At 41.5% G+C, this 72,089-nt stretch overlaps 1 protein-coding gene across 3 annotated transcripts; it reads right to left on the bottom strand.

Annotated features, from left to right (window-relative positions):
- Nucleotides 1-30,051: 30,051 nt before the first annotated feature.
- Nucleotides 30,052-57,263, bottom strand: Akr1d1 (aldo-keto reductase family 1 member D1). 3 transcript variants are annotated; one of them, XM_052720943.1, is made up of 9 exons: nucleotides 57,149-57,263; nucleotides 54,240-54,379; nucleotides 50,583-50,699; nucleotides 43,743-43,820; nucleotides 37,232-37,354; nucleotides 35,215-35,324; nucleotides 34,276-34,441; nucleotides 32,247-32,329; nucleotides 30,052-30,094 (listed from the first exon to the last, which is right to left on the bottom strand). In XM_052720943.1, the coding sequence occupies exons 1-9, from the start codon at nucleotides 57,261-57,263 to the stop codon at nucleotides 30,052-30,054; spliced, it is 975 nt and encodes a 324-aa protein (XP_052576903.1). The 3 variants fall into 3 exon arrangements, with proteins under 3 accessions (XP_052576903.1, XP_052576902.1, XP_052576904.1); XM_052720942.1 differs by having other exon boundaries at nucleotides 54,240-54,404; nucleotides 57,171-57,263; XM_052720944.1 differs by lacking the exon at nucleotides 37,232-37,354.
- Nucleotides 57,264-72,089: the final 14,826 nt, after the last annotated feature.

Here is a 72,089-nt window from a genome sequence, read left to right as displayed (position 1 = left end):
GCTCTTCTGTCTTGACATTTCTTCTGCCCCTCCCTCACAAAAATTAGTCTATTAACTTTAAATTCAACTTCACTCAAGTTCTTCCCAGTACAGAGGCAAAATGAATCCAAATTCTCAACCAAAATATCACATGGATGGCCCTTATCCCAGTCCCTTATAGAGCCTTTGTTGGCCTCCAACACCTCATGAGCCAGGCCCCTCCACAGCCCACATTTCTCTCAGCATTCTTGTCTTCCAAGATCCCACCAGAAGAGCCTATCAGGCTCTGCTTACAGTGTTTGAGGGATTTTCCAGCCTGAAGTTTCAAACCCTTCCATATTCCTACCATGAACCAGCCCCAAGAGCTTAAGAACCACACGGTCAGGGTCATCATGACAACCGTCCTATTTCCCACCACCAACTTTCTGCCTTAGTTACTTTTACTGTTGTTGTCATAAAACATTCTAACAAGGGCTAGAAAAAAATACTCAGTGTCTAAGAGCACCACAAGGGCTATAAAGAGTACTCAGTATTTAAGAACACTTGTTCCTCTTGCAGAAGACCTAGGTTTGGTTTCCAGCACCACATGGTGGCTCACAATCATCTGTGACAACAGTTCCAGAGGGTAAATGCTCCCTTTTGGCTTCCAAGGGCAGTGCATATACATGATTCACATACAGACATGCAGGCAGAATGCCCATATAAATAAAATAAAAATTAATCTCTTAAAATACTATGACAAAGGCAACTTACAGGAGAAAGGGTTTGTTTTGCCTCACAGTTCAAGGTTAACCCCTATATTTGGAGGTTATTGAGGCAGGAGGATTGCCACAAGCCCAGCTGGGGTTTCACTACATAACAAGAGTGAGATCCTATCTTAAAGGGGAAAAAAGTAAACTTATTCATCTTCTTAGGTCAAGGAAGGAAAACCTTCAGAGGAAAACCTTGTGGAATCAGTTCTTTCCCTCTATCTTTAAGTGGGTTCTGGGTATCAAATTCAGATTACCATGTTTGTATGGCAAGCTCCTTTACCCATGGAACCATCTTGTTGCCCTAAAAATGTTATTAAAAGCAACCATTTGTCAGAAAATACTGGAAACAAATAAAAAAATTGGAGAATATACTTGCCCTGTTTAAGAGACAGCAGAGGTTATGCTTACAAATCACTGGATGTATCTCTCCATCATCTCACTCAGTATCATGACAGCTCACACATGGTTACACAATTTGAGCATGTTCTCATAGTATTGAGCATGCATCTTCTAGAATGCAACTGATAATAGCTCCTTGGAATGGCTTATACCTTGGTTCAGCCTTTCCAAATTCAATTTCTCCTTCTCTTCTTCTCCTTCCTCCTCTTCTTTTTAAGCAGAAAATGAAATGAAGGGTCTGGAGCTGGGGGTGGGAATTACGTGGTGGAACAAAACTAGTGGCATGTGTGAAAATGCTTGATTAATTTTCTCAAATTATAATCAGCTTTGTCAATGAGTATACAAACATGTATATCACATATATATGATGTTCCTCCTATTAATAGATTCTTTTGTGAAACAAAACACAGGAAGCTGAGTTTTCTATCGTATTAAGTGTGACATCGTTCCCTTCCCACACTCTTACATAATGTTTGCATTCCTGAAGGGTCCCAGATAAAAACTATTTCAACAGCAGTCTCTTATTTACCGATTTTGAAAAAGATTTTCTTTCTACTTTCTTTCTGTAAGCATTTGACAGTATAGTTAGCAATCAAAACGAATTAAAATAGTTCAGATCAGGAAGCTCATGACTTGAAACAAGATGCTCAAAGGCACGTGGAGAACAATGAAATCACCATCACAGAATTAAAACACGTGCTACAGGATTTTTGTACTTCCATGTTTCTGACAGTAATAAATTCTGACTAAAGTGGTAGAAGCTCCAGAAAGCAGAAAGAAGAGAAATCCATTCATTTTCATACAACTGCTAATAGCATATTATTTCTTTTCAGGTCATTCTCCAAGCAGGGGGTCTCCCTTCCCTCTTTATGATAATCGTTATACAGCATATACATGGTGAAGTCTTAACTTTTCAGGGGTCCCCAAACCATAGTTTTTAGGGTTTTTGATTTGTGTTTTTCAATTCCTAAGCAGGATCTTTCATCAAAGCAATGCTCACTTACAATATGGCCCAGCTAACAGACAGTGAGAAAAATACTGATGAAGGAGCCGAGTCTCAGCTCAAACCCAAAGCCTGTCTGGAATTTAGGGGAAAGTTTGGAGAGTATTCATTTCCATTTTCTTCTCAATAGCAAAGAATGCTTTTGGCAGACAGGATTGTGATATACTGCCAGTCACCATGGGCAATGACTGGCAATAAACTTAAAAAAAAAATCTCAGAGCTTTTGACTAGCATAAAAGGAAAAGGCTAGTTTCTGATTTATAAATATTTGGTTTATTATTCACATGGCAGACACCAAAAAAAAAAAATGCTGCAAGAAAATGCTGCTTCTGTTAAATATTATTTATTTGAAAGACTGGTGTGAACAGCCATCTTTGGTCTATAGATCTATTACGTTTCCAACAGACTCCCCACAGGCAGTTTTCACTATCATTGAATCTCCAACCATCTCCAGCCCTGAGACAGGCATTCCCATTTTCATATTTGTTCTTAACTTTGGTGAAGAGAGGATTCATATATTCCACCATTTACTCCCTCCCCCACCCCAGGAAAGCTTTTTTTTTCCCCCTAGAGAAAACCAGCAGTGGAAAAAAAAAAAAAAAAAAAAAAGATATGGCCCTCTCAAGTATCAGTGTTCAGAGGGCTTTATGCAGACACTATGAATAATACACAAGGAATCAAGTTGATGCAGCTGACCCAAGGTATTTATCTACCTCTGGCACCTGAATCTCCCTCATAGAAGGAGGGATCCTGACAAGATGAAGGATGAGGAGCACACTGTACAGCCATTTCAAAGCAAACCCCCAGTGCGCACAAAGCACTGCTTTGGATAAAAGATGGCAGCTGCAGAGCTGGAATGGTAGCTGGTTGCCATAGTTACCAAAGCTCTGCTTCAGCCATCATCTGCCACCTGGTGTTCTCAGCCTGAAAGCGCAACTCTAGAGTGGCCTAGATTGGCTCGAGGACGCTGGCCGTGGTTCTTCAGCAGGAGAACCGCTGGGGCTTGACGCCATTTCTATTGTTAGATCTGTCACTAGAAAGCTGGGGGTCGTAGAGCATTATGACTCATGTTAAGGGTGCAGCTGGGGAAAGAAATGACAACTGTGTGCACTTGCTCTTTCCCTGTATGTGTGTCTTCCCTCCCTTCCCCCTTTCTCTTTTTCTCTTCTTTCCCCCTACCCCCACCCCACCAGCCCTTTCTGATCTAAATAACTCATGGAAAATTACCATATGGATATTTATTTTCAAGGTCAGCTATTTATTTATTTTCAGAATAAATTTGCTATTCTGAATCTTATAGCTCACAGGCAATAGCATCAGCAACAACTCAAGGTGCTGGTGACAATTATAGAGCGTAGATGTGTATTCGTTCATAGCAATCCATAATTTTCACAACCTTCTCTTCTCTTCCTGTTTTCTGTCCTCCCCCTACTCCCTCCAGGGCAAGGCATGAAATCAAGGGCCTCTAACGTGGTGCCATGCATCCTACCATTGAGCTACACCTCTAGTTTTTCTAACCTTCTGAAAATGCTATAAGGCAAGCAGCAACCACATGACTTTTTTTTTTAAACATATGAAGACATTAAAATGTTTATTTTTATTTTATGTGTATGAGTGTTTTATCTGCATGCATGTCTATGTACCAGGTGCATGCCTGGTGCCTGTGGAGGCCAGAAGATTCCTCTAGAACTGGAATTACAGATGGTTATGAGCTGGAATGTGTGTGCTGGGAACTGAACTTTGGTCCTCTGAAAGAATAATAACTGCTCTTAAGCCTTGGACCATCTCTCCAGCCCCAATATGACTATTTTAATATTTGCGTCTAACTTTTATTGATGTTCAGATAATATCTAGATTTATGGCTATCTTTAAATGTATATATGCAACTATATCTGACACAGTCTTTAAAATCATAGATCTATAGCCTTTGAGCTGTAGCACAATGGAAGGCAGAAACCAGTCACTCATCTTGAGACTCCTCGGGAATTTTGCAGTCCTTGGTTGTCATTGTTTGGTGGTATCTACACACGAAATGTGCTGGAGGGTAGCAATACTACAGTCTCAGTCCTGATGGTAAGCGTGGGGCTTTGTGTTGATTTTGATGCTTATGGGAAGGATATCGGTGAGCGTAAGAATAACTGGTAATTCAACACTGACATAAGGAGCTCTGAGTTGAAGAAGCAGAAAAAAAGAGCTGTTACTCCCTGTAATTATTGCTGTTATTTCTTAATATTCAACAACGTGCCAATAATGAGTATTGAGTTGTCTTTGAGATAGTCAGAAGTCTGTCTTCTTTTCCTTTTCTCCTCCTAATTATCAGTATTATTTTTATTTTATGTAGATGAGTGTTTCACCTGCATATAAGTGCAACACATGCATGCAGTGCCTGCAGAGGCCAGAAGAGGGCATCAGATTCCCAGAACTGGAGTTAACAAATGTTAATGGGCTGCCATGTGGGAAACTGGACCTGGAGTTTTCACAAGGGCAGGAAGAGCTATTAACCACGGAGCCTTCTCTCCAGCCCCCTAGTTATTTATATTCTTAATTAATTAATGATTAATTAATTAATTTGAGATGGGAGTCTTAGCATGTTGTTCGAGCTTGTCTCAAACTGTTGGGTCAAGTGATTCTCCTCCATTATCCTTGTGAGTAGGTGGTACATTGGACTTTACACTTTAAAAAATTTATTGTTCATCAAAACCACCCCATTGTTTCAAGTAATTGACTTGTAGTAAATACATGAATTTTAATGTATAAAATGTATGTTGTTAGATGAAGGGGAATTGTCATTAGGTAAAGGAAACAATGGAAAATAGCGCTTACTTTTCCTATATTTGAGATTTCAAATTTAATTTTTGCTTTGCAAAATTTAGCAATCTGTTGCTGAAAAGTCAAAATTAGTAGATTTGATAGTGTCAGAGTCCCAGCCAAATACAGACAGTCCCCAGCTGATGATGACCCTTCTATGTGGGATTTCTCAGCCTCTGATGATATAAAAGCCACATGTATAGTCAAATTTCTAAATGGTCTTATTAAATAAAAAAAAACATGGAGCCAGATATAGGGATAAAAACCTGAGAGATCAGGGAAATAAGGAAAGCCACATCTAACCTCACCTCACCAACTCCGCAGCTTCCAAAGGCGAGCTACTTCCTGTCTACCCACGCCTATATGCCTTGCTGTTCTGTCATCTGATTTGCTCTCTCTGTCCAGCTACATCACTTCCTCTTCCTGCCCAATTCTGTCACTTCCTGTCTGTCTGTACAGACCTCCATACCTCCATCATTAGCTAGTGTTGGAATTTAAGGCATGTGCCACCATGCTTGTCTCTGTTCCCAGTGTGGCCTTGAACTCATATAGATCCAGACAGATCCCTGCCTCCCAAGTGATAGGATTAAAGGCATGTGCTACCATTGCCTGACTTCTATATAGTGGCTGGCTTTTTCCTCTGATACTCAGGTAAATTTTATTGGGACACACAGTATATTGGGGGACACAATACATCACCACACACACGCACACCTGAGTCTCTCTAGTTTGCACCTTCACCTTTCCCTTGGGTAATAGCCCCTTTCCTGTTGCTGTGACCACCATGACCCAAATCTTGTGGAAGAAAGAGTTTATTTTGACTTACGATTCCAGAGGGCTAAGAATCCATCATGGCAGCGGTGACAGGCCTGGTGATGGGAGCAGGAAGCTGAGAGCTCATAGCTCAGCTACAATTGTGAAGCAGACAAGTCAGTTCAGGGGGCTTCAGGAAACTTGGCCTTCCTTATAGTCCATCTGGAAAAACCATTACCACCAATATTGATTGGATCAGAGAAAAATGAATCACGTAGCTCACTGTTGCACATCTGATGAGCTTTGAAGCAAATGCAATCCAGGTCTATCTGTCTAAAGACTTCAAGCGTGTCTTCATCGGTCTCGTAGTCATGGTGACCAAGTGCCTTAAAGTCTGAAAGACTCATTTCTGCTCACAGCTTTAGAGGCTCCAGTCTATTGTTGTATGGTTCTGTGTGCTTGCAGGAGATTGGGGTATGGACAGACATCCTGTCCTTATGTCATGGACAGGAAGGAGAGATGGAGTGGGGAGGGAGAGATAGGGGGAGAGAAAAAGAGGAAGAGAGAGAGAGAGACAGACAAACAGACAGACAGACAGATTGATTACTGGGGCCCAAGAATAACCTTCAAAGGCACACCTACAGTGACCCACAGCTAGGCTTCACCCTCTGAAGTTTCCACAGCTCACCTGATAGTGCCACCATCTAAGGACTAAGCATTCACTAGTGAGCTTGTAAGGACATCTCATACTCAAACCATAGCAAATCTTTCTCTTTCTGTCTGCTGGACTTGGTCCAAACAAGTACTGTGTAAATTCTGGCATTCCTAATCCACTCGCTCTCTAAATTCACCCAGTCTTGTTATAATAGACTATTTCTAGCCTGAAAATAAAAATGGACCCCAAGAGAAAATTTGCATTTGCATCTTTTAAACAGAATAACTCTCTCTCTCTCTCTCTCTCTCTCTCTCTCTCTCTCTCTCTCTCTCTCTCTCTCTGATGATTGCGTACATAAAATCATTAAAATTGCACTTGCATGATTTCGCAAAGGTTCGGTTCTTCCAGTGGTTGCTCATGGGCCATGCTTGTATCTGCTAGTCCTCTTCTGACGGCAAAGCCGTTGTCTCCATTACAGACCTTTTACCTACCGTCATCCTTGTTTCTACCCCTACCAGTACAAGAACCAAGACAGAGTGATGAAAACCTTTCAGTTCAGGGGATGGTGGCTACCAGAGGCAGGAGCAGGTGGGTGAGAGGGACAGGGGGAGATGCTGGCCAAAGGGCCCACAGTTGCAGTTGTATGGGAAGATCGAGTAAGAACTTAAGGTGATGGCTATGTTAATTGATTTTATTCAATTATTCCGCACTGCATACATATTCATTTCACGGTGTACTCCCTAATTATGAATGATTATACTCTATCAAAAGAAAGACTTCCATTTAGAGCATGAATGTTGGTAGCTAATTTCTTCCTCTTTTGTATCCTATTGTTTTGAGCAAGGTGAAATGATGACCCTTCCTAGATTACTGGGGTTTGTTTTGTTTTGTTTCTTTCTTTGAATGGGCAATCAATGTCAAGGAGAATTCCAGTTTGTATAGGCTAGCTGCCAATGCCATGGCTTCTAGGGATCTCATTTGGGAGGTGGGGGAGGGAGAGGGAGTATCCATTACTTAGGAATTGCAGGCCAACAGTAGGGGATCAAAGATAATACTTATTAAATTTCATTTGAGGGAAACTTGGAATCTTTTGGTATACATACAATTTGGCCCTCAATTTTTGTTCTACAAACATCCCCCATGTTTTAATTTTTAAAAGTTATGATTTATTCTCTAAGGTGGTTTCTGTATTGTTTTCAGATAGGGTCTCACTGTGCTATTTAGGGTAACTTTGAACTCATTACGTAGTCCAGGCTGACCTTGAACTTGTAATCCTCCTGCCTCTGCCTCCTTCAGACAAAAATTTTAATGAAATGTTAATGACTATATATTTCACTGTGGTTTTTCATAGTTTACTTAATTTATTTTTCCTGAGCATTTAGCAGCTTCCTAAGGTGCTGACATATACTTTCCCTTCCATGGACAGTCAAATTTTTTGATGTCTGCTTTATTAAGATATAGCTCATAGACCATACAAATAATACTTTAACAATGTGAAGTCCAATGGCTCTTAGCTACAAAGAGTTAAGCAACCATCCCCCAAACAGATTTTAGGACATTCTAACCATCCTCAAAAGATATCTCATCCTCATTGACAGTCAACCCTTATTTCCCCAAGGCTCCCAGGTTTTGCCTGCCAGTAATCTGCTGTCTTTCTACCAATCAGCTTCTTCTAGATATTCATGTCAGTGGAATCATAAAGCACGAGGTCTTTGTGACTGGCTTCTTTGCTTAACATTGTCAAGGTTTGTCCATGTTGTGGTGTGCGTGCCAGTGTCGTTCCTTTTTATGTTTGAATAACAGCCCACGTGTGAAGGGGCCACATTTGTCTACTCATTCATCACCCCTCAGTGGACCCTTGGGTTGTGTAACGGTTCCCTTGTATGTGTTCTTCAATTACAAACAACAGCGAAAAGCTCAATGGTGTGGCTTCCTCATCCCACCCACACATCACAAGGAAGGACAACTGAAAGAGAGAATTGGCCAAGAAAATGAAGGCAATGAGAGTACTTGAAAGAACCTTAGAATCAAACATCAATGAAGTTCTAGAAGAAAGTAGTGTTGGTGGGAATGTCAAAAAACTGCCGTGCAAGAGACATAGCCAGAGGCATCTGGTGAAGGTGAATGGATGGTTATCAATGAGGAAGGGTGATTGTAAAGAAAAGAATGGCGATGTCTGGGGTGTGTGTGTGTGTGTGTGTGTCTGTGTGTGTGTGTGTGCGTGTGTGTGTGTGTGAATGTGTGTGTGCAATGTTGCATACACACACACACACACACACACACACACACATGCACACACACACACATGCACAGAGGCACGTGCAAGCAGAAAGCTTCCCATTAAAACGCTTAGAGACGTTCCATCCTGCTGCAGGCACAGAGGACAAAACGCTGCTGTCTGCTTCAGGGAGTGTGATATTTCTCAAGGACACGCGCTCTGAATTCTGAGTGACTTAACAATAGAAGCAAAACTGTTGACGCCACTCTTGATAACTTTTTAAAAATATATAAACAAAATCATTTCAATATTTCTAAAAAATTTAATTATAGGGCACTAAGTAAATATTCATTGTGTTTGTGTTCTTTCTGTATGTATTTATAGTCAAAAGTAACATATTTTTCAGTGTTTTCACAAAATGTTAGCCTCACAGTTGCTTCGACTTTTTCTTACTGTTGCTATGGTTACTGTGCATGGCTTTAGCTGGCTTTTCCTTTTACGGTCCTGTCCTGTCATGCAAAGAGATGAGTTCTTACAGTTGATGTGATGTTGATGATTGGTGTACTTTTATCTACATTCATCTTATTTAAACTACTTTGACTGTAGCTTAGTGTAGCGGTACACATCTGTAATTCTAGCCGGTGGGGAGGCTGAGGCAGGAGGACAGCAAGTTCAAAGCCAAGCTTGGGCAGCTTAGCAAGAGCCCATCTTAAAATAACAGGCTAAAAGAAGGGCTTAGGCTGTGGGTGTGTGGTGGACAGCTTGCTTAGCACATGAGGTCTGGGTTCAATTCCAGGTACTGAAAATTTTAGCGTTAATGATGCCTTTCAACATTAAAATTTAATGTCTTGTGTCTAGCCCACCGAACCTGTTTAATTATACAGAGAGATTATACATATATGCATGTATGTATGTACATACAAGTATATGCATATGTGTGTGTACACTTATATACATGTGTACACATATATACATATGTGTATATACTTGTATATTATATATGAATTTTATCTAAGCATCTTATTTTATTTGCTTATATTTGCTCTAGGTCATACATTTATTTACACACTACAGAAGTAAATTCCCAATACTTTTTTAAACTCTTAAATCATTACAAGGGGCCAGGCGGTGGTGGCACACGCCTTTAATCCCAGCACTGGGGAGGCAGAGGTAAGCAGATCTCTTTGAGTTCTAGGCCACCTGGTCTATAGAGTGAGTTTCCACAAAGAAACCCTATCTTGAAGAACAAAACAAAACAAAAAAATTGTTAGGAAGATGGCGGTCATGTGCACAGCTCCTGCAGTGGGCTAGAAGCAGAATCGGAGTTGACTGACTCCTGAACAGGGTAGCTCTGGGTATTCCGCACCAGGCCACAGCTGACGGTCCACCTTGGACATTCCAGCCATGCTGGGCTTGGTACACTGATGAAAGCCGCTGCCACCTAGCCAGTGCCGCCTCCCACCCTCACTGTCACCCCTGTGGCTGCCAAGGAGGAGCCTCGGCTGCTGCCACCGCAGCTGGAACCCAAGCCAGACAAGCCGGATCCAGAGTGCGACCCTGCAGTAAGAAACTCAGAGAAGAGCATCAGAGAGAATCTGTATCTCTGGTAAATGTGCCCTGGCACATCTGTAATTTCCATTATCAGAACCTTTTAAAAATTATTTGAAGATGGATTCAAGGTGGTGGTCGCCAGCACCAGAAGGGCCGACCAGAAAGCAGCTCGTTAGGGTGAGTCCTCGGTTCCCCGGGGTGCTTGGGTTAGTGGATCCAACCCACAGCATGGAGCTGCCTTTGCTCAGCTGATGTTGCTCGCCCTGCTGGGAGAGGGGAGTGGTGGCCCAGGCTCCGACAGCGACAGCGGGCTGCAGGCAAGATGATGGTTATACCCAGTGAGCTAGCAGAACTCACCGAAGGCAGAGGGGTATGTGGGAGCCTGGAACTCTAGTGGATCCTGCTCCTGGATGCCCTGACCAGCCAAAATATCACTCTGGCTCTGGTCAACAACAGAACATCCAAGACAAGTCTCAAATAGTCCGGTATTTATGGTGCTTCAGAAACCAGAGACCCTGAACCAGATCAATGACTCATTGCAAAAAGTGTTTGTATGTAAAGCTATTCGGACAAAAAAATATACTGTGTGATGCACTGCTGTTTGTAATGGCACTTCAATGAATAAAGAGTGTGATGGAGACGAGGAAGGTGGCTGAATGGAGCAGCGTGTGGGGCGGAAAGAGGCAGAACTGGAGACATGGCTGCTGCGAAAGGTGTGGGAGCGTAGCTGTGGTAGTTGGTGGAGTGTGTTGTTGCCAAGTAGGGCGGGCAGGGTGGTGAGCGGCAGCCTGGAGCTGGCACAGGCTCATCTAACCCCTCAATCGCCCTGGCTCTGAGCAGCAGCAGGATGTCTGAGATGGAGAACCGTTCATTTTGGGGATTAGGCCCACTCAACAAACCTCCATAGTCTGTGCTACTGCTAGAAGCCATGTGGCTGTACGTGGTCTGAGCTACAGTTAGGGCCATGCTGGTGTCTGTGGTGTTTGCTGTTGCTCCGTGTTGCCGCTGAGGGCCGTCTGAATGTTTGTGGTCCTCGATACTACCAGAGGCCATGTGGATGTCCGTGGTCTCTGCTGCCACCAAGGGCCACATTAGTGTCTGTGGTTCTTGCTGCTGCAGAGGGCAATGTTAGATGTGGATGTCCGTGACCTTGCTGCTGCCAGAGGCCATGTTGATGTCTGTGGTCCCTGATGCCACCAGAGATCATGTTGATGTTCGTGATCCATGCTGGGGCTGTGATGATGTCCATGGCCTATGCTGCTATCGGAGGCTATGTTGAGGACCATGGTCCATGCAGCCACTAGAAACCAGGTGGAAGTCCATGATCCATGCTGTTGCTGGCGATTATAGGCAAAGAAGCTTCTGTTGGAGTGGTATCGATTACTCTAGACTCATAATTAAGAATGAGAGACATTGAAAGTTTCTCCAACAACCTCCCTCCCAACCCCCGCCCCCAAGAAGTAGTCTAGATAGGAAGCCATTGAAGAGAGTCCTTAAAATTGTGATAAAGATGCTCTTCACAGTTGATGGCTTCCAGCAGGGGTGGAGTGGGGTGGGTTGTTTAAGGGGCTGTCCACTTGGAGTTTGACCATGCTCCAGTGAGGATATGGGCAACACAAATTGTATTTGGTATATTTAAAAAAATTTTTTTTGGAGGGAAGGTACAAGGGTGGGAGGTGGACCTGGGAGGAAGGGGAATTGAGTATGATTAGGTACATTGTATGAAATTCCCAAATAGTCAATAAAAATATTATGTTTGGGAAAAAAAGAAATCATTAAAAAATATCTTTCTAAAGTGAGGTTAGAGAAATGGTACAGTGATTCAGAGCATGTACTACTCTTCCAGAGGACCCAAGTTTGGTTACAAGAACCCACACTGGGCAGCCTACAAATGTATGTAACTTCAGCTCCAGGGTATCCAACTTTCTCTTCTGGCTTCTTCAGGCACCTGTACTCATGCACACTCTCCTTTCCCCATGCAGACACATATAAATATCAATATGAATAACTGAAAAATAATACAAATCTTTAAAAATATTTTTTTAAAACACCATTGCTGTAAAATAATCCTTTTGTACACTGTGAAGATTTGACACTGTGATTGCTTTAATGAAGAAGCTGATTGGCCAATAGCTGGACAGGATAAAGTTAGGCAGGAAAGCCAAATTGAGAATGCTGGGAAGGAGAAGAGTGGAGTCAGGAGATGCCAGTCAGAGACAGAGGGAGCAGGAGATGAACGTGCCATGCTAATAAAGGTACTGCTACATGGCAGAGTGTAAATAAAGAATATGGGTTAGCTTAAAATGTAAGAACTAGTTAGTAATAAGCTTGAGCTATTGGCCAAGCATTTGTAATTAAAATTAAGCCTCTCAGTGATTATTTGAGACTGACTGTGGGACAGGAAAATGCCACCTATAAATGGCACCCAACATCCAGGGCCATATACATCCACATAAAGCCTGAGAAAGCTTTAAAAAAAAAACAAAAAGCAAAGGTTTGGGAGCTGGAGAGATGGCTCAGAGGTTAAAAACACTGACTGCTCTTCTAGAGGTCCTGAGTTCAATTCCCAGCAACCACATGGTGGCTCACAACCACCTGTAATGATATCTGGTACCCTCTTCTGGCCTGCAAGGACACATGCAGGCAGAACACTGTATACATAATAAATAAATAAATCTTAAAAAAAAAAAAAAAGTTCTAAACTCACAGAATCAGAGCCAGATGCAACTTTCTAGTCTTGCATCTCTCATGCCGGCTGCAGTACAGAGACGCAGCTCCTAGTAACTGCCAGCACACCATGAGCTAAGCCACATGGTGGGTTCCTGCAGTCTCTCACACAGGCTGTGGTATAGAGAGGCATCTCAGCCATGTGCTGTGTGGTTTAGGGTTTTTGCTCATGCAGACAGAAAAGGTTACAGATATGCAGTAAAGACAGAGTTAGTCAGAAAAAAACCTCTAAATGGGTTATGGTGTGTTTAAAAATGCACATAGGCTTGGGAGAGAAAAGAAAAAGGGTAGAGAAAGTCCTTAAAAAGGAATAGAGTAATAAAAAATGTTAGCCATGTAAAGATGGAAAATACACAGAGAGTCTGAACCCTGTATGTTATTGTATTGTCTTTGAATTTTTTGGCTGTTAAGAGACACTGGATTATGCAAACTACTAGATTAAACCTATATATTTAAAAAATACCTTGACTTCAAAATTTAAGTCAAAAGGTATGTTGCTTTGAGGGAGAGGTTATGCTTTTATTTCCACAGGAAATAAGAAGCTGTGAACTCATTCTGGGTTAAAGAAAACCAGGTTTGATCGAGGAAGACCCCCTGAAAACATAAATAAATAAACCTAAAAGAAGTACAAGATACGTGATATATATTATACCTGCTCAAACACATAGCAAAAAATCATCTTTGACTTATGTACAATGCAGTCTACACTTGTATTAATGCATGTATGTATGTTACCTTTAAAAGTTTATGTATTTTCAAAGCAAGGGGACCAGACCAATGAAAATGGATGGTTCAAGTGATCTAGTTTCCAAAACAGCTTCAAGGCTGCTGGCTGAGATGGTCCAGCCTCATAGACTGCTCCAGCTGAGACTTCATTAATATCCCAATTTTTCTCAAGGTTCCCCCAAAAATAACAGCACCACATATAACAAGAAGTAGTCTAGAGAGTGATGTCCACACTCCCAAAAGATTGGTTATGGATGTTTGTCATTTAAGGAAGGTTGTTTACAAATTGTTATTGGTCATAGTCAGGAAAAAAGCTGAACAAAGGAGATTAGATTCAAGGATATCTTTCTGAAAAGAAAAAGTGGGGGATATAGAAATGATTGGATGAAAGGGTAGATTATTGAATCTGCTTTTAAACTAAAAAAGCAACTAACTAGTCTTAAATATTTTACATTGGCTGGGTGGTTTTGGCACACACCTTTAATCCCAGAACTCGGGAGGCAGAGCCAGGCAGATCTCTGTGAGTTTGAGGCCAGTCTGGACTACAGAGTGAGATCCAAGACAGGCACCAAAACTACACAGAGAAAGCCTGTCTTGAAAAACCAAAAAAAATTTTTTTTTTACGTTGGTATGGATTTTGGTTTATTGACAACAAATTTAAAGTTAATTTTCTTATACTGTATGTATGTTTCTACTCTTATTTGGGGTATTGTGTTTATATAACTCATTTAAAAATGCAAAATATAAGAAAATACAGATTAATAGTCATCTATAATAGTCAAACTTATAGTCATGTGAGGTATGTTTTCAAGGTCATACACAGATATATTTAGATAGAAAGATAGATAGATAGATAGATAGATAGATAGATAGATAGATGGTCTTCAAACACCTCAAAGACCTACAAAATATGACATTTAATATGTTTAATAACCCAAGGCTTTTAATAACAGTGAGACATGTCTGCTCCTGGCAGCACCAATTTACTTCAGAGAAGATGATGGGCATCATAAAAACTCTGTATGGAATTTTCTTTCTCTACAGCAAAAGCTAGCCATGTGGGCAAAGAAACTGCCCTTGCCTCAATTGCTGACAGTTACTGTCCAGACTAGATCATCAGGACGCAAGAAAGGCAACTGCTGACCTTTGCCAAGACAAGGTAAGACAGTCCTTCAAAATTCCTTGCTTCACGGGAAAGACTGTCAGATATGCTAGGCCTGTAGGCTAGAGTTGGATGCCCCAACGTTGCAGAGAAATTTTGGGTGACTGTCCAGACAGCCTGATGTCCCTGTCATTGGGTAACATTTCATCCTTCTGGGGTCTTTGATGGAGCTGAAGACTAGATAGTTATAGTTTTCCTTAGTTATCATAGAAGGTAAATTAGGTAACTTTATTAGGTAACACTTAATTAGGTAAAATTTTAGACTCACAGAGATAAGATAAATAATAGAATATTTTCTCTAATTTTGTCAAATATGAATGGACTGGATATTGTAACTGTAACTCTTACATAATATCTGTTTTTGTTGTATATAATCTTACTATGTTAAAGTTAAAACCTTCCTTTTTAATTTGACAAAAGGGGAAAATGCTGTGGAATAATCCTTTTGTACACTGTGAAGATTTGTTGCTATGATTAGTTTAATAAAGAAGCTGACTGATCAATAGCTGAACAGGATAAAGTTAGACAGGAAAGCCAAATTGAGAATGCTGGGAAGGAGAAGGGCAGAGTCAGGAGTTGCCAGCCAGACACAGAGGGAGCAGGAAATGAATGTGCCATGCTAATAAAGGTACTGCCACATAGCAGAGCATAAATAAGGAATATGGGTTAACATAAAATGTAAGAGCTAGTTAGTAATAAGCCTGAGCTATTGGTTGAGCATTTGTAATTAATATTAAGCCTCTGAGTGATTATCTGAGAGTGGCTGTGGGACAGGGAAGCTCCACCTACAGATCATATCTTGCAATGTTGCTTAGGCTGGCCTTACATTTCTGGGTTCTAACAGAAGATCCTCCTGATTCAGCCTTCCCAGTAGCTGGGACTATAGGCACATGTCAAGCATTTGGATTTTTACTATATATATTCCTTGGGATATGAAGCCTGGGTTAGTTCACATACCACCCCCACCCCCAACCATTTATTCTCATTTGTTTTGTTAATGATTGCCTTTGGGGAATGGGAGTAGGAAGGAATTTAAATGCACTTTAAATTTGCATTTCTTTGATTGCTAGTGAGGCTGAACATTTTTACAGTGTTTCTTGGTCATTTGTATTTTGTCTCTTGAGAACTGCCTGTTCATTTCATCAGCACATTCACTGAGTTCTTTTTCTAGCTATTATTTTTTGTCAGATGCATGGCTGACAAAGATTTTTCAACTTCTCTGTGGCTGTCTCTCCACTTGATTGATACCTGGTTCCTTTGCTGTGCTGAAGCTTTCTAATTTCATGAGGTCCCATCTGTCAATTGTTGATGCTATTTCCTGAGCCACTGGACCTTACTCCCAAAGCCTTCACCAGGGTCTCTATCTTGAAGTGTTTTTCATTATTCCCCCTGGCAGTTTCAATGTCTCAGCTTAACATTAAGGTCTTTGATCCATCTTGAGTTGGTTTTTGTACAGAGGCAGAGAAAGGGATCTAGTTTCATTCTTGTCCATGTGGATACTCAATTTTCCCAGCACCATTAGTTGAAAAGGCTGTCTTTTCCCTAATGTATACTTTTGACATGTTTGTGAAAAATCATTTGGCTGTACCTCATATCTGAGTCCTCTGTTCTACTTGGTTGATCTATGTATCTGTTTTTGTGTCAGTACGTGCTGATTCATTACTATGGCTTTGTAGTATAATTTGAAGTCAGGTATGGTGGTACTTGCACCATATTCATTGTGTGCATGTGGATGTGTGTGTGTGTGTGTGTGTGTGTGTGTATGAGTACATGGGCACATGAGCACATGTATGTGTTTGTATGTGCATGTAGGCCAGGCTTTGACATCAGGCATCTTCCTCAGTTGCTCTCTACTTATTTTCTCAGACAAAGTCTCTAAACACGGAGTTCACAGGTCAGGTCAGCAGACTGGCCAGTGAGCTCCAGAGGTGTCGCTTCACAGCAATAGAAACCCTAACTAAGACAATGGGTTGTACACATTAGAATTTGAGTTTAGTGCAGATAGACAAATGAATCCCAACAAAAATTAGTTAATACAAGAAGGAAAAAGTTATAAAGTATTTCCTTAGTACATTAAGAGCAAATTACTCTGGTAAATAGCAGGCTGCTATCAAAAGATGGGGGGGGGGGAGTGCAGAGAGAGTACATTAAGATGAAGATCTATTCCCCTCACCTCTGAATACATATTTCTTGAAATAACTGTGCAAATTAAGAAGATCAAATCTATGTTGAATTTTTTTAAAAAATGGCATTAGGAACCCAGGTCCTTAAGGACAAAAAGAAGGAATTGGATTGGCAAAGAAATGAAAGAAACACTGGAAAAATGTTCAGCCTCACTGGCAATCAAAGAAATGCAAATCTAAAGTGCATTTAAATTCCTTCCTACCCCCATCTCCCCAAAGGCAGTCATTAACAAAACAAATGAGAATAAATGGGTGGGGAGGGGCAGTATGTGAACTAGCCCAGACATTATGGAAATCAGCATAGACAGGCTTCATATCCCAGGGAATATATACAGTAAAAATCCAGGTGCTTGGCATTTGCCTGTAGTCCCAGCTCCTTGGAAGGCTGAATTAGGGGGATCTTTTGTTTGAACCCACTATCAAAGTCAGTTAGTCTGTCAAGGGCTCATATTTCCTGAACTTCCTCTGTCCTCTATGCACTGATCAACCAGTCACCTCAGATGTGAAACTGAGCTCCCATCAATGGGATGAGATGAAGTCACCACCTACATCAGGGGAAAAAAAGGTCATTTAGGTGAGTGTGCTGCTCAATAGCCAGGCTTAAGTTGTGGCACACCCTTTTTGCAAAAAGAAATTGTCTTGCTGAATTACTTCTACTTTGCATGTTCTTTTGTGTGACACTGATATTATTTTCCAACAGATGGGCTGTTTACATTAAGCACTGTAGCAATGAGCCTCAGTGGACTGATTTTTCAGTTACATACAATTAGCAGAAATCATGGTATGGGAATGAGTACATTTTAACATCTATTAAGAGTTTGTGTTAGTAAAGTGTTGCAGCCTCTGCCTGACTAACATTTGGAGCTGGATTATTCCTGTTGTAAGAACAGCCTGATAATTGGAAAAGTATTTAGCAATACTTTTGCCTCTACTTCCTAGGTGTTCAGTCCATTTCTATGTCCCCCCAACCCCAGTTGTGATAAACAGAGACACCCTCACACGTTCATAAATGTCTTCTGCAGGAGGATGGGACACAACTGCTCCTAGTTAAGAATAAGGGCAATAAAGGAATTAAATCACTCACTCAGTGTGGCTTCTCCAGTATCAGAGGTAAAAACTGATAACACATGATGATGTGTTCCTTATATCCAAATTAAGACTTTAGAACAAACTGCAAATTGTCCCAATCTCATGTTAAGAACTGCCTTGATCAATGATGTTATCTGAACTGAGCATGATTAAAAGTAGACTATGAACTTAGGAAGATAAAGCTCCTGATAGAAAGATAAAGGTATTACAAGTGAAAATAAAATAATTTGCAAAAAGCTACTAAATATTTACTCTTTTGTTTATTTTTATTATGTGTATGTATGTGTGTATGCCTGTGTAAATTTATGCCACATGTGTACATATGCTTGAGGAAGCCAGAAGAAGGCATTGGATCTACAGGAATGGAAATTACAGGTGGTTGTGAGCTATTTGATGTGGGTGCTGGGAACTGAACTCAAGTCATCTGGAAGAGCAGTAAGTGCTCTTAGCATCTGAGCCATTTCCCTAGCAATTTGTAAACATCTATTAGTCAAAGAATCAATTAAAATAGGAGTTTAGAAAATGCCTAGAAACAAAACTAAAAACATGTTTGGAAAATCTTACTCATGACAGTGCTTAGGAAAAATTCACTACGTTCAGCATCTCTATCACTAAGCAAGAAAAAGAAAAACAAACTAAAAACATTGGTCAAAAGGACATTTAACCTAGGAAGTGAGGATACTATTGATGAGCAAAAGAAAACAGAAGAAAGATACTACAATAAGAAAAATAAATATTAATGAATGCACACACAGAACAGGTTATATTTTTTCTTCTCTTTTGCAAATTTATTCTAAGTGAAATCCAGAAAGAAAACAAAAGGGAGCAAGGAGTTTGATTAACCACAAATTAATTGATGGCAAACAGTAAGAATAAGAATAGAAAGAGAAAACAGCTGTGGTATAGGAAAATTGACAGCCATTAGAGAGTAAGAATGGAAGTGCTGAGAATCAGATTTTTGTTGTGTTCACTGAGGTAGCCCAAGGAGCTAGCCAAGCACACAAAATATATGTGTTGGATAAATGAACAAATACACTTTTCCTACACCATGCAACAATAATATATTGTGAGAAAAATATGAATTTGCAAAATTGGTCTTTGATGGAAAAGAAAATATATAGACTCTCTACACACAGAGATAAAATTCTGAGGCAAGCATGCCTAACATGTTTAACATTTATTATTATTAATTATTTATTTTTTTTGAATATGTGTGTTTGTATTTGCACATTTGTATCCATGTATGTGGGCATTGCAGAGGTCAGAGGTCATTGTCAATACCATTCCTGTCCTCAATTCTCCACCTTGTTTTTGAGGCAGGGTCTCTCACTGAATCTGGAACTTGATAATTCAGCTACACTAGTGGTTGGCCAGCAGCCCCAAAGATCCTCTTCGTTTTGCTTCCCCATCAGCAGGATTTGTATTGCAAGTTCATAGTGCTGTAGTAATGGAAATTGAATTCGAGTCCTCATGCTCATGTGGCAAGTGCTCTACTAACTGAGCCATTTCCTCAGCCTTAGAAATGCTCATCTCTTGATCTGAGTGTCATCTGTGGTGTGATGTTTTGAAGGAAAATGGCCCCCAAAGGGAATGGCACTATTAGGAGGTGTGGCCTTGTTAAGGACAGAAGGTCTTATAAGGATGGAAGAAAGGGGCCATGGAATTTGCCTCCTCAACTAATGAAAGCCACTGAGCCAGGCATGTGTCAGGGGTGTCCCTGAATGGAGGCCTAGAGAGGCCATTGCCTGAAGCTGTGAAGTTGAAGCCTGAATTGCCTTGGAGACCTCAAGATGTTGCAGATGCCTAAGCTGTGGAATACCTGCCAAGGAAAGCTGCTAGCAGGGAGTGGAAACAGCTCAAGAGAAAGAAGTGTGTTGCAGTCAACAAAGCTGAAAGGAGTTGGAGATCTGAAGAGCATTTTGGCATCAGACATGAAGATACAGAGTTTGGAGTTTGCCCACCTGGTTTTCAGTCTTGTCTTGGTCCAGTATTTTCTCACTATTCTCCCTTCCTTATGTTTTGGAATGGTAATGCATATCCTGTGTTGTGGTGATATATTGTGTACCCTAACAAAGCTTGCCTGAAGATCAGAGGACAGAGTCAGGCACTAGATTAGACATAGAGGCCAGACAGTGGTGGCACACACCCTTAATCCTGTCATTCAGAAGGCAGAGATCTGTCTGAATCTCTGTGAGTTCAAGGCCACACTGGAAACAGAGCCAGGCAGTGCTAACACACACCTTTAATCCTAGTACTTGGAAGAACACATGCTTTTAATCCTAGCAAGAGATGGCTAGGGGGAGAAAGGTATATAAGGCATGAGGAGACAGGAACTAAGGCAGTTCAACTGAGACCCTCACGGGTGAGGACTCAGAGGCTTTCAGTCTGAGGATTCATGGAAACAGGATTGGCTGAGGAGTTGGTGAGGTGAGGTTACCTGTGGCTTGCTCTGTTTCTCTGATCTTTCAGCTTTCACCCCAATATCTGGCTCTGGATTTTTTTTTATTAAAAGACCATCCAAGATTAGAACAACATCTGGTGTCCAACTTGTGTGGCACAAGTTCATGAAAAAGCCACTTGCCTGTGGCCTTGAAGGCCCCCAGCTCAGCCCCAAGCTGCACATGGTTGGAGTCTCCACCCCACATGGACTGGAGTCCCTATGCCACTGGCTAAGTTTCTGTTGCAGCCTCTCTGCAGCAAACTCCCCAGGCTCAAGTTCCAAACACCCCAGAATTAGCTGCTTTCACACATTCCCTGGTGCAGAAAGCTGGCTTTGTGGCTTCCTTCCTCTCCTGGTGGGTTCTGACTTTCCTTGGGCCCCCTCCTCAGGCTGCTGCCACACCATCATCTGAATAGTCCTTATCAGCAGATTTGGTGAGTCAATTAAGATTTCTTAAAGGGAGGAATTTGCTTAAAAAAGTCTTTTTTTTTTTTTTTGCTCCACATTAAAAAGTGGCAAATAAGCCGGGCGGTGGTGGCTCACGCCTTTAATCCCAGCACTCGGGAGGCAGAGCCAGGCGGATCTCTGTGAGTTTGAGGCCAGTCTGGGCTACCAAGTGAGTTCCAGGGAGGCGCAAAGCTACACAGAGAAACCCTGTCTCGAAAAACCAAAAAAAAAAAAAAAAAAAAAAAAAAGTGGCAGATATTTTTACAATGGAGAGTGTTTGGTCTCTGATAATACGATTGACGTTCTGAAAATGGAACAATTAAATGAGAGGATAATTAATGTTGATGGGATAGGTGTAATGTCAATTATAAATATTGTTTGTTTGATCATTTCTGTTTTATCATTTAAAAAGTTGGTTAATGTGAGTGCCAAGATAAAAGTTTTAGAAAAACTTGTTAAAACAGATCATAGAGAAATTCAGACCCAGACAGAGAAATTTAAGCTGAACCTATCTTAGCATTGCATTATATGGTTACAGAGAAAAAGCCAACCTTAATCTATCCAGTAACCTTACAGAAACTGCCAAATGCTGAAGGCTGTGTAAGAAATGACTGGACTCCTGCGCTAATGTTAGATTTGAGGAGATTCAGAGAAACTATAGTGTCACATGGTATGCATTTCCCATTTAAGAAGCAGATGTTAAACTTGTGGTTAACTTGTAATAGAATTATTCTTCAAGACTGGAGAGATTTGGTTATGGTTGTCCTAGAAGCTAGTCCATAATTACAGTGGAGGACCTGGTGGAAAGATGAGGCTAAGATCATTGAACAACGAAGTAGGGCTAGAGGTATGGAAATTTCCCAGGATGAGCTTTTTGGAGAGGGAGATTATGCTAATGTAGAAAGGCAATCTCTATAGGATGAACACATCCTAGCTTTATTCCAAATGGCAGCCTTGAATGCTTGGGACAGAATTGAAGAAGTAGGAAAGAAAAGTCATTCACAAAAGTTATACAGGGTCCAAATAAGCCTTCACTGATTTCTTACAAAGGCTGTCTTCAGCAGTAAGTAGAATGACACCAAATTTAGAAGCTACACAGATAATAATTGAATCTTTGGCTTTTGATAATGCTAATGCACAATGCAAAAGGATAATTAGGCCATTAAAGGCAAGATCAGCACCTTTGGAGGAATGGATCCGAGATACAATTAATATTGAGTCTCATGACCATGATTATACTAGGATAGGAGAGGTGAGTTCCAGAGGTTTGAAGAAAAACAGTAATGCCAGATGTTTCAAATGTAGTGAATAAGGTCACCTAAAAGGGGACTGTAAGCAAGGTGTTTCTAGAAACAATGTTTTTTCAAGGATAATCTCAACAGAACCCCCCTCCCTTCTGGATTATGCAGAAGGTGTCATAAAGGCAAACATTGGACTAATCAATGTAGATCAACAAGGGATAGACAAGGCAATCCTTTGCCTTTGCTGTGGGGAAACACCCTAAGGGACCTCTCTCAGGCCCCCATGTCAAATTCTGTTTAGTCATTTCCTGTTATTGTGGAAGAAACTCCTTTTCAGAGCAATTAAAGAATCTACTGCCTACTGTAAAAAAAAAAAAAAAAGAAAAGAAAAACAAAAAAGCAGAAACAAACAAACAAAAACCATACTGCTCTAGATGATAGAACAACTTTAGACAATAAAACAAAAATTTAAGTAGAAACCATAAATCAAAATTGATAAAGATTAGAAAAGGGAAACCTCCCCAAAGTTAGGGTGGGGGAATGGTTTTGTTTTTGTCTTTCAGGAAAATGAAGGCTAAGGAACCTGAAGAACACTGGACAAATGAGACATCTGAAGAAAAAGGACAAATCATGCAGAAAACTTGTCCCACAAAAAAGATTTTCTGCAGCCGGGCGGTGGTGGCGCACGCCTTTAATCCCAGCACTCGGGAGGCAGAGCCAGGTGGATCTCTGTGAGTTCGAGGCCAGCCTGGGCTACCAAGTGAGTCCCAGGAAAGGCGCAAAGCTACACAGAGAAACCCTGTCTCGAAAAAAAAAGAAAAAAAAAAAAAAAAAAAAAAAAAGATTTTCTGCAGTGAATTATGACCACTTCTAACAGTGATTTTGAAGTCTCCAAAAAAATGACGGGGCCCCACAATGGCAATTCCATTAGGATAATACCACTAAGCTAACAAACATTACCCAAAGATTGGCTTTGGACTACAAACTGCTCTGGACAATTTTGAGATGGCTAACTGAGATGATCCAGCCTCACAGATTACTTGAGCAAGGACTTGAGACAAGCCTTGCACTTTCCCATTGTGCAGAAACTGGGCAAATGATATAGCTAACTTTCCCAGGACTTGACAATTAACCCCAAAATTTTCTTTTCAGGATTCCCTAAAGATGCTTTCACCCCCCGTCTGGAAGGGGGGTGAAATCAGGAAGAAATTTTAAGAACACAACATCCACATTCCCAGAGGTGGGGTGGGTGGTTTTTGGTCATTCAACGGGTTATGGATAATTGTCATTGTTTAGGATGGTTGATCACAAGTTGTTATTGTTAATGGTCAGGAAAAAGGCTAAACAAAGGAGATTAGATTTAGGGATCTTGTTTGAAAAACAAGAAAAAGGAAAAAAAGAGGATATAGATATATAGATAAGATAAAAGTTGATTATTGAATCTACTCTGAAAAAAAAAGATACAGATGTTGGATAAAAGGTAGGTTATTGAATCTACTCTGAAAAGAAAAAAGAGAGAATGTGAATATGATAAGATAAAAAGGTAGATTACTGAATCCACTTTTAGAAAGCAACTACTTGTTTTAAATATTCTACATTGAATTGAATTTTTGTATATTGTATACAAATTTGAGATTATTTTTGTTAGAACATACTGTGCATACATTTCTCATCTTGTTCAAGGTATTATACCTATGCAACTCATTTAACAACATAATAAAATTTCTAGTCCTTGAAAGTTATTATGACAAATTAATTAGTATATAAAGAAATGCAAGTTAGTAGTTAGTCATTACAATCAAACATATAGTCATATTAGGTATGTTTTCAAGGTCAAACAGAGATATAATTTGTATAGACAGGTCATCTTCAAACACTTCAGAGATCTACAGAATATGGTATTTAAGATGTTTTAATAACATAGATTCTTTTTTTTTATGACAATGAGACATGTCTGATCCTGGCAGCACCAATCTACTTCAGAGAAGATGATGAGCATTGAAGAAACTCCTTATGGAGTTTATTTTTGTTGTGGCAAGTTAGCCACTGGGCAAGAAAATGCCCTTACCTCAACTGCTGACAGTATGCTGTCCAAAATAGACAAGTAGGACACAAAAGAAAAGACTGCCGCACCTTGCCAAAACAAGGTAGGAAGGCCTTTAGAAAATCCTGCTTCACAGCTCCACAGATGAGTCTGTCAGATATGCTAGGCCTGTAGGCCAAAGATGGATACCCCAATGTTGCAGAGAGATTTTGGGTGACTGTCCAGGCAGCCAATTGTTTCTATCATTTCTCATAGTTTTTGGAAGTTGCTTGTTTGTACTTCCTGCTTAACTCAGTAATATTTCCTTCTTAAGTCTCTGAGGGAGTTGAAGATTAGACAGATTTAGTTATAGTTTTCCTTGTTAACAAATTCAGGAAAGAAACTCACTAAAGAGGTGTAAAGTGTATAAGTTTGAAAGACATCAAAAGATAGTTTTTGGTTGGTAATACAAGTTAGGATAGAAAGTGAATTAGGTACAACACTTTGGACTCACAAAAATAGGATAGATGATGGAGTATTTTCTTTGAATTTGTCAAATGTTTATTAACTGGATATTGTTAATGTAACTCTTGAATGTATATATTGTATATACTTATTGTATATAGTTTTTCTTATATTAGTTATAATCTTCTTTTATTAATTTAGACAAAAAAGGGGAAATTTGGTGATATATTGTGTACCCTAATAAAGCTTACCTGAGGATCAGAGGACAGAGCCAGTCACTAGATTAGACATAGAGGCCAGACAGTGGTGGCACACACCCTTAATCCTGTCATTCAGAATGCAGATCTGTCTGGATCTCTGTGAGTTCAAGGCCACACTGGAAACAGAGGCAGGCAGTGGTGGCACACACCTTTAATTCCACTACTGAGAAACCTTTAATCCCAGCAAGTGATGGCAGGGCAGAGAAGGTATGTAAGGTATGAGGAAACAGGAACTAATGCAGTTCAGCCGAGACGCTTTTGGGTAAGGACTCAGAGGCTTTCAGTCTGAGGAAACAGGATTGGCTGAGGAGTTTATGAGGTGAGGTTGGCTGTGACTTGCTCTGCTTCTCTGATCTTTCATCTTTCACTCTGATATCTGGTGCCAGCTTTTTTTATTAAAAGACCATCTAAGATTCAAATAACACTGTGCCATTATATGTTGGAAGTATGTGATCTGCTTTTTGATTTTAATTTTACAGGGGATTACAGTTAAGAGATCACATGAATCTCAGAAGAGACTTTGAACGTTAGACTTTTAAATAAGTTTGAGACTGTTATATGAGACTATGGGGATTTTTGAAGTTGGACTGAATGCATTTTTGGATTTTTGATATGGCTACAAGTCTTTGGGAGCCAAGGAGTGGAATGTGGTGGTTTGAAAGAAAATGGCCCCCAAAAGAGTAGCACTATTAGAAGGTATGGCAAGTGTAGTCTTGTTGGAGGAAGTGTGTCACTGTGGAGGTGGGCTTTGAGGTCTCATATATGCATGCTACGATGTCCCATTATAATGACATGGACTAAACCTTTGAATATGTAAGCCACCCAATTAAATGCTTTCCTTTATAAGAGTTGCCATAAGTGTCTTTTCATAGCAGTAGAAACCCTAGCTAAGACATGTGGGTATGTAGAAATGTGAAAAATATGCCTGAGCTGCATGCTGCAAATTCATGGACTCCGTGTACTTTGCTCTGTGTGTGGATATATCCCAGTACACTGCACCCTAATATGGAGAACTTGTATATGGTTTAACACAGAGGCAGAACTGTTGAGTGTTCTAGCATTACTCAGTTTTACTAAGTCCTTCTTTCCCATGAGTTTGTTTGATTGTTGCCTGTGAGGGTGTTTCATGCAGACTTCTAGATGTTTTCAGGGCCTCTGCTTGTACAGCAGGTAAGTACCTACGGTGACCCTGAAAGTACTGCTATATCCCTGCCCCAGCTGAACAAGAGAACAAGAGGATGGCTTCACTTTGAGATGTTAAGAAAAGTCATCCAGTATTTGAAAAAGAGTGAAAGGAAGGAGTGAAAGGTGCTATGGGAGCAGCATGCAGCAGGCTTCCTCACAAGCTACCTGGTTCCCCAGGGAAACTCTGTGTCTTTGTTAGCTATATGTGCATGTTCATGCATGCATTCATGTGTGTGTGTGTGTGTGTGTGTGTGTGTGTGTGTGTGTGTGTGTGCAGTTTGCTTGACTCTATTTTTTGAGGTGGAGTCTCATTTTGCAGCCCAAGCTACCCTCAAACTCACTGCAATCCTCCTCCCTCAAGCTCCCAAATGCTGTGATTACAGGTCTGGGCAATCATATCTAGCTAATATGTTAACTACTTGTGGTAAGGGATCCCCGAGTCTACCCTCAGATTCCATGTCTTATTACAGTAAGACACAGTGCTGTGGGATGTTCTGTATGGCAAATGTGTTGCTGATTAGTCAATAAATAAAACACTGATTGGCCATTGGCTAGGCAGGAAATGTAGGCGGGACAAGGAGGAGAATAAAGCTGGGAAGTGGAAGGCTGAGTCAGAGAGACACTGCCAGCCGCCATGATGAGAAACAGCATGTGAAGATGCCGGTAAGCCACGAGCCATGTGGCAAGGTATAGATTAATGGAAATGGATTAATTTAAGCTGTAAGAACAGTTAGCAAGAAGCCTGCCATGGCCATACAGTTTGTAACCAATATAAGTCTCTGTGTTTACTTGGTCGGGTCTGAGCAGCTGTGGGACTAGCAGGTGAGAGAGATTTGCCCTGACTGTGGGCCAGGCAGGAAAACTCTAGCTACAACACAGAACTGAGGAAATTAGTCATACTCACGGCTATAGCTAATGACAATGCAAGGTTATAATTAGCTGAAGTACAAGAAACACAGGCCACAGTCTGTGGAAAATCAGGCACCAGCTTCTATTGTTTTCTTCCAGTGGAATTGCATATATATATATAAAATTGCCCCAAGCAATTATGTATGACAGTTTTCTGCAGTACTGCCAATCAGGGAAATCCACCTGAGCTTTGAGGTCCAGAGTTCTTGGTCTGATCAGCCACTTAGGCATCAAGACTTGGTATGGCTAAGCCTGATCAGTCTCCAGACTCTGTGGGACAAAGGAAGACCATGTAGTTGAAAGTTCCCACATTATCATTTATTACCATAAACCATCCAATGCCACCCATGACTCAGATATAACGACATACTTCTCAAGAATGGTATTCCAGTGCTCTCTTCCTTGAGTGATTAAAGGACAGATTTGGGATGTGTGGATTGTGAACATCCCAGACCTCCAGAGTCAGTCACCCAAGAGAATGCTCTGCAGCTTGGTGAGGGCAGTGGCCTCTAGCTGAAGAGCTAGTGGTGATGAGCACGACAGTCATTCAGCAACAGTGCTGAAGGATCTTCATGCAGGGGTAAATGATTAAATATGGTAGGAAAAGTCAACTCGAGTTTCACAGTTTTATAGTCCTTGAGAACATGGACCCACCTCCGCCACTTCTCCTTTCTTCCCACTCCTTCCTTTTTCCCTTAGGCATTGAACCTAGGGTTTCTCACATGCTAGTCAGCACTCAGTGATATCCCAGACCTCCTTTTACTTTCAATTTTAAGACAAAAATCTCATTAAGTTGCAGGCTGGCTTTGAACTTGTGTTCCTCCTGCCTCAGGCTACCCAATAGCTGAGACTATATGCTTGTGTGTGCCATTAGGCCTGGCTTCATGATAATTCTCTCATCACCTTGACTGATTCTGTCATTGATGAGCTATCAAAATCATTGATATGTTTTCACTTTGTATTCATATGAGAATAATACTTCTAAATTTTTAAAAATTTTGCTTTGATTGTTTTCTATCATTATTGTATGCAGCTGGTAAACCTGTATGTTCAGGGCTGCATTGTTTGGTGTGGGGACTCTGACGTGATGGAAGCAGTCTGACCCCATCTTAATTAATCATAGATATCATGACTATTTTCAAATAATATCATGTTCTGAGTCACTGGAGTTTGAGATTTCAACATTAACTTTGGGTGGGGCAGGAGGAGACATACTTTATACCATAATAGAAATAGGAGAAGAATTGACATACAGAGGTTAATGTCAGGTGATTATTCTTTCCAGACTTCCCTATTTTCTGTCTCCAACTCTTTTTCCTCCATCTTTTCTATAATTAAGACAGAAGTTACCCTCTTGATTCAGGAATAAGTTCCTTGACAAACGGTGAGGACTCCTTTTAAAGGATCTACCTCTTAGAAATGGTTTGACAGATGTTAAGTCTAGCCCTGCCTCCACATGACATGCCCCCCATGAAGAACCCAAAAGGGCTCTGACAACAGGGATGGACTCAGACCTCTTATTCTGTACCCTTCTTCTCTCTCAAAGCTAAAAGGACAGCAAGAACTCGACCTCAGGCCCTTTCAATGTACTTTGATGAAGATGCTTCTTCCAACCTTAGAAACAAAACAGAGATCATGTAGTAGAGCAAATTGTCATACTTTATTAATCTTGTAAATAAAATATTTTTCAGAGAACAGCATTGTTAACATTAATAATGGGGAAAATGATTCATGTAATCACATTTTTCACTCATAATTTCTCAAAAATTTCTCTTTGGGTCATTCAATTTTATCTATCAATACTAGAAATATATGATTTTTGAAGAATTCCCTCATCCTTTGAAAGTGATCTAATATAAACAAATATACTTTATTTTTCTAGTTAAATTAAAACTAGATACAATTGTAATCATTTAATTTACTTCTTAAAAATTTATATATAATAAAATTATCCATGTTCTTTTAGAACTTGTAACTTCATCAAAATACATTCTTAAGCCTTTGTAAAAGCAGTTTTTAAAGACCTTATCTTCTAGTATTTCTCAAATCCTCCTTTAAAAATTCATTCATTTAAAATCATCATCTTTAGACCATTTTGAGTTTAAAAAGCTTGCTTTATATATGTTGGTTGCTTCTAGCCACTTTACATGATAGTTTTCTTGATGAATGTGGGCAAGAATGATTATAACAGAGTACAAGCATTGCTTACCAGTCATGTGGAAGCTCAGGCCCTTAAAAATGTAATAGAGACCATGGATTCAGAATTCAAGTCTGGTATCAGAAGCACAGCAAGTCTGTGGGCAGTCTGAATTACATGAAACCCAGTCTCAACTCCCCACCACCCTGAATAACAAAAAATTTAAGAAAGAATCACTACTTTCCATCTTTCAAGCACAGTAAAAGCTAAATAGGCACACTGGATGGAAACAAATAATAGAAGAATCATTATGGTTTTGCTAATTGGCCCCACCCTCACCTTCAGTAGGGTCTCCAGCATGCCAGGCAAGCACTCCAGCATGACCCTACAACCCTCGCACAACCTACTGTATATTTTTTCTTTAAGACTTTTCTAGACTTCTAGTTATCTCTGTACTCAAGGTGCATTAATAATGGCATGTAAATTTCTGTCTTGGCTGTGTCTGTCTTGCAACCAATGGCCCAAAGCTTTAGGAGGTTAAGGTCATGGTCAACACCTGGAAGCATGCCAGCTATAAACTTCTTTCCTGTCCTGCCAAAGGATAAATAATGCAGACTTCCTATAATAGTTTCATATTCATGAGTTAGAATTTGCTTTTATATGCCACTTTTGAAGTAAAGTTTAATGTTTTCCATCAACAACCTATAAGACATTGATCTAGAAATACTAGTAAAGCATTTTCAAAGAACTTTTTAGATAGATTAAATCTTTTTTTTTTCTTCATCAGAGCTAAGTTGAGTTCATACTATACAAAAATTAAGCATGGTGTGTTTTATTCAACTTCTTCTGAGGATAGTAAAATCTCATATACTTGGAGAGGATTACCCAGCTCAAGCTCCTGAATGAGAGAAAAAAACTCTTTTGAAGAACTGTCGATGTTCAGTATTCATCATGAAATGGGTATTCAGGATGGTTACTCCACCTGCCAAGACAATCCCCCAAGAGGAAGACAGTTTACTCTAATGGTGGCACAACTGTGTTAGCCAACATCTTTTGATAAGGTCATTCTCTTGCCCCTTTTGTTTCTACTCATTTACCCTTTGTTTCTCCTGTACTTCCTTCTCATCTCCCCTTAAGTCAGCACCTTTCCATGATGTGAGCATGCACATAGTAGGCAAGGAAAGGTTGGCTGCAGCTACCACAAATAACAAAGGTCAGAATGTCTATAACAGTTAGGAGTGCATGCATTTCTGTCATGGAACATAGCCAAGATTTAGCTCTCTGCAACTACCACAAAAATATAAAACAAACAGGGCTCTCCAATGTCAGAGGTCAACAAAAGAGCATTAGAAAAAAGTCATGGCCCAGGATCTCTCAAAGACACAGTTTTTTTTTTTAATTAATAAACTTTGTATCACTTTGTTGATTTTCTAATTGTTTTCTGCAAGAATGAGTCATATTCTCCCTAGTATTGTTAAAACTTGTATTAAATATTTCAAATGTAAATCAAACAATGTTGTTAGTAAAAGAAAATCAATAGAATGGTAGATTCAGCCCATATTATTATTCCTTCTTAACTTAATGATATTTTTAAGTAGAAATAACATACCTCCAAGAGCTATTGATTAACTTAAAGCTTAGTTTCCGGTAAGTTGTTATGTGTATTTGTGTTTCTCATGTATTTTGAGGCTGGGTGGTATCTTTACATGCCAAGCAATTGTCTCCCTTGAAAATTCACATCAAGGAGCTGTTTTATTATAGTAATCCAGAAAATCAATACCAGTCCATCCAGAATGCTTTCTAACTCATGAAGAGTAGTGAGATCAATTGTGTTCCAACTCTATGCATTATCTTAATGGGTGATGTCTAACTCCTTACTTAAAGAGAAGACCAAATGAAGAAAGTGACTGCCAACATGGTTTGAGAAATCAGAAAGAATAATGGGAAATGATGAACAAAAAAAATGTGTGCATACAAATACATGTTGGACTATCTGTGTATAAGCCACATCAGTTCTAGTTAAAAAGACCTGCAATGTTTAGGTAATAGAGGGCTACTTTGGTGTCTTGGCTGAGCTTGACAACATCTTTACATGGTGTGCAAAGGTCTTTCAGAAAAGGTAGATGGTAGGCAGAGCTGAGATCTCTAAATCATTTTAAAAAGATTTATTTTATTATTTTTTATGTGTATAAGTGTTTTGGCTTCATGTATGTCTATGCATCACATTCATGCCTAGTACCTTGTGAAGCCAGAAGAGGGTGTCAGAGTCCTGAGAACTGGAGAAACAGATGGTTATAAGTCACCATGTAGATGCTGGGAATTGAACCCAGGTCCTTTGGAAGAGCAGCCAGTATTCTTTGCCATGGAGCCATCTCTCCAGTCCTATTTATTTATGTATTTATTTTTGAAGATAGGGTCTTCAGTATGTATCCCTGGATGGCCTGGAACTCATTAGGTAGACCTAGTTACCCTTGAACTCACAGAGATACCATCTGAGGGCTGGGATTTAAGGTATGTACCACCACACCCAGTTTATTTATTTAGTTTTATTTATGTGTATATGTGGGTGTGAATTTATGTGCACCATGTGCATGTAGGTACATTTGCAGGTCAGGAGAGGGCTTTGGATCCCTTGGAACTGGAGTTATTGATGATTGTGAGCTGCCTGATACAGGTACTGGGAACTGAACCCAGGTCCTCAAAAGAGCAGCAAGTGCTCGTAATTACTAAGTCATCTTTCCAACTCCAAAGCCCTAAATCTTACAAGCAAGAAAGTATTTGACTAAAACTCTAGGTTTTAGTTCACAACCTGATATTCTTTCTGTATTATACAAGCAGGTCTCTCCCAGAATTTTTTAAAAAATGAAGTTGCTCCAATTTGGGTATTGCTTTGATTTTTAGTTAGAAGTAAACAATGTTACTTCAGAATTTGTATTGTTGTTGTAGCAGGTGAAGTGTGAAGGGTTAATTCTCCTTGTCTCCATGTCATGCCTTTACCTAGGTATGTCTACTATTCAGAACACACTGCTGATACCTCATTCTGGTGTTTCTATGGGCATAGGTGAGGTTGCACAGGAGCCTCATTGGTTAACATGGGACAAGCACTACCTGATTAGTGATCCTAGAACACTTACATGAGCAACTCCACAAAGCGAACATTTTTATTCAAGGCGGCAATGTCCTTCATTTCTTCTTCAGTGAGAGAAAAGTCAAAGATCTGAAATAATAGAAACAGAAGACAGGACATTTGTAAAGATGGGTCAAGCTTGGAACTAGGGAGTGGAGACATCAAGGGAGAACCTCAGGTTGGGCTTTCTGTAAGAGAGCCAGCATCTCTGAAAGTGTCTGAGAAAGCTGGGCTCCTGTATGTGTGCATGTGTGGTGCAGGAGAAGGGAGGTTGGGGGACAGGTTGACTTTCTGCTCTGACCTTTGTCTTGGAAGCAGTTCTGCTTGGGACCACTCAGACTTACTGAGCAGTATGCATTTAAGGCATCTAATGTTCTACATGTGAAGAATTCTTATTCTTTTCACATAAAATATTGGATGTTTTTTATCCTAGACTATTGCCATCTCACACACTGAAAAAAAAATTTTCCTAGTCTTTAAATTTGCTTATTCTTTTAATACTATTACTACTACTGCTCCTGCTCCTGCTGCTCCTGCTCCTGCTGCTGCTGCTGCTGCTGCTGCTCCTGCTGCTGCTGCTGCTGCTGCTGCTACTACTACTACTACTACTACTATGATGTTTTGAAACAGGGTCTTGCTTTGCAATTCAAGCTGGTCTGGGACTTGCTAGGTCTCTCGGGCCAGCCTCTACCTCATGATCCTCTTGCTTCAGCCTCCTGAGTGTTTTAAATTTAAACTATTAGCCCAAAAAGAGTCCTTCCACAGATTTATTCTTTGCTCACAGCAGGCCAGTCTGTACTCTGTGACTTTACCGTGGATCCTAGTGACAAAGTGAAGCAGGCCTTGTAACGACACAGATTTCATGAGGTCAATAATGATTGGAGATTTGAAGATTTATTTTAATTATAGGCACAATATTTCCCAAATAAGCACAAGGACAATTTAAAATTCTACAATAGCAGGTATATGTATTGAAGAAAAGAACAGCCAAGATTAAAATTCCCCTCCAAATGAAAATTGTTCTCTTTAGGATCATTAAATAAAAGTGTATGAAATACAGGATTCTGTGTTGTACATCACATAAATTTGTCAAATGTCTTTTAAAAAGCCAGCACTGGTCTGTTTCTTCTAGGATTCAGTGCACTAGGCAACTGGAACCTACATTTTGCTGTGACTCAAATAAGTCCATGTATTTTTATAAATTTTGGTTTTTAACTTCAAGACAAACTTCCAAATTCTCCCTTTCTATGTTGTTTCTAATCATTTTCCTTGTTCAAAGTGGCCTTTTTTTATTTCATGGCACAAATTATCTTATGTGAATGGAGATTTTATACTATGAAATTAAATCCTTAACTGCCAGGTAATCAATCATGCCTGTAATCTGAGGATTTCTAAGGTGGAGGTAGAGTTCAAAGGATCAAGAGTTCAAAGCTGTCCTCAGCTACACAGATGGTTTGAGGCCAGCATGGACTACAGGTGACCCTATCACAAAACCCAAACCAACAAACCAAACTCTAGCTATTGTTCTCAAGACCTACATGTCATTGAGTTTCCCATCAGAATAAATGTTTCAAGAAAGAGAGAGTGTCAACTGGATGAAATGTGTTTGAAATCTCTGACCCCACAAGGACTGAGAATGAAGTACTGGAGTTACTCATGCAGAAGTCCTCGGTGACCATGAGGACATAGTCTGCCAGGGTGAAATCTCAGTTTTAATGGGTCTAAGAAAATAGGGGAAGTGAGCTGAGAGCCGATTTCCCTTTCAAGAGGTAAGCTGTAAACAGAAAGAGAGCAATGGAAATGGCCAGAGAAACTGAGTCTACATTGGCTGTAAGTTTATAAGATTGGAAGTCCATCTATTGTGGGAGTTACACAGACAGAGGAGTGTTTGATGCTCAGGACACAGAAGGGGAGTATGTGAGATTGATGACATGGAGGAGCTACTAGATGTAGGTCATCACACTTTCCAAGAACATTCTCTAGGACCGACAGCAGACACCACCATCCTTCCACATTTCCAAAGGTAATTCTCTTACCTGAAAGTTTTCTTGGATCCTTTTGTGATTAAAGCTTTTAGGGATGACAACCATCCCTCGCTGGATGTTGAAACGCAACGCAATTTGAGCTGCTGTCTTGTTATACTTCTTCCCTAGTGAGATTAAAAGTTCATCCTTTAACAAGGATGGAGAAGATACATTCACCCTTGGAAAAAAAGAAAATACATGTCATCTTTAAATGAGAGGCTAGAGTTCATCAGTCACCCTACTATTGTCCCCATTCACTTGGTCCTTGCTAGGACATTCAAGTCACCTATAGTTAATTTCTCTGGTGTAAGGAATTATGGAATGAAGAGTTGCCTTTAGCATGAGAAGATCAAGAAAGGTAGATGGGTGGGCTGATACACAGGACAAATGTATACACATATAATATACACACACACACACACACACACACACACACACACACACACACACACACCAAGCTCGCTCTCTTCATGTGTGTGAACATGGGGTGAAGAGTCTAACAGAGAGCTTTGACTGAAGCAGACATATGGGGAAAGGCAAAAAGACTAAGTAGAAGAAGATAGCTCTTGCTATCAGGGTAGACATTTTCCTAAAGCTCCTTGGAGTCCATCAAAGGTATTGCCACTGTGGACTGAAATGGACTGAATTCAACAACTCCAAAGCTTTCAGAACACAGTCACAGAAACTCTGTTTAACAATACTTCAACATTTATTGAGTTTCCTACATATAAGGTGGCAACAGGAAACATCATACATTTAGTGAAATCATCAGGTAACCTCTCAGTGAGGAAGGTATCGTGAGCTTTCACCTGTTTCTGGAGATCTTGACTTGAAAAAGCCATTTCTTGAAGATCCCACAGCCAGAGTCCTTCTGCTTAGCTAGTTCCCTCTGGTTTTGTGCCCTGTCCACATGGAAGGAGATAATTTTGAAGAGAATACAGCATTACTTACCATCTTGGGTTCCGACAGGTCCCCAGAGGGCTATATGCGACAATAACAATGTCATGCTGCTGGCAAAACTCCCAGAGTTTTGCTTGGGTGAAATATGGGTGGCACTCCACCTGTGTCGTTCCATTAGGAGAGCAGAGAACACAATTAAGGCCCATGATCAAATGCAGTTCTGCACAGCTTTTCAAAAGTTATTTAGGGGCTGGTGACACGGTTCAAAGGGCAAAGGCCCTTGTCCCCAAGTCTTGTGACCTGAGTTCAATCCCTTAGCTCCACATGGTGGAAGGAGAGAACTAACTCCTGCACATTGTCCTCTGACCTCCACACACATTGTGTGGCACATACGCACACACTAATAAGAAATGCAATGGAAAAAATTTAAACCCACAAATAAAATTGCTATCCAGAAAGGCTGAACCAATGTGCACTCACTGATACTCTCTATCCCTGGCTTAGAGGAACATTGTAAGACACATGAAACAAAAGTTTGATAGTTTTTTAAAAGAATTGTTTTATTTTTATTTCATGTGTATGAGTATTTTGCCTGAATGTCTGTGAGTGCACCTCAGGTTTGCAGTACCCATAGAGGCCAGAAGACAGTGTTGGACTCCCTGGAATTGAATTTACAAATGGTTGTGAGCCACCATGTGGGTGCTGGGAACCAAACCTCGGTCCTCTGCAAGAGCAATAAGTGCTCATAACCACTGAGCCATTACTCCAGTACCAGGTCTGATATAAATGTGTTTACACATAATAGAGCATCACATTTAAATCAAGCTTTCTCTAACAGTGAGTTGAACATGTCCCCCATGTCTTGGGAGTAGTTTTCTGTGAATTCCCATCTGTTTATTTTGCTAATTTTCTGTTGAATCTTAGAACTTTTTTTCCCCCATCAAGTACTTCAGTTCACCTTTATTAGTCTTTTAATTCATAAACATATGGATTCTTTTATTTTACTTAAAATACGTCATTGTCTATTTCTGTTTGCATTTTGTTTCTAACGGTTTTCCCCTTGGTTTTAGGGATTTCGCCCAGGGCCTTGTGCATGCTAGGTGAACATGTTATCTCTCAGCTACACTGATCCAACTTTTCCTTACGATTTTTCATAGCTTCCTTTTCTATCCACTGTTCCAGAAAACTAAATTCTTCTGTTGTCTTTACAAATGATTTCTGTCTTCTAACCTTGGAGCGTGCTGTGAGGCAAAGCCCACTTGTTCCTAGACAACCAGCCATTTTTCTCCGACTATTGGAAGAGTCTTCCCTTTGCCATTAGCTTGTGCAGCTTCATTTTAGAGTAAGTTTTTTATTATATCTTTGCCAGCCTCTAAGCATTTGTTTTCTTCTACTAATTTGCATCTTGGCTCACATGCCACCCTTCCTATGTTATTTAGTTTTTGAGAGAGGGTATTGGTATTTGCTGGTCTCGAACTCCTGGCCGGAATGGATCTTCCTACCTCAGCTTCCCGAGCTGTGCATTATTTTAAATGCTCTATATTACGCCTTGATTTGGCAAATCTCATTTCCTTTCTATTACTTTTCTTCAAAAAAAACCATTTTGTTTGCATCTGCCTGGATTGGAGTTTTCAAAACGGCTTAAACTTTTTTTGTTTTGTTTCTTTGAGACAGGCTTTGCTCTGCCACCCAGGCTGGTCTCAAACTCCCCTACATCAGCCTCCCCAGGTGTGCTCACCATGCCTGACTGGCCTTTTTTGAGACAAGGTCTTACTCTGTCATGTCAAGACTGGCCTTGAACTGCTATGCAGCTTGGACTGGCGCCTAATGCGTTGCATAACCCAGCCTGGCCTTATGCTCACGATCCTCCTGCCTTAGCCCACAAATGCGGGGCCTTTTTCCTAAGAGATATAAATTGAAAGAAGTGAGATGATTGGCCTAGAGTCTTAGACTGTGATTTCTGTGGAGCACCCAGAAGACTTCCTACTGCAAAGTCCAGGAGCCTTGTTATCACTTAAAAATTTCCCTGGGTGCCTCTCCTCGCTCAGTGAAAGTCCCTCTGTTGTACCTGGTTGGTGACTGGCTTGTACTTGAGTCCTGGCTTGTTCAAGATGAGCTCCAGCTGCCTGCGGTTAAAATTAGACACCCCGAGGGATTTCACCAAACCAACGTCTTTGCAAGCTTCCAGTGCCTGCAGGGTAAGTGCCAACAGTCAACGAAGATGCTCTCATGAAGTGAGAGTGAGTGTGTACAGTGCACACCTACCACCCCTAAAGAGACACGTATTATAAAAACCCAAACAAAAGAAAACACATTTTGACAAATTCTAATACATGCACGTGCTAGCAAAATAATTCATCCTACGCATTTTTAAACACCTTCAGGGGAGTGCCAAAAAATGTCTAGCATCCAGCTCTCCAGGACAGGGAAAACAACAACAACCCAATTTGTGGCATTTGTCAATTCCTATGGTGTCACTTCGTCACCAGGCTGTACTCAAGCTAGCTGAGTGACATCCCTGACCACGGAACTCGAAAGAGATTTGCAGAGTCAGATTTTGCAAGCTGGCATGAGCTAGTTTCAGCACACCATTAAGAAGACCATCTCTCCCCCATCAACATGTCAGGCCCTCCTCCTGCAATCTTGACGTCATATTTTATGGATCAGCTGCAGCATTCCCTAATCTGGTCCACTGACAGGGGTGTTGTGTTAAGGCATCACCATACAATTTCTGTAACTATGTAACAATTCTAAGTTTATTTTTTGATGGGGCTGGAGAGATGGCTCCTAGGAGACCCATAGTCATTGCCCAGCATCCATGTCACACAGCTCACAGCTGCTTGTCACTCCAGCCCTCTTCTGGCTTCTGCAGGCATGGCATATGCTCATGCAGGAACAAAGAAAAATCACTGAAAAAGTATTCTTTCAAAATATATGTGTATATCTTCCTCATCATATCTCCTCCTGTTCTTTTTTTCTAAGTTCTTTGAGGCATTACAGATATTTGTATTTTCATATAAATTTTAACAGTATTATTTTTTTTTTTAATTCAGTGTGTGTTTTTTTACTAGAATTGTATCGAATCTTTAGATGAGTTTGGGGAGAATTAACATTATACCATATTGAATATTGAGAGATGTGGTGTATTTCTCCACTCATTAGATCTTTGATTTCTTTTAGTTATACATTATAGTTTTTAATGTTGAAAGCTTATGCATGTTTTATCAAATTTCTATCTAAATATTTAATATTGCCTTTTCAAAGGTTCAGTTTCTAATTGTGTGAGGCTAGCATATGGATTGCATATAGTTGGTTTTACTTCCTTTTTTGTCTTATGAATTATTTATATGTGTTTCTCTGTTCCTAAATATTTGATGTTTTCTCAGACATCTTTTTGTTCTTGCTTTCAGATTTCATTCCAGCTTAATAAGACCACACAGTTTGCACATTTAGAATACTTAAAAACACTGAACTGTTTTGTGGATAAGAAAACAGATCAGTATGTCACAGTTTCCACTGGGACTAGAGAAGTGGTGTTCTGTTTTGTGGGTTTGTTTGTTTGTTTTAAGAACTTATTTGTACCAGGCTTTTTGGAAGGAGGCACCAACAAGCTCCCAAATCATGACACAGAGACTACTTGTTAGTTATAAATGCTCGCCCTAGCTTAGGCTTGTTTCTGGTTAGCTCTTTTAACTTAAATTAACCTGATTCTCTTTATCTGCCCTTTGCTTCAGGGCATTTTACTTTTCTTTCTGTCTGTATACCATACTCTCACTGCTTCTTGTGTCTGCCAGCTGGAGGCTGCCTGGGTGGCCCCAGGTGCCTCCTTTGTTCTCTCCCCTCTTCTTCTCTCATCCTTTCTTAGCCTAGATTTCTCCTCCTATTTATTCTCTCTCTCTGCCACCCTGCCTATTCTTTTTCCTGCCTAGCTATTGGCCATTCAGCTTTTTATTAGACCAATCAGGTGCCTTAGGCAGGCAAGGTGAAACAAATACTACACATCTTTTTTTGTTTTTTGTTTTTTGGTTTTTTTTGTTTTTCGAGACAGGGTTTCTCTGTGTAGCTTTGTGCCTTTCCTGGAACTCACTTGGTAGCCCAGGCTGGCCTCAAACTCACAGAGATCCGCCTGGCTCTGCCTCCCGAGTGCTGGGATTAAAGGCGTGCGCCCCACCGCCCGGCCTACACATCTTTTTATAATTAAACAAATGCAGCATAAACACATGTAACACATCTTTACACAGTAAAAGTAATATTCTGAAGCATAAGCAATGTAACATATCTTTGCCGAGTTAAAATAATATTTCACAATACTTATTCATTTCTATTTATGAGTATCGGTGTTTTGCCTGCACATATGTCTGAGCATTGCATGTGTGCAGTGTCCACAGAGGCCAAAAGAATGCATAAGATCTGCTGGAACTGGAGTTATAGACAGTTGTGAGGTGCCATATGGGTGCTGGGAACCAAACCTGGGTCCTCAGCAAAAGGAACAAGTGCTCTTCATCACTGAACCATTTCTCCAGTCCCTCTGCTGTATTTTGATGGAGTGCTCTGTGAGTGTAAATTATGTCAAAAGGTTGACTGTGCATGAATCTCAGAAATCCTACAGATTTTATGTATGGTTATTATCTTAATCAGTAAGAGGCTTTGAAATCTTTAATCATAAACATGGACTTCTCACTTTCTCTTTTCTGTTGTTTAGGCTTCATACCTAAATTTATTTTTAGAAGTTGAAATAGCCACCCAAATTTCTTTGGATTAAAGCTAATTTCATACATTTTTTCTTATAGTTTTTTTTTCTATTGACATGCTTGTGTCTTTTTATTTAAAATTGTGTTTCACACACACACACACACACACACACACACACTTTGTAATGGGACTTGAATTTTTGCATTTTGGCAAACTCTGTCTTTACAATGAAGTGCTTACACTACCCATATTCTATGATTATTGACATCACTAAGATTTCCAGATGGGTATTCATTTTCTTTTTCATCTGTTTATTTCCTTTCTTTTCCTGTATTCTTTTCAATTGATTACTTTTTATTATTCTAGTTTATTCCCTTTACTGATGTATTTACTATATTCTGGGAGATTTAATCTTTTTTTTTCCCACCAAAGTATTTCTTTTTGATATTCTGAGATCTCATTATAAACATTGTGGGAATGTGAAAGAAATGTGTTGCATTTTCTATTTGAGGGTTAAATAAGACAAGGGAAACACCATTTTTAAAGACAACTGTAAAAATACCATTCAGCAAAAATCTCTTCCCAGGTCAGCATTTTCCTGAAATCAAAATATATGTTCAAGGTCATTCTGTGTAAAGTTGCATTCTGCTTATCAATTGCTCACTAACTTTTAAGTCAGCCAATCGCATAAAAATGTGAGGCTGGGCCGGGCAGTGGTGGCGCACGCCTTTAATCCCAGCACTCAGGAGGCAGAGCCAGGTGGATCTCTGTGAGTTCGAGGCCAGCCTGGGCTACAGAGTGAGTTCCAGGAAAGGAGCAAAGCTACACAGAGAAACTCTATCTCAAAAAAAAAAAAAAAAAAAAATGTGAGGCTGGGTCTGACCTCGTCCATTGGAAGAGGTTCAGGACCTTCTGAGTTGAGGCTAACACTGGTATGATTGCTTACTTGGTTTAGCACCAACACACCCTCTGCAGAAGGAACATTTTTTGCATTGCTGAAATATCTCAGATTATGTGGTCATTTTCTTGAGACCCCAGACCCATCCCCTGCTGTGGGATGGTCTGTATGTCAAATGTGTTGCTGATTGGTCAATGAATAAATCACTGATTGGTCAGTGGCCAGGCAGGAAGTATAGGCGGGACTAACAGAGAGGAGAATGGAAAGAACAGGAAGCTGGGTGGGAGAGACACTGCCAGCCACCATCAGGACAAGGAAGATGTAAAGTACCGGTAAGCCACAAGCCACGTGGCAAGGTATAGATTAATAGAAATGGATTAATTTAAGCTGTAAGAACAGTTAGCAAGAAGCCTGCCACGGCCATACAGTTTGTAACCAATATAAGTCTCTGTGTTTACTTGGTCAGGTCTGAGTGGCTGTGGGACTGGCAGGTGAGGGAGTTTGTCCTGACTGTGGGCCAGGCAGGAAAACTCTAGCAACACATCCCCAGCACCATACCATGCAGGCATGGGCTTCCTTCTTCCTCTTTTGTACACTATGACCTGCTCAGTGTCTTTCTCTCTTCGAATATTGCCGTTTTATCTACTTCCTCTTAGCTGGGAATTTTAACTTTAGTCTTTCTATTGCTTAACGTTCCCTTTCATATTGAAGTGTTTGTTTGTTGTGTGTTTTTTCCCTCTTCTTCATACTAGGGGATTTCCTCATTCTGAGTCTTAAATTCTCTACTCTTTTTAACTTTTGGCCATTTCTAATATGTATTCTCATGTGTCTTATTGTGTTTTTAAATGTTTCCTTGTTAGTATTTTGGCTTGTTTGCTTAAGTGCTATGCATGTAGCTGATATTTCTTTTTAATGTCTCTTAATACAAAGCTTCTTGGTTCTCTGTTCTGTTTATGTTGGGCTATATCACGGAGGTAAATTTTCTTCTAAAGCAAACATCTTACTACTTAGAGGCATGAACTCCTTTTCTTTTCTAGGCCGCCCCCTTAGGAGGGGGTGCCAGGCCCTCAAGCTCATCACAACAACAAAGCCAGGATGTGGGGTGCCCACAGAGACTCCATAATGTGGCCTTATTCCATCTTGACTCAAGGTCAGAGAGTCCAAGCTTGTTTTGCCACAAGGCTGCAAAACAGGATGTTTTGGCCAAATGTGTGGTTACCAGGTGTCTTATACTTCAAGGCCTAATTACAGGATGTTTTGCTGTAAGGCGTGGCTACTAGATGTTTTGAGAATTAAGGAAGTGTTTACACTTGTCTGTACTTTGTACCTTGAACCATACTGTCCTTGAGAGGGGGAGGTTTTTTGCCTCTCCCCTTGCTGGTGTATAAAAAGCCCATGAGGAATAAATTCAGGTCAACTGTCGTATTGACCCAGAGCCCTCCCCATGCTATTCTGTGTCTTTTTCTTTTACATCTCCATTTTTCATACCTATTATTTCTTAATCCTCACTCCTCATAATCCTCACAGGACTGTGCGATAGTCACGCAGGACCCAGCACTAGTATATGGCCTTTTGGATATAAGCTCCAGGTATCAAAAACCCCTCCTCTGGTGCATGAGCTGCCTTTTTGGAGCCCACTACCTATGGTGGGACACATTGCATAGCCTTGAGGCAGGGGGAGGGACTTGGACCTGCCTCTACTGAATGAACCAGGCTTTGCTGTGTAGCTACAGCTTGTAACCAATATAAGTCTCTGTGTTTACTTGGTTGGGTCTGAGCGGCTGTGGGACTGGCAGGTGAGAGAGATTTGTCCTGACTGTGGGCCAGGCAGGAAAACTCTAGCTACACTGCTGACTCCCCATGGGAGGCCAAATCTTCTTGTAGGAAGGAATGGGGGATGGGTTGCAGGGGGAGGCTGGAGGGGCAGGAGGAAAGAAGAGGGGGATCTGTGATCAATATGTAAAATGAATAAAAAAAATTCTTAATTAAAAGAAAAACCCTCCAGACAGCTGCGTGGTTCAGACCCTCAGCTGTTACCCCCAGGAGGAAATTGCCCCCAGGAGGAAATAGAGATCCTATTCATCCTCACTTTCTTGGCAGGTGGTGGAGGGTGGGGGTCAGATATGGGTGGAGGTAGGGGTGAGTTACGGTGGAGGCAGAGGTGAGATATGGTACAGGCCAGGTGCTGTGCAGGTGGAGGCAGGACAGAGTGCTGGTGGAGGTAAATTGTTACTTCATGGTAAGGATTCTGCACTAACCCACCCCCAGACCAGAACAGTGCATCCGTTCCCTGAATGCATTCACAGTAATTTTCTTGTGTTCCTCTTCTTCCTGACTCCTGTACTCCCAGGGAAAGAGCCAGTACCTGGTCCAGAAATGGAACCGAAATATTTAGCTTTACATGGGCTATTGTGAGTTCATTTCTTCTAGATATCACATTAATTTTTAAAACTCAATTTTAAACTAGTGAGTTATTCCATTTATGTTTTAAAGTGCTATTTTAGTCAAACACATTCTCTGTATTTCTCTTTCCGTTTCTGGAAATTTTTCTTATCTTCGATAAGAAAAATGAAGAATTTTTCTCCATCAAGGGTGGCTGACATCGCTCAGTGGAGGCACCTGCTGCCTAATGACATGAGGACAATCTCCAAGACCCACATGGTCCCACAGGGTATGCATTGAACTTCATGGCATGTGTGTATAAGCGCACGCACACACACACACACACACACACACACACACACGCCCACACTCACCCCCCCACATATACACTACATACACACCACACACACACACACACACACATACACACAGAGCACCTACAGATGGAGGTTTACATCTGTGTGTGTGGCTAGTTCTGTGACTTACTATTGAGTGTACAAGCTTTAGCTGTTAGGGCTTGAGCAGTAGTGCTAGGAGTCATAAGTAAAAATGTAGGCCTTTTACAATAGCTACCCACCTTTTACAACAGATGCCCACGTGAACTCACCTCCCAAGTGGCGCACAGATCTGATTTGTGGTATAACCATTGGCCATTTTCATCTTTAGGATACATTCCCTTTCCAGGCTGTAAAATACAAAACATTTATTTATATCTAAGAATGAAAAATAGATAATTTAAGAAGTTGTCAGCATACCAACATATCGTGGCCCTGCAAATCAAGCTTACCAATTTATATATTTTTCTAATAAATGTTATATTTACATATAATATTATGATATCATAAAACATACGTATATTTGCATTAAATTATATACCATATTACACATTATATCTTGTTAATAACATATGATATCTTGTTAATAATATATGATAATTATATAATCACAGAATATGATATTTTATAATTATAAGGGTCCCCTTGAGTGTCACAGCAGGCAGGGAGATGATACAGGTGAGGTAAGAATGAAACTCGGTTCAGCCTGACTTGTTAGCCAGAGCTAAGCCAAACTTCTTGGAGTCTGACACCAGTTGGTTTATTTTAGCCATATTTAATCACAGAACAATTTTTCAGTCCCAAGTTGTAATGAACTTAAGAAATGTTTACATTGAAACTCTTTACAAAGTACATCTGACTTCTCCCATAAAGATGGGTTCCGTTGACAGTAGTAGCAATGCTCAATATTTAGTGGGGAAGGGTCTGGGATAAACAAAAGATGAATTCTGGGGATACGAGTGAAGGCCGGCTCTATGGATAGCAAAGGATCACCAGGTTGTAAACTACATCCTTTTCCAGCATTCCAGTAGGAAGACAGGTAAACATCTCCTCCCCTTGAAGCGATGAGTCTGCATGTTTAATTTTTCCTGGATTCTCCAGTGCTTACCTGTGTGTGCAAGGACCTCTTGCCCTTTACATATAATTGGTATGATATAGTTAATACTCTCTCTTTTATAGGCAACAGTCTCTCTTTTGTGGTATTCTTCAGGTAAGCTCATTTGTCCAATGTGTCCACTTGGCACATTACTTCCCTTGTCTTACCTGACATTTGTTTTGAGATGGAAGAATTTCCCAGTCATTGACAAGAGTCATGTGTGCTTTTGAGGAGAGAATGGTGGCTGAGACTGGGGACTTTCAGCGTCACTGTCTATCCTATCTGAAGTTCAAGGTAACCAAGTTCTTACTCTCTTAAGAAACCCAAATCATGATGTAAGATCATGACGTAAGAGTGAGGAGAAATTCTTCAGCTAAGTATATTTCTCTGTACAAGACTACACCCGTCAACACAATAGCATGGATGGAGGAAGGCTTCATGAGGCCCTACCAGTAGATGAAGAGCTATAGGCAGGCAGAGGCTGCTGAGAGAGGGAGATGTTTTTTGTTTGTTTGTTTGTTTGTTTGTTTGTTTGTTTGTTTAGTGATGAGATCCCAATCCTAAGTGGTCATCCCAAAATTCATGCAAATAAGGGCAGTAATAATTGGATTCAGTAGGTTTCACACACACACACACACACACACACACACACACACACACACACACAGAGAGAGAGAGAGAGAGAGAGAGAGAGAGAGAGAGAGAGAGAGAGAGGAATGTATATAGATATGAATGAATATATATGTATATATGTTGTCTGCACATACACGTATATGAATGATGAGGTCATGGATTTGGGAACAGGTAGATTGGGGACATGGGAGGAGTTAGGGGTAGAAATAATGCAAATACGGTGTACTCATATATGAAATCTTCTAAATAAAAAATTTTAAAACACTCAGAAAGAAAAAAGGAAAAGCTGGCTGGGACAGCAGTTAGGTCCTAGGCACAGCATGAGACTCCAGTCCCTACCAGCCCACCAGTGGCTCTGTTCTTTTTTTAATCTTATGACCTTTTGTTGCTGTCGTTTTGAGACAGGGTTTCTCTACGTAGTCCTGTCTGTCCTGGAACTCCCTCTGTAGATCAGGCTTGAACTCAAAGATTTGCCTGTCTCTGCCTTCTGAGTGCTGGAATTAAAGGTGTGCACTACCACCACCTGGCTTAATTACATTTTAATCAAAAAATTTTGTGTGTGTGTGTATGTACCTATGCCACGGATTTCTGTGAAGGTCAGAGGACAATGTGGGAATTGACTCTTCCCTTCTACCATGTGAGGCTAAGGGATTGAACTTAGGTCATCAGGCCTGACTCCAGGGGCATGCACCCTCTCACCTTGGACTTCTCAGCCTCCATTACCCTGAGGCAGCAAACTTTTGTCCACCTTTAACCACTCAATCTCAGATATTGTCATAACCACACAAAACATTTGGGGAAGGTGATGAAGCAATTGCGAAATACCCGTTTTATTCTTCAGTTTATTCCTAAATGCTCCCTTCCAGCATGTTGCCTTTATGAGGTGTCCTTTGGTAAAAGCACTTTCCCCATGGTTGTGCCTGGAGACTCGGGAGAATTACCAGGACAACAGTGGCTTTGTCGGCCGTTTTAACAACCTTCTGTGGAGTCCTCTAAGAAAGACAAATGTATTCATTTGCTGTTAGGCTTTCAAGATGGCAAACCAAAACGAGGTTTTTTCTAAAACTGAATCCTTCTGCTTTTGGATACAATGCAAGACGGCAGAAAGTCGTAGCCAAGCCTTGTAGCGTTAGCGAAGTCGGCACCACCCAAGGCAGGAAGGTTAAGAAACAGTGGGAAGTTAAATTGGTATAGGACGTCACTAAATGGCAGTGGCTGACTCAGTTCTTCCCCCATCTCCATTAGGAGTTCTCAAGAATAACTGCAGAATGTAGAGAGGCTGCAACAGCCTGAGATCAGGAGGAACATTCTGGAATAGCCTGGACCCTGATCCTGTGTAGTCCTTCTCAAAACAAGGTGTCCTGCAAGGTTTTAGCTCAGCTTGCCATATTGTTCCCGGGGAATCAAAAACTGTTTTGAAGTTTCCCAGCTCCAGCTGTGCCTATAACAGGCATGTGCAAATCAGCCTGCCATGAATGCTATGTTGCCACTGTCCCCTAAGGCCTATCTGTGAGCAATAAAATTGCTTCATTTAGTAAGAATGTCTTTTCCCTGCAGACTTGCACAAGCAATGGAAACTGTCGCTCCAGGTGCACTGGGTGTCACAGTACTGTACCAGTGTCTGTTGTGTCTTGAACTTGCTCTGGGTTGAGGAATATGATAGTTCTCTGAGCGTAAGACCTTTGGCCACAGATGCCCTGCTCAGCAATGGCGTACCAGGGAGCACGTTATCCATCCTGCCTCCCCTTTTATGTTATTTTGAGCCAGAGGCCAAGATGGAGGCCACTTAGCTGAGGGATGAGCTGATGGGAAGAACAAGGAGGTCGCTGCACTCCAAGGTGGAAACACACATGCAGGACTAGATACAGGAACACTGGCCCTGTGAGGTTTCTAATTTTTTTTTTTTTTTTTTTTTTTTTTTTTTTTTGTTTTGTTTTTTGAGACAGGGTTTCTCTGTGTAACTTTGCGCCTGTCCTGGAACTCACTTGGTAGCCCAGGCTGGCCTCGAACTCACAGAGATCCGCCTGGCTCTGCCTCCCGAGTGCTGGGATTAAAGGCGTGCGCCACCACCGCCCGGCGAGGTTTCTAATTTTAATTGCTTGTGGAGCTGACCAAATGTGAATTTACTGAGAGCCTATCAGACTTAAGCTACATTGTCTTGTCAAATCCTCATCTGACTAAAAGCCTGTGATTACCAATGATGCTGCAAAGTCACCAAGCCCATACCTCCATTCAGAAGGGAAACTTTCTCAAAGTCCCTCTCTGGCCTTGGCCTCAGAACCCGGGCAGCGTGATTGTTTAAACTACTCCAGCCACGGTGACACAATGTTTGTTCTTTGGGGCTGTGCCAGCTTATTTACTCAGTGGACAACTAACCGGTTTTGTTTCTTTGTTTTAAAAAGATTTATTTTTGCTGGACAGAGTGGCACACGCCTTTTAGTCCCAACACTTGGGGTGGGTGGCAAGGCAGAGGCAGGCAGATCTCCGAGTTCAAGGCCAGCCTGGTCTACAGAGCGGAGTTCCGAGACAGGCAGGGCTACACAGAGAAACCTTCTCAAAAAGACAAAAAAATTAAAAAAGAAGAAAAAAAAGGGTTATTTTATTTTTATTTGTGTGTATATATGCACTCATGAGTGCATGTACTTGAGGAGGCCAGAAGAGGGTGCCAGGTGCCCTGCAGATGGAGTCACAGGCAGTTGTAAGCCACTGGACATAGGTGCTAGGAACCAAACTCAGGTCTTGTACAAGAACAACAATCACTCTGAATCACTGACCTATAGCTCTAACCCCCAGTTCTGTTTCTTAATCTCTTTCACAACTAGAATTTAAATCATTTCCTGCTCTGCAACTGTGTATATTGTGTGAGAGCCAAAGTTACACTTTAAGTTTTAATTATGATGTCTAAGAGATCCAGGAAACAAAACTCTCTGATCTGCAAGCCCCTTGCCCAAGGACAGATAGTTCCTGAAATGCTGGAGGCTATTGTTTATGGGAGATAACAAGCCACATGTTTTCACTCCCCTGAACAAGTTTGTTTGACCCATCTGCACCCAATGTGCTTGACCACATGTGGGCGGGAGGTTCACAGGCTGGAAGTAGGTCAGGATGTATGTTTGCTCCTGATTGGACCTGATGGGAAATGCAATGAATTCTGGGTTTTCTTTCTTAAGCTGCTGCAAACTGTGGTTCTGGGCCATTTCCCAGGAACCTGGGTATGGATCTGGCCAGAGCCCATCCACCTGGCTAGTATTTAATTAAAGCTTGCCTCAAATTTGGCTTTAAACTGTGGTAGGGGTCTTATTCTCAATTGGTGGGATTAACAATCTGGGTGTTAAATAAACAGTGTGTTTATACATGGAGAAAGTTCCAGAAAAGACTATACTTGAACTAGAGGAATAAATGGCATCTTGATACTCTGCCTTGTTTTTGGCTTCACAAATCTGACCCCTCTTTTGTTTGTCTCCTATTAGAGGGGCTGGGAGGTTGTAAGACGAATCTTAAAAAGTCTTATTAATAAAAAACCCAGAGCCAGATGTTGGGGTGAAAACTGAGAGATCAGAGAAGCAGAAAGAAGCAAGCCACATTCTTCCCACTAGGAAATCCTCAGCCCAAGAGAGAGCTACTTCCTGTATCCTCACACCTATATCCTTTCTGTGCCCTGCCATCTTACTTCCTCTCCACCCAGCTACATCACTTCCTCTTTCTGCCCAGCTCTATCACTTCCTGTCTGTCTGTACAGACCTCCAAACCTCTATGGTCAACTAGCGCTGGGAATTAAAGGTGTGTGCCACCACACCTGGCTTTGTTCCCAGTGTGGCCTTGAGCTCACAGAGATCCGGATAAATCTTTGCCTTCTGAATGCTAGGATTAAAGGCGTGTGCTACCATTGTCTGACTTCTATGTTTAATATAGTGCCTGACTTTCCTCTGATCTACAGATAAGCTTTATTGGGATAAATAAATAAAATATCACCACAGGGAGGCAAGAATTTTTTTCATTGTATATAATATTTTGCTCTGTGTTGTGTGAAGATATTTTTATGGCCATGGGTTTATACAATGGATATGTCTAGATACTGGTTAAGTAAAATGTGGATCACAATGTTAGTTTGATGGAAAACTACTACAGTTGTTAGAACATGTACAGTAGAAACTGCACTTAGTTAAGTGGTATGGACTGCATGGTGACCATTGCTGCTTGAGAAAGTTCCAGCATTTCCACATTGCAGACCACAATTCTTCAGCACCTTATTACTTTAATTTTAATGATTCTCACTATGTTTTTGGAGTTCCCTTATGCCTTTTCCTTTGGGAGATTTTGTGTGGGCTTTGAAGGATGAAAATGTATAAAACAGCAGCCTCTTTAAACAAAATAGGATCATATAGCATGATGACTCTGCACACAGGAGATCCCATTGTGCCCTCCTGATTACACCAAGGACAAGAAAGAGAGATTTACAAAGGACACACTTGACCCCAAGGATGAAATGCCCACAATCCAGATCCAGAGCCAGAGGCCATGAAGGGCAAGAGTTCAGTTAATAAATGTAGAGAAATCAGAATGGTATGGTATAATGGGAAAAGAGTTAAGACGTCAGGACCTTCCCTTTTGGGATCGTATGAGGGGAATAGGCCCAGGTAGTAAAACTAAGACACAAAGGGACACAATTAGGGAATAGCTCAGTGAAAATGCTGCATCGTGCCCCTTGAGGAATGAAAATTGCTCTTAAATTGTAGTGGAGTGTCTGGTCCCCAGAAGAAGTCCTTTTCCAAGGTCAGACATTTGGATAAGGGTCTCCTTTGCCTCGGGGGACTGGAGGAAAGTTCCTGCTTGCTAAAGGGAGTCCTTCTCTTTATCTCTGAAAGGAGGAACCTGTGGCCCTTCCATTGCTCTAAAAGGTGCCTGGTGGAGTTACTGAACCTCTGAGAACAAAAGACATTTACATACTTGCTCACTTTTGTCTCAGCAAAAAAATGCTGTAATGAAGTTAATGGCCACTTTGTCCCTGAATCATTGAGTCTGCTTTCAATCTTACCTGTGGCTAAACTATTGAGTATAAAAGGTAGAGTCTTTTTTTCAATAAACGCAGCCATTCCATTCACCCCAGATAGTGTCAGTCATGAGACATCTCCCCTACCCCCTACCCCCCTCCCGTGTGTCCCCCACTTCCCCTGGCTGACTCCATACCTCCCTTTTAGGACCTGAACCCAGCTGGAGCAGATCTCTGGCAGTTAAGAAACTTGGGCCCAAACCTGTTAGCATTGCTTGTTGGGGTTTTGTCAGCAAGACCAGTATCTATGATAGCGAAGATTCTGTAGTATTGTGTGCTACTAAAGACTGAGCAATAAGGAATAGAGCTCTAACTCTAGGTACCCGAGCTTACCTCAAAGGCCATGGGTATTTCAATGATGAAAAGGTCCACGTAATCTAGCTTGAGACCCTTTAGCGTCCTTTCCAGGGCTGGGCGGACCAACTCTGGGGTGTGTTCTGTAGCCCACAGCTGGAAAGAAAATCAAGGAGGCTAGTGAAACAGTATCTACTTGCTTCCACGTTCTCACAGGAAATCCCTCACACACATGTATGTCATCTGCTCCTTTCCTGTCACAGAAGCATGTTTATGCCTGAGCATAGGGAGAGTCCAGACAGTGCTAGGACAGTCCTCTTCAGCAGTCTCATTTGGTGCCACACACCAGGGCAACCCTGCCGATTCTTGCTAAGGCTTCACTCCACGTCCAAAGTGTCAGATGGTGGATGGGGTAAGGCCAGGTTACCATGCCAATGCAGAAAACACAGAGTGGTAATCAGATAAATTAGTACATCTTCTTGTGGCATAAACTGTGCTCCAAGGCTTTTTGGTGGGAGTGTGGGGGAGAGGATTGACTTTTTAAACCCTATTTATTCCAGGAAATAAAATTGGAAAGTTAGAGTCCCCAGTTTTATTCTTGTCTTGAAAGCACAGAAAGAAAACAACAACAACAACAACAACAACAAAACAGATATAATGGCACACACCTGTAAAATATTAGCTACTTGGTAGGCTGTGGCAAAAGGGTACAGAGTGAGTTCTAGGTCAGATTAGGCAACTTGGCAAGACTGTCTCAAACTAAAGCTTAAAGAAGGGTTGGTTGACGGGGGTGAAGTCAGGGGACAGGGCTGGTGAGATAGTTGTGTCAGCATAGGGCTGGACATAGAAGCATGAGGACCCGAGCTCAATTGCCTGGCCCCACTTGAAAAAACCAGTCTTGATAGTGTTGATTCTGATCCTGCCCCTTGGCACCACCCTATGTCCTGCTGTAGAAGTCTATTCTTAAGGGAATACTCCACCCCTTCCCCTCTCTTCCACTTTCCTATCTTGAGGTGTGCACTTTCAAACCCCTGCCCCCCCCTCTCTCTCCCCCCTCTTTCTGTCTTTCCGCCTCTTCATCTTTCTATTATAATAAACCATTTCCACAGGGATGCAGTGTCTGGGTTGTGTATCTCCACCCACCGCCATGCCCACATGGACTGGGCCCCCTGCCAGACCACCACTGCATCTGGGGGTCCCACCGCGTACAATTCCTGACAGGTAGCACATGCACAAATGCCCTGCACAATCACGGTGCTGGAGAGGCAGAGGTAAGTAGATCCCCGTGGCTTGCTGGCAGCTAGCCTAACCTAATCAGTGGTCCCCAGGTCTTAGTAAGACAAAAAACAAGATGGGTGGCTGCTGACACACGACAGCTGAAGTTGGCTTCTGACCTACATACACACACACATACCACATACACACAGACACATGGACAAGTACCATTTAAAAAGTTGGGAATGTAGCTTAGTGAGTCAGTGCCTGCCTTGCATGCACAAGGCCCTGGGTTCAAATCCTAGTGATGGTGGAGAGGGAACATGGAATAGAAAAAAATGTAAAGGAGAGAGGGAATAGTAGAAAAATGCTCCTGTTATCACTATGGGCTCCATTGGGATTATCAACGCCATTCCATCCAAGTGAAAATTCTGTTTTCCATTTTAATTCACTTTTTCTTTTCTTTCTTTGATGTTAGGGATTGAACCCAGGGCCTTGTGCATGCTAGATAAACACTGTACCACTGAGCTACAGCATAATTCTTTTTTAACTTTGGAGATGAAGGCTTGTTAAGTTATTTAGGCTGTCTTTGAACTCTATCTGTAGCCCAGGCAGGCATCTTCCTGCCTCAGCCTCCTGAGTAGCTGGAATTACAGACCATGCTTAACGTTCTTTTGTTCAACAAAGACACAAAATATTAGTTTTGTGCTAGGTAGTTGAAGTGCTTTATAAATGCTAATTTGTAAGTTTATGAAATGCTTAGCTTTATTATTCCCATCTTAAAGAGGGGAACCAAGGTTTGTAAATGCTAAATACCTCACAGCTGGACCACAAAGCTAGTTGTTGTATATATTCTCTTGAATTGTGTTGTGGTAGGGAACATTTTCTGACCTGGGCTGTGAAGGCAATACAGACTCCATCTTAGGGGAGGGCCACCATCTTATACTACCTACTGTACTCAGTTCCAGGAAGGACCTCAGGAATGTGCCATGATAACTTGAACAGATACAGGGCAGTATGCTCTTGCAGACATTCTGTTTGCAGTTTATGGCCCTTGAAGATATTTAGATAATCCTTCTGAGTAGTCCAGATAATCCTGCTAAGCAAGTTGTGGTTTCCTGACAAAAGTCTAACTCAATGGTTTCAAATGTGGTTTCGCGCCCCAAGTCCAGACCAATAGTTTCAAAAAAAATTACCTTGTCCCATATCCCTTCTATCCAATCCCAAGATGCCAAAGCATGCAATTCCCAGCTTGCACTTTTTTCCTCTAAAAACTCTCTACCCCTGGGCTCACAGCCACTGCTGCATTTCCTTCCATCTGCCTGGTGGTGGCCCAGGTTGAACCTGACAATAAAAGGATCCTCATGTTCTTGCATCAGAAACTGGCTCCTTGGTGATCTCTGGGGGTTTTGCAAAATGGGGGTAAAACAGGCAATTGTCTTAGTCACTGTTCTATTGCTATGAAGAGACACCATGACCAAGACAACTCTTATTAAAGGAAGTATTTAATTAGAGGCTTGCTTATAATTTCAACTCATCATCATAGCAAGCAGACAGACATGGCCCTGGAGCAGTAGCTGAGAGCTTTACATGATCCATAGGCAGTAAGCAGACAGTATTGGGCCTAGCTTGGACTTTTGAAACCTCAAAGCTCACCCCTAGTGACACATCTCCTTCAACAAGTACACCCTACACCCTGATAAGTATTATGAATACCACCCGCCCCCATAGAGGGTAACTCCACCAATGCAATAAGGCAAATCAAACCGAATTAAAGTCCAGATTTTAATCTGAGCAAAGCCTTCCCAGGTGGTCTCAGGGAAGAGGGGAAACCATGTGGCAGGTCTGCAGCTAAACCTGTAGAGGTGGTCTTGAGGAGCTCTGGGGGAGGAGCCACAACTTGGCAGACTTTCTTTAGGTGGGGTTTGGAATGGGAGGAGCTGGAGATTGCCAACACACCCCTCCTCCAGCAAGGCTACACCTCCTAATCCTTCCAAACAGATCACCAACTGGGGACTAAGCACACAGACGTATGAGCCTATGGGGTCATTCTTATCCAAACCACCACAAAAACCTAGCAGCAAAGTCTGTGCATTCACCCTCCACCTTACACCGCCCTTGGGTGTTGGTTGAGCTGCAGTGAGAACGGATCTTAATGGACCAAATTGACCAGCCTTTCCATGAACGCAGTTACACGTGGCCTTTCTGTTTACTTGTGATCATATTTCACTGTGTGTGCCACATTATGTTAAATTGATGTGCATGCATACACAGGCATTTTTTTCCAGCAAATTAAAGGATTTCAAAGGATAATTTGACCACATCCTCCTCCTTTTCCCCCTCTTCTTCTTTCTTTTATTGTGTTCCAATGTTTGAGATCATATCTAGGTCCTTGTGCACACGAGGTGGGGGCTGTCCTACTGAGCTGTACCCCCACCCTATGCCATGTTCACTGTATCTGCATAGTCAGAGATGACTCACCTTTCCGCAGTAGAAAATCTCTTCCCTCTTCACCTTCCCTTCTGCTATCTTTTCTCTGATGGCCTCACCGACTTCATGTTCATTGTTGTAGATGTAGGCCCCATCAAAGTGCCGGTACCCCTCGTCAATGGCCATTTTCACTGCCATATAGGTCTCTCTAGGGACCTTATGTGACAAAGAGGATAAGTGTGGTGAGAAGAGAAATGGGTTTTAAGTTCATGTTAAAAAGGACATCCCATTATACATTGTTTTGTAGCCCACACAACAGTTCTCAATTCCATGCTGTCATGATTGGAAGACCATGGAGATAAAAGAAACTGTAGAGGACTGCCTCCTTCAGCACTCCATCTACCCACCCCAGATTGCCCTCGGCATTGTAGCTTTAGAAATTTGATTTGATCAGTATTACCAAAGCAGTGTGCAGAGTCTGGACATACGATGACATGAGTTCACATCTCAGCTCTGGGACTCGGCAGCCTAATCTGGGGCAATGTGTTCCATCTCCCTATGATTGTTTCCCTATTGGTCAGAGGGCTTAACTGGCATTGATTTTGTAATGTGAGGATTACATTAGAAAACGCATGTAGAGCAAAGCATGTTCAGAGTTCCTGGCACATAGTTAAATGTTTGGAACACTTTTAGCTATTGTTTTTTAAACTTTATTTATATCTCTATAACCTCTGACGTGCACATCCCTCTCACAAACTTTTCCATTAGATTAATAAGTACTGTTTGAACATGCATCATATACTAAACATTATCATGAGTCTCTAGAGTTGAAGAAGCAATAGTCTTTTCTAATGGACATCTCAGGCCAGTGAGAAAGACTGCAGGGTGTTAGTAGTTATGATTCGGATAAGTGCTATAGAATCGACAAACAAGGGGCTGTGTGTGAACACATGTAAATTGGGGTATAGTGAGAGGGAAGAGGTACTGTTTGATCTCCTTTGATTTGAGCCTTAAATGTTTTGTAGAGGGGGCTGGAAAATGACAGCATGCCATGCTAGCATGAGGGCCTGAGATTGGATACCCAGCACCCACATAAAAGCCGAGCATGATGGGGTGCATCTGTATCTCCAGTGCCGGTTGAGGGGTAGAGACTGGCATGTATATCCTTGGGGCTCACTGGTCTGCCAGTGTAGAAGCTGGTGAGCTCTAGGTTCAGCGGGAGACTCTGTCTCAAAAAATAAGGTGGAGAGCAGCTGAAAAGACACCCACTGCCAACCTTTGGCCTCACACACAGTTATACACACATGCACACCCCTCACATACATACACACATACCAAGTTCAGCAGCAGACAAATGAGCAAGTCCAAAGACAGGGTGGTGCAGGTAGAGAAAGAGAGGACAGTATGTTCAAAGTTGTTGAGATGGGAGAGTTACTATGAAACTCAGATCATATTCCTTGTTTTAGGTCTGTATGTGTGCAAATGTGACATATATGTGTGTAAAAATATATATATTTGTGTGTGTGAGTAAACTCACCTGTGGATGTATGTGTGAAGGGTGAAGGCCAGGGACCAGTTTCAGGTATACTCTATGGTACAATTGTGGAAGACAGAGGACAACTTATGGGAGTCAGCCCTCTTCTTCCACCATGTTGGTCCCAGGGTTTGAACTCAGATTATCAGAGCAAGTCCCTTTACCCACTGAGCCAAATTTGCAAGCCCCATACTCTTCTGTTTCTATTCATTTATTTTGCTTTGTTTGGAGACAAGGCCTCTCACTGAATCTGGAGTTCTAGCCAGTGAGGCATTGGGAATCTGCCTGTTATGCCCCAACAGCACTAGGGTTAGAGGCACATGCCACCGTGTCTGGTTTTTTATTTGGGTGTCAGGGATCTGAAATCAGGTCCTCATGTTTGTGAAGCAGGCACTTTACCCACTTGGCCATCTCCTCAGCCCTAGACCGTGATTTGCATGTAGGGAGAGTGATAATGGCTGGGTGGCTGGACTGATGAGTCAGCTAACCTGTAAAGGCTTGGGGTGCAGGGTAAGGAACGTGAAACTTGTAATTGATAGGGAATAGAAGTGTGACATGACCACATGTGGGCTTCAGAAAGACCCCGATGCTGCTTCTCTGACACCATCACTTTGTGCCTGCTTCCCAATCACCATGAAGTGACCAGTTTGGCTCCATCATGCTCTCCACCTTCAGAGTCTACATTACGATGAGATCGAAGCAACTCAGGTAAACAATGATGGCCCCAAACTTCCACGAGGGAAGGATTCTTCTGTGCAGACCCTTTTCTCCAGATCTGGATTCTTCCCCTTTCTGTGTTTTCAGATGTTGGGCACAGTTAGAGGATCAGACTCTGCCTTCACTGCTTCTACAGTTGTTAAGGAGCCTATGTTTTCTCTTAGCGTTTAAAGGCCCACATAACAAGACAATTCTCTTCATACTGGAAGCTACTATAGACTCATGCTTATAAGCGAGCCTAGCCTGCAGCCTGCAGGCCACATCTGGATACGAGTGGTTATGAATGTATCTCTATGCAAACTCACAAACTCACTTAAAATGTTGTGACTTTATTTTCGATCGTTTAAAGCATGAACTCTGCAGATGATGGCACTGTGTCGCAATTCAAAGAGCTTGGATATGACTGCTTGGCAGGCATTCATTAAATGTTTGTTAGATTGAACTAAAAATTCTTGGACAAAAATGAAGAGCAATTTATAAATCATAAACTCATAAGTCCCATGTCCCTCACTTTACTCTCATTGTTGGCCTTCGGGATAAAGAAAAATTGATTTCTGCAATTGGAAAACATTAATCCATGAACTTATAGAGTTTAACCTTTGATTTAAGATCCATTCAGGTAAACAGTAGTCATTGATAGTAGTCATTAGATCTTGCTTTTATTATTATGCACACACACACACACACACACACACACACACACACACACACCCCAACACACACGTACGTACCGGTCTAGGATCTGAGTAGGTACCAAGCCCAATGAGAGGAATGCTGTTCCCATCACTTAGAGGTATTCGATGGTTTGTAGCACTGTGGATCATTGTGAAGAAGGGAGCTGGAGCTTCAAGTTTCTAGTAGTGATTCTGAATAGGACAGAGACACGCTATTTGAAAGTATATCCTAGGGCCTATTGCAAAAAGAGCTGAGCACTAGGAGGAGGAGCTTGACAGGGAAAGAAGATCAGCAAATAGATTTCTCAATCTCCCCACTCCTCCCCCAAGGTTCCTCTGGAGATTTGTAGCAGTGTTGTTTCTTTGAACTTCATCAGAGGCTCAACGATAGTCAACCTGTTAATGGGTGATGCTTAGTGTTCTGAAAAGAAAATGTATCTATCTGGCTTCTGTCAGGAGGATTCATTGGCAAATAACAGCTCTGTCTTCAACTTGCTTAAACTGTAAAGAAACTAGCTCATATTGGGTGTGAGGTGGCAAGGCCAATTCTCTAGTCTCTAGTGGTAAGGGTATTATGTAGTCCCATCGTGAAATTGCAACCATTGTGCCTTCATTGAACCTAATTACCTCCCCAAACACCATCTCCACATATAGTAGTTGGTTTATCTGAGAGATATTCTTCCAAGGTGCACAATAAATGCCTGAAACTGCACATAGTAAGTACTGTTTCCTATACACACATATGTCACACTTTTGTCTTTTCACTTAAAGGAATCATTTTATAGTTTCTCTTTGGCATTTGAGTAACCAGAATCACTGATCTTATAATTTGGAGTCATGCTAAATTAAGATTTACTTGAACTTAAGTATTTCAATATTACAACAGTCAATCAGATGCCTGAAGTGGCTACTAAGTAAAAATGGGCCTGTGTAATTGGCCTTTCCCTTTCTATAACAAAATATCCAAGATGAATCAACCACTAAGGAAGAAAGCTTTATTTGGGTCATGGGTTTAGAAGTCTTGATCCCCGGTCACAGACTCCTTACTTTGCACCCATGGAAGTACAGTGTATCAGGGTGGGAACATGTAGCAGACTCCCCAAGGTGGCCAAAATAGCAAAGAGGGAGCCCAGACTTCACATCTGGAAAGTTTCAAGACGGAGTCCATACTCCCCTCCTGTCTTAGTTAGGGTTTCTATTGTTGTGAAGAGACACCATGACATGGCAACTCTTATAAAGGAAAACATTTAATTGGGGTGACTTGCTTACAGATCAGAGGTTCAGTCCATTATCATCATGGTGGGACATGGCAGCATGCAGGCAGACATGGTGCTGGAGAGGTAGCTGCTACATGTTGATATGCAGGCAACAGGAAGTAGACTGAGTATCACACTGAGCAAAGCTTGAGCGTATATGAGACATCATCCACCTCCACAATGACACACTTTCTCCATGAAGGTCATACCTACTCCAACAAGGCCACACCTCCTAATAGTGCCATTCTCTTTGGGGGCCATTTTCTTTCAAACCACCACATTACACACCCTGGTACCAAAAGACTTATAGCCATATCATAATGCAAAAATGCATTCAGTCCAACTTCAAAAGTCCCCATAGTCTACCACAGTCTCAAATTTTAAAAGTCCAAAGTCTCTTCTGAGATTTATGCAATCTCTTAACTATAATCACCTGTAAAATCAAAATAAAAAAGCAGATCACATACTTCCAACATATTAATGGTACAGGATATACCAAAACATAGGGATGGGAGCACAGTGAGGGAATACTGGACCAAAGCAAGACCAAAACCAGCTTGGCAAACTCCAAACTTTGTATCTCCATGCCTGATGCCAAAAAGCTCTTCAGATCTCCAAACTCCTTTCAGCTTTGTTGACTGCAACACACTTCTTTCTCTTGGGCTGGTTCCACTCCCTGTTAGCAGCTTTCCTTGACAAATATCCCACAGCTCTGGCATCTGTAACATCTTGGGCTCTCCAAAGCAATCCAGGCTTCAACTTCACAGCTTCAGGCAATGGCCTCTCTAGACCTCCATGCAGGGACACCCCTGCCTGATACATGCCTGGCCTCAGCAGCTTTCCTTAGGTGTGGAAACAAATCCATAACCCATTTCTTCTATCCCTGACTCTGAAACCAGAATTACATGGTTGAAGCTGCCAAGTTCTGGTCTTGCTGGGGCTAGAACATGGTTTAATTACATCTTGTTAATACATATTCATCAGCTTTTGGTTTTCCATAGTTTTCTTCCATGCCTAATCTTGACTGTTCTGGAACTTGTTCTATAGACCAGGCTGGCCTCAGACTCAGAGATCTGCCAGTGCTGGGATTAAAGGCAAGTACCACCACACCTCGCTCTAAGCTTTTGCTTAATTCTTTTTCACAAGTTGGAAATTTAGCCAGATGGGATGTTGCCCTGAGGTCACCACTCCCTTTATTCCATTTCTTAATCTGTGTATCTCCTTGAACACAGGATTTAGCTCTATTCTCTTCCACTTCCTGGTGCCCCTTTTCTCAATCTGCACATTTTGTATTTTTATTTACTTAGTTTGCTCCTTTTCATTATAAATCTTCATCAGAGTTAACACTAATAACCACATGACAGAGTCTATATTAGGCTGTTTTGGGATTTCCTCTGCCAAAGAAGTTAATCCGGAACTCTTCACTTCAGCCTCAGGCAGACTTTTCAGACAAGAGCAAAAAGCAGCCACATTTTTCACCAAAATATCACAAGAACTATCTTTAGATCACATATCAATATTCTTGTCCTCTGAAACATCTTGAGCTAGCTCCCCACAGTTCAAATCACATTCAGCACCACTGTCTTCCATGCTCCCAAAATACAGCCCATTAAGCAGTGCTTAAAGCATTCCACTGCTTTCTTAATCCAAAGTACCAAAGTCCAAATTCCTCCAAACAAACACATGGTCAGGCCTATCACAACAATTACTAGTCCCTGGGCACCAACTTCTATTTCTATTGCTGTGAAGAGACACCATGACTACAGCAACTCTTACAAAGAAAATATTTCTTTCGGGTGGCTCTTTTATAGTTCAGAGGTTCAATCCTATCATCACAGAAGGACATGGCAGCATGCAGGCAGACATGGTGCTGGAGAGGTAGCTGCTACATGTTGATATGCAGGCAACAGGAGTAGACTAAGTATCACACTGAGCAAAGCTTGAGCATATATGAGACCTCAAAGCCTACCTTCACAATGACAGACTTCCTCCAACAAGGCCACACCTACTCCAATAAAGCCACACCTCCCAACAGTGCTGCCCCCTTTCGGAGCCATTTTCTTTCAAACCACCACACATATCCCCAAGAGAGAAATAGGCCAATCATAAAGAGGCCAAAGCAGCAGTCATACACAGCAAGGCACAAACTCAGTCTTGGAGCTCCATGTCTGTCAATTGGTGTGATACCAAGAGATCAGACAGTTGCACCTCTAGGGCCTTGCTGGTTCCAGACCACACAGCAACTCTCTCAAGCTGGCTGGTTACAGCTTTCCTGGACAGACTACTACCGCATCAGCTAAACATTCTTACTTGGGCTCTCCCCCATTGTGTGTTCATGGGTGAGCAGCCACACATATACTTAATGAGAGTGCTTCTCCAGCATAGCACAGGGAAGCCTATTAATTGGCAGTTAGCTTTTAACCCTACCTACATGGAAGAATCACTTAGTGTACTTAAAAAAAAAAACATATTCTGATGTTCAGGCACCATTCACTGATTTAATTACCTAAAATAAGCACTACTTACATTTGATAGGACAATTGCTTATGATTCATACTTTCTCAGCAGCTCCAAGTTCACAACTGAAATAATTACAACAAAAGGTTTATTTTTCAGTTTACTTATGTATCTTACATGTCCTCTCTAATTTAATTTTCAAAACAATTTCATATGGCAGAATGTATTGGGTCATTGGTATCTACTCCAAACTGTGGAACATGACCTCTTTGGAAACAAAGTCTTTGCATACACAATTAGCTAATCAGTTCCTCCTGGGTTAGGGTGGGCTTTAATTCAATGACTGGTATCCTTAGAACTTCAGAAAACAGAGCCCGAGGGAGGAATATCACATGCCAGGTACTGGAGTCGAGCTTCACTATAACATTCATCCGCAGTATCTGACAAGGTTTGACCAATCAACACTCAAGACAAGTTGTCCTTTTTTCTTTCTTCCAGAAGACAAACTCCCCAGGTTTCAGGGAGTTGAAAGGCTGCCTCAGTGGCTGCTTTGGAAGACCCACTTGTGCCTGTTTGATGACCTGGTTGACGGTCCTTTGTCTTCAGCACTTGTTGCCTGGTAGAGTCTGGGGTTCGAATGGGAGGGTCTGTTTGTGGCGGGGCATGTTGTTACAGAAAGGAGAATTGGAGGGAGGGAGCTGTATCACAAAGGGTAATGGATACCGCACTCAGACCCAGGATCTGGGGTTTCTAGAGTCTCCGAAACTCGGAATTTTCCGAACTCCCTTATTATTGTGTCTTTTCTCCCCTGAGGATTGAAGTAGAGTAATGAAGGCTCTGGCACAAAACCCTCGGAGTTCTTTGAAAACAGCCGGACAAGGAAAAGTTTGGATCCATGCTGAAAATGAAGAGGACTGAGAAACATAACTTACTAGAAGATATTGATTATACCTACAGTTTCTTTTTTTGTGTCGTGGACCTGGCAAGTGCAGTTGGGGACATCTGTCTTCAGAAGTCACTTGACATGTGTGCCACGAGTCAGTGTGGCACAATGTATCCCAGCTTCCTGGCTTCAGTGTGGGGTGAAGTATACAGTTATCGATTATTTTAAGAATTTGGTTAGTAAAAGGATTTGCAGGACCCAGTTTGAACTCATGGGACCGTACTATTACAGGTAATGAATAAAGTAGCAACGAGAGGTGGTAATGCACTGGTCGGCTCTATCGATCTCAGGGGCAGGCTCTCTCATGCCATGTGATGGATTCACTTCTCCTTCGGGTTGTTGAACCCACCACAGGCTGACCTGTCTAAATATCTTGGTGCCAGGAAGCCCAAAACTTGCACCAGCTAAGTGACATGGACTTATTTTAGTATGTGACCTGCCTCAGTTCCTCCAAGTTGCACTCAAAGTCTGGGCAAATTATAAATATAGCTACTACTCTTAAATAGTCCCGACAGATTAATTAGTATGTGCTACCATGAAACAACTCACAGACCAATGGTAACATAGCACTGTTTACCTTTAGTTAGTAGAAGATCAATGCCACGAGTCCAGGCCATTCCAGAGATTAAACATTAGGTCAACTCAGCCCCATACTGTAAATAGAGACTAGTCAAAAGTACATCCAGGTTACAGGTCACTTCTTAGCACCGGTAAATAATCTAGAGGCCTTTTGTCCACAGATTCAAGGTGTGATGGACAGTGATATGGAAAGCAGAAATAATCACTGTATCCAGGCTCTTCTTTTTGCGTAATAAATTATATTATAATTTCCCTCTGATTGAAATACATATTTAAATCTGAAGTTCTTGGGAGTTGAATGGGAATCCTTGTATTTAAACATGGGAATCCTTGCATTTGGGAGGCTGAGGTTAGAAGGCTTGCCACAAGTTCATGGTCAGCTTAGGTAACATCTAAAGTATGGAGCCAGGCAGGGTTACACAGCAAAGACTTATCTCAAAAAGCAAAGCAAATAAAAACAAACCCTACAACCAATGAGCAATCAAATAAACAGGAGGAGAATGGGCAATTTCTTTTAAATGGAAAAGCACAGGATTCTTGATATGTATTTATATTAATAGGCTTTGCTCACACATAATCAATGAGAGAAGGTTAACTTGAATTTTGATTTGTGAAGCTCCCCTCTGTCTCTCCCCTTTTTCTAGGTGGGCAAATGGAAGCATTTGCATAACAGTTACCAATTGATGAAAACTCAAAGACTGTCAGAGTCCTGATTTTTTGCTTTGTTTTGTTTTAGATATTTCTTTAAAAATAGATCTTTGTGGGGGCCAATGAGCTCTGTCAAAAATTCAATGCAAGTTTAGTCACAAAAAGAGTACTAACCTGAGATGCTTCCCCAGGTTGAGTCATTGGAAAGGACTTAGCAGACTCAGAGAATATGGTCGCATATGTAGCTAGTGTTACATGGACCAGTGTTACTGTCAAAGACGGGACACTAAAGCTTCCCGGTGCCTGTTTTCTCATACAGCATCCCACATCTCTGGATCACACAAGATCTGTGCCAGGAATCTCAGAGGATTCCAGAAATGGAAACTAAGCCCCCAGTAGAGGTTTTTATACTTAACAGCCTGATTAAGCCCTTCCTGCCTCTACTTCTTAAGTGCTGGGGTTACAGGCACGTGCCACCACATTCAGCTTGGATAACTTCATTTTCTATTGGCCAAGACACCAGAACCTGTCTAAACTGCTCAGTAAAAGATGGGGCTCGCCAGTAATCCCCAGACCCTCTGTGTCATGCATCCTCTGAGAAACAGAGGCAGGAGGATTACCTCAAGTTCAAGGCTAACCTGGTCTACATAGAGAATTTTAGGGCTGCCTCAAAAGTTCCCTGTGTTTTGTTCTGCCAGACTGTTGGGGGCACATCATAAAGGTCCTTGCACCCACACACACAACCAAGGAAACCAGGAATATTGATCTCCTAAGGACCCCCTTAGTCTAAAAAGAAAATACAGTAATAAACAGAGGGCAAGGAAACTAAGCTGAAGGAGTGCACTGTCTCTTTTCCAATTTTGTCTCTTTTCTATTTCTGTATCCCAACTATTTGTGTCCCATACATCCCAACTTTCTCTTTCCTAAAACTCTATTCTCGAGGACCTCACTCCAAATTTTTCCTTCCACTGTACCCTTTTTATGCTCGCGGTCCTTCTGCAACATTCCTGTTCTCTTGAGTTAGGTCGGTGTTTATTCTCAGTGCATCTCTGTCCTTCAAGCGCTGATTTGTATATGAGGTCAGTTAATGTTGGGCCTTAATCTTCCTTCAGGATACCCACTTTAGGTGAGGATGTGCATCAAGACTGGAAAGGCTCTGATTCTTCCTTAGTCCATCTGATAAACTGTCATCTGAATTTAAATAAACAGCAGAGTCTGTGGTGATATATTGTGTACAGCAATAAAGCTTGTCAGAGGATCAGAGGACAGAGCCAGCCACTAGATTAGACATAGACGCCAAACACTGGTGGCACACATCCTTAAGCCTACCACTCGGGAGGCAGAGATCCATCTGAATCTCTGTGAGTTCAAGGCCACACTGGAAACAGAGACAGGCAGTAGTGGCATACTCCTTTAATCCCAGTACTGGGAAACACTCATGCCTTTAACCCCAGGAACTGATGGCAGGGTGGAGAAAGGTTATGAGGAAACAGGAACTAAGGCAGTTCAGCTGAGACCCTTTCAGGTGAGGACTCAGAGGATTTCAGTCAGAGGATTTGTGGAGTTAGCAAGGTGAGGTTGGCTGTGACTTGCTCTGCTTCTCTGATCTTTCAGCCTTTCACCCCAATATCTGGCTCTGGGTTTTCTATTAATAAGACCATCTTAGATTCAAACAACAGAGTCAGTTGAAATATTCAGTGGCTGAGAAACAGCTAATAAAAGCTGATTGATTACAGTGAGTTTAGGCTATTAGGCTATACAGCCTGGAGTGGGTACAATCCTTTTTGTGGAGCACATGGAAATTGTATATAAAATACATGCTCCTTGTCCTTTTGAAGAGCCATAGCTGAAAGTCTCCAGAAAGCAATTAAAGAGCAGAGTCAAATCCTTGGTAGTGATGGGCAGATAAGTATCCAACTGATAGCTCAAAATTATGAAATTTTTTATTTTAGTTTATTTACCATGAAAGTTAAGCATTCACTTAAGTGAATTTCATGAGCAGGAGAGAAGAATGTCCTCCATGTACTGAATGACCAATACCCCAGGAGAGGTTATCAGCATTGGCTAAGTATTTTAATGTCCTAGTTACAACTGTTTCTGTACTAGAAGTTGGGCTTGTTGAAATTTTTTCCCATGAAGGGACCTTTGATATTAAGTTATTCCCTCTATGAGGAAATAAAAAAGCAAACAGAAATCGAATGAACACACAAACAAATAAAGCTCTGGAGATGCCAAGCTAGCTCACAGTAGAGCCCTGTCATTTCTTGGAACTCAGGTGTTGCCACTTTGCCCTGTCCCTGGGCTGAAAGGGCTGACAAAATGAGGAAGAAAAAGAGGAGGAGGAGAAGGAGGAGGAGGAGGAGGAGGAGGAGGAGGAGGAGGAAGAGTCCTTACTGATTATATTAGTTAGGGTTTTAATGCTATGAAGAGACACCATGACCATGGCAACTCTTATAAAGGAAAACTTTTAGTTGGGGCTGGCTTAACAGTTGCAGAGGTTCAGTCCATTATCTTCATGGTGGGAAACATGGCAGCATGCAGGCAGACATGGTGCTGGAGAAGGAGCTGAGAGTTCTACATCTGGATTAGCAGGCAGAGAACTTTGGACTTGAGCTTCTGAAACTCCAAAGCCCACCCCCTAGTGACTCACTTCCTCCAACCAAGCCACACCTGCTCCAACAAGGCCACGTCCTAATTATTAGGCAATCTCTTAACAGTGCCACACCCTATGGACCAAGTTTTCAAATGCATGAGTATATGGGAGCCATTCCTATTCAAACCACCACACTGATTATTGTCTGTTGAAAGGGATCCTGAAGGTGTCCAGGTAGGGAAGCAGACCACTAAGAGGTGAGAATGAAAACTCAGTTCAGATTGACTTTGTCAACCTTTAACAGACTTGGGAAGTCTGAGGGCAGGCAGTTTATTCCCAACAAGTTTAAACACAGTATAATTTAGAAAAAGTTTCCTAGTGTAATACAATCCCCAGTGCACAAGAATGTGTAATTACATCAAAACAGTACTCAGGGTACATGTCATTTCTTCCAAGAAGATGGTTCTAAGATAGGCTACCTGTACTCACTTATGGGCCTAGGAAATGCTGTAGCTTGGTCTCCAATATATAGACAGTAAAGAGATCATTTGGGCTATTAGCTAACGGGGACTATCAGGATCCAGCCCTTTGATAGCCCTATCCTAGGGTTTGTGGAAGAAATCTACAACCAGCTGATAATCTAATCTTTGATGATATTAAATGAGTCTGCATACACGATACTCTTTAGTCCATGCACTTTATTCTTCTGAGTCAGTTCTCTCTCTACACAGCTTCTTTTCTGCTCTCATAAATTGCTCCTTTCATGATTCTCTCTACATCTTTTTGCTGTTCCCTCTAAGTGCTATCTTAATTCCTTCATCTTAGTTCTGCCCCATCTTGGTCTTTCTCATCTCATTCTTACCCACCTAGTTCTTCCCTATCTGGCTCTTCCTCATCTTCCATCTTGTCCTTTTAGTTCTAGTCCTCCAATCTAGTTCTCCTCCATTCTAGTTCTCCTCCAGTCTAGTCCTCCCCCAATCTAGTCCTCCCCCAATCTAGTCCTCCTCCAATCTAGTCCTCCTCCAGTCTAGTCCTCCTCCAATCTAGTCCTCCTCCAATCTAGTCCTCCTCCATTCTAGTCCTCCTCCAGTCTAGTCCTCCTCCAATCTAGTCCTCCCCAATCTAGTCCTCCTCCAATCTAGTCCTCCTCCAGTCTAGTCCTCCTCCAATCTAGTCCTCCCCAATCTAGTCCTCCTCCAATCTAGTCCTCCCCAATCTAGTCCTCCTCCAATCTAGTCCTCCTCCAGTCTAGTCCTTCTCCAATCTAGTCCTCCTCCATTCTAGTCCTCCTCCAGTCTAGTCCTCCTCCAATCTAGTCCTCCTCCAGTCTAGTCCTCCTCCAATCTAGTCCTCCTCCAATCTAGTCCTCCCCAATCTAGTCCTCCTCCAATCTAGTCCTCTCCAATCTAGTCCTCCTCCAATCTAGTTCTCCGCCAATCTAGTTCTCACTTTATTCCTCTGAGATTAAATTCTATCTACACAGATTCAATTATGTTCTCATGCTTTAGCTCCTCTCTGTCCTTCACCTCCTGTCCTCTCATAGTCCTAGTTCCAACTAAGCTCTTTCCATCTTGACCTCATCTTCATCTCCATTCATTCCTCCAGCCATCTTCATTCTCCTCCACCTCTGGAGAACTGGCCTATATCCTAACAGCAGTAACTCTTACCATACAAAAGCCAGGCCTTCAAGGTCCCCACCAGAGCCATGATAGCCAGCTTCATTTGCATCCCATAAGGGAAGTGACTAAAGGAGGTAGGATCAGATAAGGACTGGAATAAATCAGAAAGGGAATTTATGTGCTCAAAATATATTCTTATAAATGGTTAGGTGAAATGTTACAAGTCTATCATAAATGTGCTCAAACTACAATCTTACACGTGGTTAGGTAAAAGAGTCTATAAGTCACTAAAATGTAACTGCATCTCTATTTCTACGTTGTCATATACTGGTAGGCTGGGGTAACTCTGCTCCAAGTTAGGAAACCTGCCTCATAGCTACACTGCAGCTGTTATGCAAAAAGCCCTTTTGTTCTGAGTAAGTTGCTCTGGAATGCCATTTGGGCTGTGAAAGAAAGGAGGGTCTGAGCTTCATTTGCACAAGAAACAAAGCTATGCACCTAATTTCTGCCTGTCACCTAGGCCTAAGGGACAGGCAGTGTCTCCATAAGGGTGTTTACCTTAATTCAGATCAGCAGTTGACCTGAAAAGCTTATTCAGTCTGCCATTTTGGCCTAGGATGCTTAAGACATATTTCAGAAAAATACATTGTTAGTATAAGAGCGCATACCATCCTGTTGTGACTACGTTTTATGTTTCCTTAGATAGTTCTTAGCCTTCTGCTCCCCATACCCCAATGGTTACATTTGCCTTGACAACACATTTCAGATTTCCATGGCCTTGACCATGGATGAGATGTACTAACCAAAGTAATTGGCAGGTTATATATAAAAGAATTACTATGTTCTACCAGGAATTTCAAGGTTACTCTGACACTCATCTAACTTTGATGTATCTTTGTGGATTTTGGCATTAAAAATTTGGGCAACAAGAGACTTTTCAGAGGCACAAGCTGCTCTTGATCTTACCATCAATAAGAAGGACGTAGAACTTTTAATGGGCTTTATCGGAATGGTTGCCAATAACTATTCTTTTGTGGATCATTGTAATACTAGTTTGGGAGGTTGTTCAAGACAACCCTGGCTGTCTTGTAGCTTGCTCTGTAGACTAGGTTGGCCTCCAACTCAGAGATCCACCCACCTCTGTTTTCCGAGTGCTGGGATTAAAGGTGTGCACTGTCATGCCTGGTTGCAATACTAATTTTTAAAAGCAGAGCATTGAACATTGAACAATTTGGATTATTTTTCTTCCCATTACTTCTAAGGAATATCTCAAATGAACAATCTTATTTGTGTAAAAAAGTTCTAAGAATGGCCCTTCAGTTATGGAAGACCACCCAGGAAAACATGAGGAAATTTTAAAAGACTAGATGTCATTTTTATCAGCAAGCAATAAAAATACAAGCAGATAACAAGCAAAAACAATGAACGATGTCACAGAAAAACATGATGGAGCCATCTTTTTTTTTTTTTTTTTTTTTTTTTTGGTTTTTTGAGACAGGGTTTCTCTGTGTAGCTTTGCGCCTTTCCTGGATCTCGCTCTGTAGACCAGGCTGGCCTCGAACTCACAAAGATCCGCCTGCCTCTGCCTCCCGAGTGCTGGGATTAAAGGCATGCGCCACCACCACCCGGCTGATGGAGCCATCTTACATACGAACAACAGGTGAAGGGGCTTACACCAAAGAGTCTCACCAGATGTCTACAGTGAGCTTGCATTCATGTCACGGTCTTTAAATCTTCTTATAAGGAGTGTGTACATTATGATTTATTATTAAAAATCCAAACAAAATCCAGCACCAACTTCAACCAAATAATTAAAGGCTCCAAAAGAAAATAATAACTCAAAAGTTTCTAAAAGAAATTTTAGTTCAAAATCTGCAGTGCTATGTTAGACAGAATGGCACTTAGCAGATTTTCTACAAAAGATCATGGACATCTCCTTTTTTTGCAGATTGATGATCTCCATTTCCGACAGGGTGAGTCTTGATTGTATTTGTGTAAGATATCTACATTTGTCAATAGTTATGTCATTGACCGTCATCATGCACGTACTAAACAAGACCTGCCTATATATTCCTGTGTAATCCCTTATACTTGGGTGGTTGAGACAGGGGGATTGAAAGTTCAAAGCTAGCTTGAGTTACAAGTTTAGTTCAAGGACAGCCTGGTCTCAGAATAAAAAGTGAAGGAAAAAAGAAAAGCCTGGGAATATTGCTTAGTAATAGAGCACTTGCCTAACATGAACAAGGCCTTGGGTTCAATTCTGATCCTAAAAATAAAAAAATATATAAATAAAACACCAGACCCTGCAAATTTGTGGTTATGAAGCTAGAAGCAGCAAGGAGAACCATACAGCCTAAGAAACTCACAAGTGTCTGAGTGGGTGGAGCAGGCAGTCTGATGGAAGAACGTAGGCTTATGTGAGGGTTATAGTTGGGAGAGACTGAACTCTGTCCAAATATGAGTGTAATTCAGGGACTTAGTGTCAAAATTTTATATACAAAGCAAGAAGAATGTAGATGGGCTTGGATTATTATTGGAAAAGAAGCAGCTAGTGGTGAACACCTGGTGGAAGGCATGGTATGTGTTGGAAAGAGAGAGAGAGAGAGAGAGAGAGAGAGAGAGAGAGAGAGAGAGAATGTGCATGTGTGTGCACAGTGTCTTAGTTTTATTTCTGTTCAAGCATTGTTACCAGAAAATTTAGGAGCCCCACCTGGATTATTCTGTGTGACCTGAAAAATCAGTGTCCCTTTTTAGGTTCTTAGTCTCTTTAGTAAAAAAAAAAAAAAATTAAGAATGGACTCAGAAGAAATCTTGAAGACAATTTTGCTAAAGTTTAAAAACAAAACAACAACAACAACAACAACAAAAAAACACAAGGCAGGCAAGCTGTAAACCTTGGCAGCTGCTAAGAGGAGGAAGATGGAAAGAAAGAGGAGAGAAACCATGCCTCTTGACTTAGTCATGAAGCTAGTATCTGAGAGAGACAGAAAAGAAAACAAAGAACAGTTATGCCTTTCCGAAAGCTGGACAGAGCCTTTGGTGGCTCTGTAGCAACTGCACTGAGGGGTGGCGATTCTGGGAAGGAGAAGTACCTTAGTTCATGTGTTAGCTATTCTTAGTTGCCAACTTGACACATCTGGGAAGAGAGATCTTCAGTTGCAGAATTGCCTCCATCTGATTGGCCTGTCGGCATGTCTGTGGGACATTGTCTTGACTGATGTTTGATGTAGGAGGACCCAGCCCATTGTGGGCAATGCCATCCCTGGGCAGGTAGCCCTGGGTTGTCTAAGAAACCAGACTGAGCACAAGCAGAGGATCTGAGCCAGAAAACAGTACTCCTTCATGACTTCTTCAGTCTCTTTGCTTTAGTTCCTGCCTTGAGTTCCTGCCCTGGCTTCCCTTGATGATACATTGTAACCTGTAAGCCAAATAAACCCTTTCTTCCTCAAGTTGCTTTTGGTCATGGTGTTTATCACAGAAACAGATGCCAAACAGGAACATCTCATTAAAAAGTTAAATGTTCCTCCCATAGTTTTGGCCTGGCTTAGGTGAATTCACCTCTCTGAGGCGGGTAGTCCCTTGGGCAGGTGATTGACCTGCTTTATGGGATTAGCTCTTAAGAAGACAATGGCATGTCTCCACCTAGAGGTAGACTCCATTTTTTCAGCTGGGAGGTGTAAGCTTTCCTTAATGAGACTTTAAAGCTACTGAAATAGCATGAGAAAGAGACTTTGTTTTTCTCTTGTTCTTTGGGTGTCATGGAGAGACTACATCTGATGTTGACATTCTGGAAGACAGTTTATGCTCAGCTAAAGAACACCATGGTGTGAGAGAGCAGCTAGTCGGCACTCTTCTTTGTCATTTCTATGCTCCATGGAGTAGTACAGGGCTAGGAGAAGAGACGGTCAGCTTTATTTACTTAGCTGACCTGTAGAAGGGGCTCATGAGCTCAGAGATGCCTGAGATGGGGTTGTGCCTATCTCTAAGTCACTCTACATTGTGTAAAACTGGATGTTTCAGGCCATGCCTTCCCTGGAGAAACTCCATCTTTGAAGCAGCTTTTGACTCCATTTCAAAGCAAAAACTGAGGCAGGATAATTCTGCACCTTGCTGGGCTTGTAAATATCCTCTGTCCAGTGCTACTCACAAGGCCTGGGCTGATAAGTAACTTGTTCCTTAAAGCTAGAAGGGTGCCACCCTATAAACTTATCAAAGAGAATTGGGACTCTATGAGCATATGGGCCTATTAAAATCAGATCAGTAAAACCAAAACCAGATGAGGAAAAGTATAATAACCTGACCTGGACCCCACAAAGAGAAGGACACCTAATGTTGTGATGGCAACTGTTCCCACCAAACTGCCATCTAGCCACCAGGCATGGATAACAAGGTAATAGGCAATAGGCAGAGAACTCTCGACTGTCCTAGGGCTGTTAGTTCATCACAATCACTACTGATGACATGGCCTACTCAAATTGCTACCTGTCTGTCTATCTAGACATTCATCTAGCCGCAGTTTAGCCTGTTGTTGCCTCTATGGCCTTTATAGTTCCGCACTTCACCTGGGTTTCGCAATCTGACCTTATGGCTTGACTCTGCGGAGGTGATTCCAATAGGGTTAATTGCTTAACTGCTGAAAAGATTTTCTCTTTTCCTTATCAGCTTTCTGACTCTGCCTACAGTAAGACCTCTAGAGCTCTCTGCTGCATCAGCCTCTTTAACCCTTCGAAGGCCATTCTGTACTCCACGTATATACATATGTAACACGAATCTTAAAAGGTCTTATAATAAAAAACCCAGAGCCAAATACTGGGGTGAAAGCTTGAAAGATCAGAGAAACAGAACAGCCAGCCACTAGTTCTTACCTCTACAAAATCCTCA

Source organism: Peromyscus californicus, unplaced genomic scaffold, assembly GCF_007827085.1.
Source record: "Peromyscus californicus insignis strain IS unplaced genomic scaffold, ASM782708v3 Scaffold_6__1_contigs__length_162567912, whole genome shotgun sequence".
NCBI lineage: Eukaryota > Metazoa > Chordata > Mammalia > Rodentia > Cricetidae > Peromyscus > Peromyscus californicus.
This window is presented reverse-complemented; position numbering and strand designations above follow the sequence as displayed.

Excerpts from the sequence above, each read along its gene's own strand:
- Akr1d1 (XM_052720942.1), bottom strand. The coding sequence starts at position 57,263 with ATGATCCACAGTGCTACAAACCATCGAATACCTCTAAGTGATGGGAAC. Across the intron at positions 35,325-37,231 it reads ACAAGCCAGTCACCAACCAG|GTGGAGTGCCACCCATATTT; the intron begins GTACAACAGAGG and ends GGAACGACACAG. Across the intron at positions 34,442-35,214 it reads ACCTGTCGGAACCCAAGATG|GGTGAATGTATCTTCTCCAT; the intron begins GTAAGTAATGCT and ends TTTTTTTCCAAG.